Source organism: Lonchura striata, chromosome 13 (genome assembly GCF_050655825.1).
Source record: "Lonchura striata isolate lonStrDom1 chromosome 13, ASM5065582v1, whole genome shotgun sequence".
Classification (NCBI taxonomy): Eukaryota; Metazoa; Chordata; class Aves; order Passeriformes; family Estrildidae; genus Lonchura; species Lonchura striata.
In genome coordinates, this window is record NC_140715.1 from 8,501,060 (window position 1) to 8,571,694 (window position 70,635).

Below are 70,635 nucleotides of genomic sequence, written 5' to 3' on the forward strand. Positions count from 1 at the left end.
CATATGTCTATAAAAGGAGGATCAGAAACTCCAAGCAATTAAAATTCCTACTGATGACTAAAAAAGATTTGTGTGCTGGAGTGCTGGTGGAGGGAGGAAGAGTGAAGTAGGAGGTGAGAAGATATCTCTATGTACCAGGCATTAAAAGTGCATCAACATCAAAATTTCAAAGAAGCTTTTCCTGGACATATCTGCCAAATGTGTCTTTTCTGGAAGTTGGCCATCGTGGAGGACTCTGAGCCTATTCCCACAACTGCTGGCCATGCAGGCTGTTCCCTCTGCTCAAACAGCAGAGCCATGAGTGAGTGTTGGTCTAAAGGGACTATTTCCCATACAGTGTTTCTTCAATGTCTCTGCTTGACTTTTAGGCACTGTGAGCAATTAACTTTCCCAGATTTCTTTAAAGTAAAAGTTACAAACTCTCTTAGCCCCTCCTTTGCCTTCTATCAATACAACAGCCCCATAAAATGTAGTGTAAGCCCTATTTGCACACATTCTTGTACAGCATTGTCATTGGGGCTGGGGTGGGAGCAATGCTTTGGGGATTTCATCCAGTCCATCCCCTGTGATTGCACTCACTCCCATCATCAGTTCCAGCTGCAGTGAAAAGACTTGGAACTTAACTGCTGCATGATTTGATACCAATTTGAATTACAGTATCCCCAACAGAGTACTATCTAAATTTAAAAATGTGTGGAAGTCCATAATCTGTATCCTTATTCACCTCTCATCAAGGTACTCCCAAGCACTGATGCTTAGAAGTTTTATCCTGTACTTAAATGTAAGCATGATAAGGAACCCTACTGAAATCAGTGGAACATTAAGCACAGGGAGAAATCTTTTCTATAATAGTTTTCTTAATGTAATTCCTAATCCCTGCTGCCTACACATTTTTTCATTCTCCATACCTATTAATGACATTTTTTCATGCTGGCAAATGCCCTATGACATTACGCAGCAGTCATTATTTTGGAAGTCAGCGTCACTGAACAGTCAACCCTACTCAAGAGACCTCTTTCAGGTTATAAAGAAGCCATTTCAGACAGAAGTCTCACTTCTATAAGGTTTTAATTAAATACTAGTTCAGGCAAGTAACTGAATAAAGTTGTTATAAAGTAAACAAGCACCACTGCAAAGCCACAAGTTCCCTGAACTCAAACCTACAACTCAGGGACTCTCAAGACAGCACTAAGCTTACCATTCAATGTATCTCTGAAGTCCAAAAGCTCATCAAAACCAGTGGATATGGTAAGAGGCTATATATTTTCATCTTGTTACACAGTTAATTTAGATCCCTGTAATACTGTAATTGCTAGATGCACAAGCAGTTTTGTATGTGAGTGACTGGTTGTAAAGTAAACACACGAAGCAAATAGCTTAAATAAAATGTGCCACTTAAAAGAACATCCAGTTTCAATTTAATTACAGAGTATGTGGGATCAGAATGGTTAAAACCTGAATAATGTGTCATTAGTGATTTAATTTAAAACAGCTTCATGTACATTAGGGCAGAAGTGACTGCTATCATTGGAGATGATGTTGCCTGCTCTGCCAGGTGCCCCACAGGCACAGGGCACAGCTCTGCAGGTACCTCCAGGTGCTTTAGCTGCCATCCTGCTCTCCACAAGCAGGTGCTTCCTGAGCCTCCTGGAGAGACATGCAGTCCCTTCAGGCACATTTTGGGCAGTCTGAGGGGTGCCAGTAGGGGACTCCTCCTTAACAGGCTTATTTCTCCTTGTATTAATCACTGAAAAATTGGTTTCAGCCAACTGTCCTAGCTCCTACACCCATATTTGCCTCTGTGGCAGAACTTGAATTCAATGTGCTGAGATAAAGGCTTATATATGTGCATGATGTTACAGGGGGCTGATGTCAGGCAAGGGTGACTGAATTATTTCAGCTGTTTCTTATGAACTGCAGCACACAGAACTTCATCCTGAGGAATTATTTTTTAATGAAGCTTTTCTTCAGAGATTCAGTTGCAGTCCCTGTAATTCACAACAGCCTTTGCAACATCTTTCTCAAAGGCCCATGGTGGGTGTGGGAGGGAAGCTGCTGGTCCAGCTGTAACTTGGCACATCAGTGTAGTGCCCTGCAGCCCAGGGAGGTGGAGATCAGAATGTCCTCCCTTTTTGATCAGGGGTGCAGCGTTTGGTGCACTTTGCTTCTGCCTTCCTTCAGCTGCAGTAATTTAGTGTGCAACTGACAGGTGCACTGGCCACTTGGCAGATGGAAAAATGCCTAAATTACATTTTGTGACTTAGAATTCCCTGTGTGATCAGAAACGTCACCAACTTCTATCAACCTGCTTTTATTTGAATCTACTGTATAACACAGAGAAGGAAGTGAGAGACACTAAGAGGTTGGTTTGAGCTGAGGCTTTCCTAGAGATTTTAATGTAAATTTCCAAAAACGTGACTCTTACTAACCAGAAAGATTTGAAGCATCATCTGATTTTCTTGTTTTGCTTTCACTCCATAAACCATGAATCCCAGAGTACTAAAGAAAAGTAGACATGTAGAGCTATGACAATTTTTTCTTTCAGTTTTTACAGAGAAAATATTAAATTTTGGAATTGAAGACAATGTAGCACTCCAGAATCCAGCTACGTCAGTTAATACATTTACATTTTTCTTTTTCACTTTGCAAAATCCTTAGCAAATTGGGAATTTGCCTATTAGCAAATTGGAAATCTAGAATACAAGGAGGCAGTTTAAACCTTAAAGGTTTAAACCTTACTTAAAGGTTTAAACCTTAACAGCAAAAACTAACAAAAACTGCAAAACAACCATAAAACTGGCAACAATTTGCTTTGTAATTCTAATGGGCTTCAAATGCACAAAAGTCCTTGGAGATTACATCACTGGCACTTCCAGAGTTTCTACTGAAAAGCAAACACTTCTGACACTTGTGCTCCCCAAAACAACCAAGAAATTTCCTCAAATGACTCACTCATGGTTGTAAAGGATGACAATAGTTAGAGGGTCTGCAAAAGTTAAGTTTTATTAGTGAATTATACACCTGGCATGGAAATTGATACCAGTTCATCCCTGACCTCCTACATAAGCACATGGAAGGGGGTTTCATGTGAAGGAGTAGGGTGAAAGGAAAGAGAGAAAGAGATTATTTAAATAGGGACAGAGAGGAAGAAAGGGAGAAAAAGAGATCACCAGTCCTGGCTCCAGTGCTGATCCAGCTGATGTGCCCAGGGTCCCAGGCTTGGTGGGGATACCTTTCTCTAGGTTAAGTTTTCCCTGCCCTAGAGATGAGTTTATCACTTTCTATGCACATCAGTTATCCTGCAGTCGCTTTTTTTAAACCATTCTGGAAATAGGTCAGAGAGCTTTGGGGTCTTTTTGAAGAATGTACACTCACCTCTGGACCACACTCCTGAGCTTGTGCTCTGTGTGTTGTGCTGATGTCCAGCAGCCAGAGCAAGGATGCTTGTCCCAGGACAGTGCTGCCCAGGCAGACCCTGTATGGCCCCTTCATGAGTCACCACCAGTTTTTGGCTGGCTCTGCAACCATCCAGCTGTCAGTGTTTGAGACACACACCACCTCCTGCTCTGCTGGGCTTCGACAGAATCGTCAGCTTGAACTGAAAGTGAGACTTTAAAACCAGTGATTTTTCTTCCTTTATGCCCACTGCTGACAGACAGCAATGAATAAATGAATATAAACCTCTAACAACCCTTGGATGAGGACTCAAGCAGTACTCTGTATTGCAATACTTCCACAATCACTACCCTGGCAGAAATGAACACATTCTCTATCTTTTGTGTGTACATTTATCACATGTCCAAGGCAGTGACACTGACAGAGAAACTGATCCGATCTAATCCAAGTCTGGAAATAATTAATTGAATTAAAGAGGGGGAAAAAACCCCAACGTTGAAAGGGCACACAGATTTTAAGAAGAATTGCAAACATTTCTGATTCAGACAAACAAATCCTGATGGTAAAGAAAGAATCAACGACTGTTTCTCATGCTGGCAATATATATTTATTTTGGAGACAGGTTACCATGTGTGTATCAGGACTTCAGATTAAAACAAACTGGGATTATGAATGCTTAGCATATGCCAGTTGAAATGAAATGACTGATGTGAAGCTGACCCTTACAAGACCTTTGATTGGTCTATTTTTGCATGTGTCTCCCCCACACACTTTAAAAAAAAATAAATCTGAACATCTTTCCCTTCCCTTTCATTTCAGCCTCAGGAAAATAAATGATCATCCAACTGGACTTTTTACTAGCTTTACTATTAATCTGCTAGCAATATCAAAACAAAATATTGTTGATTCTACAACTCCAAAAGGAAGCAAAGCCTTACAATGTTCTTCCTCTACATTACCTGGCTATTGAGTCCAGCTTTAAAGACTGTCTTATATTGGTTTTATTATGCTGCAAACCTTCAGCACACACACTTTGCTGTTCCACAACAAGCTGCAGCACTGCCGGGTCTGACAGTCTGTGCAAAAGCTGCTGCAGTGCTACAAATTATTGATCACCCTTCCTCTCCATCTTCCATGTACTAACAAACATCTTTCATTAATAACAAGTTGCAAATGCTGTCCCCAAAAAGGGAAGAGAAGGATGAAGATATTTTGTGCTTTCATACAAAAAACAAACAAACACCCAGGAAAAAAAAAATCCTTCAACTCCAATCCCTCACCCAAAAAAACCCAGGTCAAAGCTATTGGTTGCCTGTTGTCCCCACCCTCCCCCTAGCTTTTATAAGTCACCATAAAACAAATGCATACAACTTACTGTACAAATACAAAGCTGCAGGCATTCAATTTACAGAACATTCTGAAAATATTTCAAGCATAAAAAGTACACTTGATAATTGCAAAAATAAAGTTTCACTTTTTAAAAAAACATTTTGATCAGAGCTCAAGCAAAACATTTAAGGATTCCTACTTCAGCTTAACTCCCTAAGAACACCATGTTCAGAAATTAAAAACAAAAACCTCAGATTTTTGGTGATAAAGTAACTGACCATGTCTTTTAATGACGAGAAATGGTATATACAACAATGGCACAGACCTTAAGCATCAACAACATATTTCAGCCAAAAGTAAGTCAGCAAGTGATCCGAGTCATTCTTAGCATCACACAGTACTCATTACTAAGAACCTCAATGCACCAAGAAAAGATATCAAGATATACTGGTATAAATGGAAGGAAAAAATCCATGACATCAAATAGGCTCAGTTTTTGTCACTGAACTTTTTTTAGGCTAAGTTTCACTAGTGCAAGACCATTTGTTTACCCAATTAAATGAAAGCTCATAAATGTCACAATTTAAGAACACTCATACAAAACTATTTTTTTCTTTTAAAAAAGTGCCACATACCATACTTTTACTAAAAAAGTTACAAACTAATGGAAGACTGTCTGCCTCCATCTCTTGTCAACAAGGAAAGGCCAAAGTGACTCTCTGATCCCAGCTCGAAATGGTGTTCTCTGACCTATCCCCAGCATCTCTAACTTGGAGCAGTCCAGCTGAGCGTTCTTTGGACGAAGAGCACCCACAACTGGGCTATCAGTAATCTAAAAACAGAAACAAGAGACAAAAACAACACCCACACCAATAAGTAAACAGAAGTGACAAAAAAATTCTTGTACATGTACATTAGAACTTCTTCTTCACAGCTTTCTATACACGTATGGTTACCTCCTCTCTTCTATTTTTTGCAGGTTTTTTTGGTTTGGATTTTTTTGCTATTTGCTTTTTTTATAGTTGACTTTATTTCAACTCATTATGCCATGTGAACTGTCTTAAGGCAAATTTTTGTCACTCTCTTTACTGATACTATTTGTGTTTTTCAACATTTTTTTTCATATTTTCACTCTGTGATTATCATCACAAGGAATGCTCCAGAATGTAAACAGAACCATGTTTTGATCATTATGAAGACAACCATGTCTTGAAGAAAAATAGAGTTGGGCAGAAAAAATTAAGACTAAGTGCTCTCCAGTGTTGTTCTTCCATCTTCCAAGCCACATTTCAGTTTCAGTGTTCACCAATTCTGAATCCTCAGAATTTATTTTGTACATAGGTAAAATCTTGACATGTTATATGCCTATCACATTACCAGTATGTCTTTAAGAGTAGCCTCAAGTATCAATAAAACTGCAGGACAGGTGTTTTAAGCAAAGCAAAAAAAAATTGCAGTTCTTAAGTGCATGTACTCAGAAATAAATCTGGACATTGCATTACAAAGCCCTATCTTCAAGTTAGTGTTCTATCAATCTAACATGAAAGTACAGATTTGCTTGTGACTGAGGGGAACTGTTCTGCAGAAATACCATTACACTGCAGACTGGGAAACTGGTGTCTGACTGACTGTGTAATTTTCCTAATTCAGCAGATCAAAGCAGCTGTTTTTTTCTCGAGCTTGATACCAGCCAGCCCCACTCAGCAACAGAGCTTCTGTGCTGGACATGCAGAGCCTGTCCTGAAGAAGAAGCTCACTTGTACAGCCACTGGGAGACCTGCTACTTGCAATGATCAGGCACATCTGTCTGCCTACAGGTCCAACAACACATCACTTACTGGTCTCAAGTGGCTGCTGGGAAGGTTGAAAGCATCTGCAATTGCACAGGCCATCTCATATTTAGTCATCTGTTCATTGCCAGACCAGTGAAAGGTTCCTTTTATTGATGGGTCCTAGAGAAGAAAGAGGAAACACAGATGAAAGGAAGCATTCAGCTGGCCCTCAGGCTAATTCCTGTGCAAGAACTGGGCAGAATTAGCATCCAGCAAGACCCTATCTCAAAAGGCATCTTCCAGCACCTCAGTCATGTTCTAGAAAAATCTGTATCCTTTTCTAGAACACCTGACCAGCAACTGAGACTGGAAACTGGTGTTACTTCTATCTGATCTGATCTCACACACAGTTTGTGGAGGAGGAAAAGGAGCTGCCCACCAACCAAGCAAATTCAAAGAGCTGGGGAGGAGAAACTCAGCTGTTCTGTGATGTTCACTTACTCAAAAACAAAGTCAAAAGGCATAACACACATTCTGAATGTTAAACTGCAAACCCTGTACTAGTCCAGTCCATGTTTTCAAAGCTACCATGTGAAAAACATGAAGGTGGTTGTTTGTTGTTTGGTTCTGTTACCTTGCAAAGATGGTAATCTGAAGGTGCTGTGGTGAACAAATACAAGGAAGCACTTCAGCCCAGAGGCATTGTTTGGCCACTTCGGTATTGTTAATACAATAAACAATGGCACCTTTGAGAATTGCATTCAACCACATGGGTTTTTTAGTTCCAACTATCAATTTGTAAAAGGCATATCAGAATAAATTCAGCATTTCTAATTCTCTCCTCTATACCAGAAGACACAAGAGAACTTTCAGAAGGTTCTGTCTGATCCCTTCAACCACTTTTGTTTCAAAGACCACAATACCCTCACAGTCATGAACAGATAGTATTACAGCCAGTTCTTTCCTCCTTTCCAGCATTCCAAAAGCGCAAATAATCCAGAGGTTGCGCAGTTCTCAGTTGTTCAGAAGCAAAGCTGAGAACTCCAACTATTTTCCCCTTGCAGAGGCTCACTTCTTGCCATTCTTACCAGCATTCTCTTCTCTGCTAGTTGTCTGCAAACAGCTGCTACATCCTTGACATTGGTAGGAAATCTCTGCTGCCAGTGGTCCATGTTAGCAGATTTATTACTGAACTGCACTTTATCAAACATAACTGTCACAGCACTTTCCTCCAGTCTTTCCACCTCTCCATACAAGACAGGAATCCTAAGCACTGCAGTTTCTAAAAGAGGTAACATTTTAGGTCATAGGTGAGTACTGATGTTACAGCACATTCTGAAAAGTGGAAGTGTTAAGAAATATGCTGATCATATTAAGCATCTACAAATCACAAATAAAATGCAAGCAGTGTGTTAGCTTATGGAATATAATTTTAATTTATATCAAAGCCAGTTTATAAACACTAAGATTATAGACATTATTGTATTATTATTCTTTTTTTTCATTTATGCCATTTATTTCCAGAAAGTTAACAAGCTTTCATTAACTGCATAAAGATGCCTGTTTGTGTTAGAACAAAAATTTAAAAATTTAAAACCCCGACTACTCTGTGCAGTTACTCTAGCCCTCCCCATCCTCACTGGGTAAGAGCAAGGAGAAAAATTCCCATCAATCACAGGTCATCATATTCAGACATAAATTGCACCCATCATGCAGAAGCTCCCATAAAAAGGACTATATTATTTTGCAGAAAAAAAAAAGACATGAACCTTGAAATAAATTAAACTTGACAAATAAGGAATAGGTTTACAGAACACAATAGTAAACAATGTTAGATTCCAGGACAGTGATTTAAGAAATTAACAAAATGCAAAGAGAAGCATATTTTATGATGGAATACATCATACTAGTCTATCTCTGTCATGAAGACTCAAAAAGCCTCTGAGGAGAAATCCAAGACTATGACAAATTACTTAAAAGTAACAGTTTTGCTGAAAGAAAAAACAAAAAACATCGGACCTGAAATTAGAAGCTGAAGTCATCAAAAAATTGCCATTCTTAATATACTTGGAAGAAAATGCTATAGCTATTAGAGAGACAAACAGAAAAAGCTAACACAAATAATTCTCACAGAGAAGCAAACTAGAATAAGTACTTAGTCAAGAAAAACAAATAGGTACCAAACATGACACTGATTTTCTGCTGAACTAGATGCAATTATTTGGTCACTCAGTATATATGCTTTTCCTCTCTTTAAATACTAGTTGAAAAATCCATGTTTCAACTGCTTTAAGAATGTTAATTCTTTGAGAAGACAGCTGCCTTCCTTTCATTCTCAGCTCTCTGGAACATGGAGAGGATCAGCCTCATGACTAACAGCTCTGAGGACCTCCTGACACTTTGTAGTTCTGTAAGCATGACTTTATACATACATATATATTTATAAGCATGTATTCCCTTCTAAGCAAAGTAAAGTATCTTTTTAAAAAAATGTTAAAACCACTTACTGGAGATTTTTGCATTTTACAACAGAAATGGACAGGGCAGTTCTTCACACAGCTATAGATTTGGCCAATGGAAGTCTACCTACACCATATCAGCAAATCAGAGGTTGGAACACCAGTACATGGAAAACACTTGTATTTGTACGAATCAAGAGAACTCATATTTTCAAACTCTTCACTCAGCACCACCTCAACAATCCCCCTGCTAATAATACCACTGCTGCAACCCACTTCTGCCTGACAAATCCTGCTCCAAAAGGTTACGAAACCAAATGGCAGTGCTGAGCTGGGGGAAGATACCCATACATCCTTGGATTTGGTAAAGTCTTATCTTCATTGCCAGTCTAGAATAGGGAGCAAATAGCATCCACAGTCAAATCTGGAGATTGTATTTAATCTAGAGGTGGAGTGAAAAACTTGTCATTTAAATTTATTTTTACTTAAATGAGACTTTTTTTTTTTACTAAGTTTCCTTCTTACTAGTAATGCCAGATCCATCATATACAGCATATGTTTACTTACTGGAAGACCACCACACTAATTTATCAATAACTTGGTTCTCTGGTGGGAAGCACAGAACCACAGTGTATCAGAAGCCTCTTCTGCATTTGCACTGAGATTACTTTCTTCAGATTTTCTGATAAAGTACAAGTGCTTCTTTCCTTATAATCTGTAACTGGACACTGACAGTGCACTACCCAAAATTAGCCAAATCTCTCTTTTATACAAGAAATAAGCTTCAATTAAAGATAACATGCTCTTTTCCCTGAAGTATAATTTTATAAATTATGTTTGTATATTTTGTGTGCCAAATTTTCATTAAGAAAAGATGTAAGCAAACTTTTAAAAAAAACTCATTGTTTAAAACCATAAGTATGTTATTAACCCATTAGAAAGTGTTACAGGCAGGAATCTGATGTGTGCAGGTGAGTAAAACCAAAATGGGTGGCCTGTTGGTATACATAATACAGCAAAACCCAAAGAGTAGCAAGACTCCAAGTTGATTTGAGCTGTATTATTACTGAATCACAGGTCTGGTTCTCCTTTTAAGTAAACATACACTGACAACACTTGCAATGCATCCCCATAAATTACTGCAGCTATATATTGAATGAAGTATATTGTTTTTCCTTAGGAACAGCAGATCCACAACAGACAAAGGTTTATGAATGTCCATCAGGGAGAGACAAATAACATGAATGAAGACTGGAACAGGTGAGAAATAACAGCTTTAATCAAGATATAAGCAAGAGGAATTGCTCATGAGCAAGGAGACCAACTCCTAATCACATTCTTCTCTGAAGCTTGCTTCCATGGTTTTGCAACTTCATTGTTGACTTAGGAGTCTACTAAGCTAACATATAACTAAGTTAAAATAGAAAAAATAGAAAGTCTGTATTAAAAATACAGTTTTTTTGATTGAGTGTCTTTACCTTCATTGAGTGTCTTACCTTCATTGTTTTCCAGAACAGCCTTCTCACCCTCCAGTTTGGTTTTACCATATAAATTCAGGGGATTTGGTACATCAGTCTCTTTATATGGAGGGCTTGTTCCATCAAATACATAGTCTGTACTGATGTAGATCAGAAATGCTCCAACTCCAGCTAGGAAGAAAATGTTTATAGATAATTTGTATTAATTCATGCTGTCTTTGAAATCCCAATAGACCCTTAAATCTCCCAAGGATTCATCTTCCATGCACATCCATTCCTTCTGCTTTGTCTGCTCCCTGATCCTACAGAGTGAAGGACTCTTACGGAAAAAAGATCAGCAGCACACTGATGCAGAAGTGACATTGACACTTGCACTGTGTGTACTGATGTCCTGTATAAACAGATGCAGGATTTTGACCAGACACAAATCCATGAGATGAGGTCTCCTTACCTGCCTCCTTTGCTACATTTGCTGAAGCAGCCACATTGAGCTGAGAAGCAGCATCTGGTTGACCTTCTACAACATCTGGCCTTCTCTCAGCAGCACAGTGCACTATAACATGAGGCTGGAAATTAAAGACTAATTTTAAACAACCAACATGTCAAGAGATGGCAGTTGCACCCTAACTCTAGCGATGACACCCCTCAGGCAAAACTAAGTAATAAAAACACCATTGTTATTTTTAATTCTGGAATTCTGAGGAACACCTTTTCCTTACTAACATTTTATAATAAAATCATGCTGTTTCAAGATACAAAAAACATTTATCATGAATTGTGTAATTATGGTCTTCAGTAGCTTCAATCTTACAGCATCTCTGAAGTTGTGGGGATTTTTTTCTTTTTAACTCTGTACAGTAAAATATATATTAATATAAGATAGATCTCTCACACATACAAGGGTACTAAAAATTTTTACTAAGCTATTTACTCATGGCTTACTTTACATTTGCAGATTACTAAGATGATATTGACTATTCTATAGAATGGCACTCTGGATAGTGTATTTCAGGTTTTATATATTCCTCTTGGCGCTCAGACTGAAAAAACTGTGAACACTGCACATTACACAGAGTTACTGGTGTTGTGTTTAAATATTCCTTCACTTCCCCAGAAATGCCTATTGACATGTTACTGAGTGAATAACTCAGTATTAACTCTTAATAAAAACTCAGTAATAACTCAGAATAACTCTTTGCAGTGTGCTGGCACGTACAGCTGTGCCTGCAGCCTGCCTGTGGCCAGCACAGCAAAGCCCAGAGCTGTCTGTAGCTACAGAGCAAAGCTCTGCTCTGGGTGGGGCAGAACACACACCTCTGTCAGAGCTCTGCCAAAGCACCAGCCCTGCTCCCGCCCCAGAACTCCGCAGCACCAACAGCTGACTACAGCACACATAATGTACCCCTCCCATCCTCTTTATACTCCAGAAACATACCTGAAAATCATGGATAATGTCATGAACTGCAATAGAGTCCAGAAGATTAACATGTTCAAATCTGGGCTGAGCTCTCCTGTATCCACAACCAACTGTGTTCCAATTATTTTCATTGAATTCTTTAAACACAGCTCTGCCAAGAAGTCCCGTAGCACCAGTGATCAAAACTCTCCTACTGGGAATATCAACATCTTCCTAGGGAAATGACAACAGGAAAAGTTTTGTTTCTACTGGAATTTTTTACTCCTTTTTTTTTTCTTGAAAAGTATGAAAAACTATAGTCAGAGGCTACTGTATTAAAAAAAGCTTCTCCTGAGTCTTTTGGAGTGCCCTATTCAACAGCAGCATCTGTGAGGACAGCACTGCAGCCAGTCAACTATTTAACCATATATTCAAAGGTAATGAAAACAAAACTCTAGTGAGAAACTCATTTACTTCTACAACAATCCAAACCACTACTGGAGACAGAATTTTAAATTCAAAAGCTGGTAACTTTGTGCAATCTTAAAGGAGGGAACTAATTTCTTTAGAAAATGGACCCAGAAGATGTAACATATAGGGCCCAAATCCTACAGCATATAATTCTGGATAGACTGTGCCTGTTAGGAGCTGCAGCACTACAATTTAACTTACCGTAGTAAATAAAATCTTGAATTTTATTATTAAATGGAAGGGTAATTCATTGTTATTCAACACAATAGTCTAAGAGTAAGCAAAACTGAGATACAAATGTCAATTTTACAATATGCATTTAGAAGCAATTTGACAATTCAGCTCTCAATCTATACAACAGATTAAAGCTGTACTTCAGCTCCTGAACATTTTGGTCCTTGGGACAGCTGTGAACATCAGCACACATGAACTTCATCCCACCCCTCACTAGAAAATGAAGTTTTTAAGACAGCAAACACAAGATCTGTGTCTGTCTCTGCAATGTTTACTTTCCTTTAATGCTTTCTTTCTGTTTCCACCATGAATAAATGCAAAAAATGCCACCTAAAAACAAAAATGAAAGCATATCTTTACCATGCCTGTGCAGAAAAAAGTTTGGGTGTGCAGAACCCACAAATCTTTGATTTCCTGACCACTTTACAGACAAGTACAATCTGTGACAAATTACTATAATTCTGTGCATCACAGAATGCTTTCTGCTATGCAATCTCAATAGCTCAGTAATTTCTAAGCATTGTACCAGACTGCTACTTTTTGATTGCAGCACAGGAAGCCACAGCAATCACCCCCAAATTACTGTCTTTCACCCTTGCAGTTAAAAAGCTTTTGTTCCATAAGGGTAAATGCAGAGGGGCATGATGGAAACAGCCTACCCAAAACAATTGTTCCAAGTTCCCAGCACGGTGCATGCATTTTTCTCAACTCTCAATCACCAGAAGAAGGCTAATTTATTCCCATTTATACTAGATGAAAATTAATAATTTACATCGGGACAGTTGCCTGAAAATGACAGACTATAACAAGTGACATTTCAAAAAGTTACTTTTATCCTTAAATTTTACCTGACAACACAAGCTGGTTTATTTTTAAGGCAACCCAGTCTTCTCAGAACAGCATAAGCAAGAACATGCAACTATTATTTTCTTCTGTACTACTTCTCTGCACAGTGTCACAGGACCTATGATCAGGGCTTCCACAGCCAGAGGTGCCCCCTAATAAATATCCAACACTTGCTGCAGATCAAAGTCAAAAGGTTCTCTAAAAACATCACTGAATATCTTCAGTAAGTAGGAAGTGACCAACACAAAATTTGCAAATTCTGATGTTTTAGAACCTTATTCACCTAAGTTTGTTTATTTTGTATATAATGAAGAGGATGTTACATCAGCAGCACAGCTTGAACTGGACACAAACACAGCTTTCACCAAACACAGCTTGCATGCTACTACTGCTGTCTGCAAGAGTAATTGATTGCAATCACTCGTTTCTGAAAGAGCAAGACAAATGATGAATGGTTCTCATAAATCCACCACCAACTAATTACCAGTTTGAACCTCTTCTTGACACAAGTTTTAACAATCCAGTGATACAGAACCTGAACAAAGGAACTCTTGCCCTGCATGCTGCCTTGCTCCTTCACAGCACATCATCTAGCTGCAGCAGCATTTCTGTGGTCATCTAACACTACTGAAACATGCAATTTTGTCATCTCATTTAATGTTATGTGGTGTCCACATTAACCACGATCAACAAAAATCTATTGTGTTTAGAAGTCTCAATTCAAATAAACAAGTCACAGCATTATTTGATTTAAAAATAGCCTTTATGAGACACCAGATCACTTTGCAGACAGTACCAAAATATAAAATAACAGCATAAATTATAACAAGAACAAAATATCATGCACTTCAAATTGAAAACCAAAAACAAGCACTTTTACAGTTTTTCATAAAGTTTTTCAAGCTTTATAACTTTCTTTAGAAAATCATAATGAACTGAAAACGCCAATTTTAAGGAATAGTTGCCAAAACGCAGAAGCAAATCTTTTACTAGTGTAAAAGGATTGTGAAAGATCCGATGAGATACGAGTCACTACAGGGAAGGGAAGGTGAGCCTGAGCTCCGTCAGCTCTGACATGCCCGGCAGCCACAGAAAGCAAAAGGCAAAGCCTGGAGCTCTCCGAAGGCTCGGAATGACAGGTGAACCTACACTGGTGTCGGCAGAAGTTGCTCTGCCCTTCCCTACACGGCCAGTCCTCCTTGCTGCGGCAGCTCACGTACACCTGTGGGACAGCGGAGGGGTCGGTCCGCGGAACCGCCGCACACGGCCTCCACCCCCGAGCCCTTCCCCGAGCCCCGGCCCGCCCGGAGCGGCGCCGCGACCCCCGAGCGCGGCGGGCGGCCCGCGCAGCGTCCCGGCGCCGCTCCGCGCGGACACGACACGCCCCGGCTCCCGGAGCCCGCGGCGCCCCCGGCCGCGCCCCCCGGGCACCCGCGGCCCCTCCGGGCGCCCTCGGCCCCCCGCGCCCGGCCCCGCCGCCAGCGCGTCAGCGCTCCGGGCCTGCCCGCCCGGCCCCGCGCCGCACAGCGGCCCCGCGGCGGGCTGCCGGCCCCTCCGCCCTCACCTCCACGAGCTCGCAGCGTCCCGGCGCGAAGCGGATCCTGAGCTCCTTCTCCCGGCCCACCATGGCGGGGCCGGGCCGGGCCTGGCGCCGCTGCGCGCCCGCGGCTCCCGGCGCTGCGCGAGGGAGGCGCCGCGCCCTGCCCAGCGCCGCGCCGCAGGGGGCGCCCGCGCCCCACGCACGCGCCGCCGCCGCCGCACGCTCATTGGCCGGGGCGCGCCGGAGGGGGCGGGGCCAGGACGGGCATTTAAAGGGGCAGGAGCGCCCCGCGGGGCGGGGAACTGCGTGAGGGACAGACGGGCGGGAGCCGTGAGGGAGCGCCGAGCCCCGGCCGCCCCGCGGCGCCGAGCCCCGGCCGCCCCGCGGCGCCGAGCCCCGGCCGCCCCGCGGCGCCGAGCCCCGGCCGCCCCGCGGCGCCGAGCCCCGGCCGCCCCGCGGCGCCGAGCCCCGGCCGCCCCGCGGGAGAAGGGGAGCAGAGGGGCCCGCTGCTCCCGGCACACCGCGAGCACCGCGGCTGCCTTACCTGCAGGACCGGCTCCTCTTCATGGTGCTTTCATCTAACAAAAGTCACTGCCGTGCGTTTTAACATCTGAGCACGCTTCCCCTGTTGAAACTGTGAACTTTCTATTGTGAGTCCTCGTTTGTAAAAAAATAAATTGGAACTTCAGAATTAGACCAAAATATCTACTGATACTGCATATAGTTCTGCCACATATTCACTAAAAATTACTTAATACCGCGTTTTAGAGTGGAGAAAAAGAAGCATTTCCAAATTGCTTTTATCCAGAGTTTGATGTAAAACCAACTGGTAAATCCCAGAGAAGGAGAGGTTGTTTTTGAGAGAGCAATCAGTGCTTACAGTACTGCTCCTGTATGTATCATGCTTACAAGGTGACAGGTTTGATTTCTTTTTCAACTCAAAGTTTTGAAGGTAACAGGATACTGTATACAAAGTGTTACAGTACCATTTTTGACCCACAAAGGCAGAGACTGTGCCTTGCAAGAGAACTCAAGTAGATGCATAAAAACAACTGGCTAAAACTCACTGTAGCTACTTCACACTTGTATCTGTGACAATGAATTTATTTCAACTTAACTTGGTTAAAATAGTTTTAATTGGAAATACTGAAGGAAGAAAACCAGAAAAGTCTATCAAAGTTTAATAAAACTTTATAGAATATTGTAAATTATATTTATGACAAACAGCTAACATTTAAAGGACAAAAAGGCATAGATATGTAAAAAACCACTTCAGCCAGTTTCTGCCTTCATGAAATACAGATGCTCCTTTTTTCCCCCCCTGTAACAAACTATTCACATTTAATTGCCTTCCATTAACCTTAGAATTCTACTTCAAAATATCAGTAATTGATATCTTGAAATAAAAAAGAATCTTCAAAGAAATACCAAACTGTTTAGCAGCATGGAGGTAAGAACTAGTACACCTGATGTTACACCATCTCCTCCCAACACTGCTTGGAAGAGCTCCCTGTGCATTTCAACAAAAAGCATGATGGAGAAATTAAAACTGTCTTCCAGGCTCAGAAGAGAAAAACAGCAAAAGCATGAACACTGAAATCTCAAGCTATCATCATAAATCAGTCTGTAAAATAACATCTTTGTCACCAGAATAAGTTAACTTATATGTAGTTTTTGTGTTTTCATTATATATTTTTTCCTCAAATATTTACCTCAAGTTCTGTAGTGTTCTACCTATACTTTCAATTTCTTTATTATTGTTACATCCACTTTGTGAAACACTATGATTAACAATAAGAATTGTACTGTTGTCTAGATCACAGTCACTTAAGCATTATGCATCCCTGGGTGATTAAATGGACCACTCATTAAATTAACATTTCAGGCTGTAATTCACAGAGACTAAAGCATAATTAAGTCTCCCTCTCTCCTCCTTGTTTGCTTTTCTCTTGATTTTGTAACCAAAGTGGTAGCAACCTGTTAATGCAAATATGCAGAGCCTTACCTGCTCCATTTCCAGCAGCATTTTGGGCACTGCCAAACCACAGAGGGAATTAGCAGCCCAGGAAATCACTGCAGTTCAACTGCACTTGTCCCTTTGTCTGCTGTGCCTGCAGAGAGCACATGGACTGAGAGCAGCACTGGCTCTGCTGACCTTTGAAACCAAAACACAAATCCCAGCCCTGCATCACGTGTGGCTCCAATTCCTGTTAAGCTTTTGGTCTGGTCCCAGTGGTACCATTTAAGCAGCTCAGTACGAGCTTAAATTTTTACCTCGTAACAGCCAGCATGAGGCAAGCACGGCCATTGTGTGCATGAGATCATTCAAAGCACTGGCACCGAGTCTTATACAGTTTGTCCTTTATAGCAAACAGGAGGAGGGCTCTAATTAGGTCAGGCAGGTTGAGAATTCTAAGAGCTCTTCACGTTACATTTCAACTAAGCACAGCCCAGCTCTTGCTACAATACATCGAGATGAATCATTAGAGAAATAACTTTATGTTAAATCATGTATTTTTCAATTAAAAAAAAAAATCTACCGGAACATGAAAGTAATGAATTCCTGCTGTGAATACAAATGCCAGTTGAGCTACAAGTGTCAAGGTTTCAGTTTTTAATACTTAATTTCATAGAAGTGCAAGAAAGTGAAAAAGCCTCCTAGACTGAAGTTGACAAAAAGCCTTCAACTTCCCCTTGACTTCCACCCTTTGCTTCTCTCCCTGCTCTGCGATTTATCAGTGTCTTAACGCTGTAAGGCTAGCAGAATTATTTGCTGGAGTTTGTATTTTCTTCTGTCAGTATAAGGATGCTCATGCCAGCTGTATCAAACCAGGATGTAGGAACCCTAAAGGCCCAGTCCTGAGGCACCTGCCATTCCTGGCTTCCCTTGGCATATTCGTACCTTCAGTCTAAAAAAAAAAAAGTACCTTAACTCAGTGTCTCCATTTTTATGTTTTGAGCTTGGTGAGACCTTTCACTAATATTCCTCTATAATTTTTTTACTCAATTTACACCTTTCAGACAAAATCTTCATTTTTTTCTCCACAAGAAGAGAACTCCACTATAAAATACTTCTAGCAACTTCTTTATCAAAATATCTTAACACTTCAGGCTGAATACCGAGTACTCTCTTAATTAAAACATAAAACACCTGAAAGTAATCCTCATCCTCACTCTTCAAAGAATCAAGTAATCCAGCAAATTCATAAGGATGATATTAACAGAAAACATCTAGCCACTTATGTCCTTGGACTTAATGTGCATCTTTTGTATATAATATCCTAAAAATTATGAAGTCTCCGTAAGCTCATGATGTCAGCGTAAATGCAAATAAATTCTACCAGCTAAGTTTTGGGTACTGCCTCTGCAGAACCTTTTTGTAAGATATCTGCACAGACATACAATAACAAAAACACAGTTCCACCTTTGACTTAAATTCAGCATTTACTTTTGTATTAAGAGAAATAAGAGAATTTCAGGTTGTATATATTGTACAGTTCAGCTAAATAATTTCCCTAAGACTAGAGAATACGAAGTTTTTGAGGCACAACTGACTTTTGGCTTTGTTTTGAAGAAAGACTAGAAAAAAAGAACATTAGATGAATCCCACTGTAATGTTATTTTGAGTTTTATACCTGGTTTTCAAAAGAAATAAACAAATTCTTTAATTTAAAATTTTTATTGTGTTAAAATGCTCTTAATTTAAAATGCAGTTTAACAGATTCTTTCCCTATTGTCAAAGTTCCAGTCTGCACAAAGCATGTGAGGTCTGTGGTGTCCCTCCTCCCAGGTGAGAGAAGTTCTGTTGTTATTCCCTGGCACTGTAGCACTGATCACCTACAATAGCTGGCTACAAAGATTTTTATGGCAGTTTAAGAGCCCAGAGGACACAGCATTGCTCTCAAGACGCTAATCTTAGTCATAGGACAGAAACATTTAGATAAATACAGTCAATTTGACTTTGACCTGAAAATGCACTTCTGAAGATCAACAGCTGCAACACCTAGCCCCAGGATTTAAATCTGAACATATACTGAACATAGATCCTGTAGACTATCAAAATTAAGTGTATAGTGCCATTTCTGCTCTGGTTCTACAGTGTTTAGGCCACAGAAGTAAAAATGTCTCTCTTGGCAGTATTGCTGCCATTAGCACCAAAGCAGCTATAAACAGCAAAATTAATTTAACATAGCATTGCATACACTGGATAGATGCAAAAAAAAAATTAAAATATTTAAAAATCAAAAAAACTCACATGAAATCCGATTTCACTTGTAATCTTATTCTCCAGTGCTTATTCTCCTTCTCCAAACTTAAAATGCTCTGTTCAAAACCTAACTAAGCAGCCTCACCATATCCAAAACACGCAACTGTGAGCACTTTTCAGAGTTCATGCCTGTAATATTACCAGGAGTCAGAAGCATGCTGTCACCTATTGCTTCTCCATATAACATCGGTTTTCTAAAATATGTATAATTTTAGATCATTTCTCTAGGCCTCCTACTGATTTGTATTATATACAGCATCCAAGTTCATCTTGAAGAAGCAGTCTATTGAAGTCTCCTGTAATCATCTTATGGGTTGTTTTCTTGATACCAAAAAGACTTCAAATTTTGTTTTTATTGCCTGCAATGGAAAAATAAGTTTGAGTTTTTCATCTATTGCTCCCACCACATTAAGTAATTTCTTGTCTCCTGGGGGGCAGAAGGCCCTACACTGAAGCTCACAGGCAAGCCAGGATTTCAGACCCTGGAATAGACACTAAAATGAAACTCTCTCCTCTACCCTGCTTCCCTTGGTGTGCCCCCATGTTCTCCCCATCTGTTCCTCCATTCCACATATGCAGCCCTTTTGCATCTTACTCCGACACCTGCAGTGGTGCAAGGTACTGCCAGGGAGCAGCTCAAGAACCAGGGTGCAAAGGGGTCTGGCCGAGCCACTTCTACCCCCTGACCTGTGCAGGAGACACTTCCTGTCACCTCATCAGCAGAAACATGTGAGCTGGTGACAGAAGGAAAATGGCTCTGCTGTCTGACCTGGCACACCATCCACACCTGTCAGGTTGTAAGGATCTAGGCTGGAAAGTACACTGGGAGTGCCCCATTGATGCAGCCTCCAACATCTGCTGTGGAACAAGAGACATCATTCACCTCCCTCAGATGCAGCAGACTATGCAAGGCTCTCATACCCTCTTTGGTTAAGTTTAAGAGGTACAAAGGCTACATCAATCTCAAACTTACCTTCTTTTAAAGGTGTTTTTGGAGGAATATTTTCCTTGCTATCATGCTGGAAAGCTTTGGAAGGATCAAAACGCTTAATGCCCTGTACTGCACACAGCTGCTCCTGGAGATGTTTGTTGATTTGCTTTTCCTTGGCTAGCAATGCACGCAATTTTGAGACATCCTAGGGAAAACAAGACTTACAAGTTAGATGAAGAATGGGAAAAGAGCCTGCTTCATCATTTACTGAGGGAGCCATTTTGCCTAATGCTAAACATATAGACAGTTATTGGTGGCATTAAAACCCAACCCAAACACAAAGGTGCAAAGAAACTAGCAGCACATACAGGCATTGTGTACCACCACTAAGCAGTATGGCAGTTTGAAACTTTCAGCAGATACTTTAAGTCTAGGATACCAAAAAAAAAAACCCAAGAAAAGCCAACCAAACTAAGAGTAGAGGTACTTATTCCTGCTGATCCCTCTGTATGTTGTAAATTCAGTTAAAAATAAAATTCTTGGCATTTCTGGAGGCTTGTGATTTATTGTAATCTGCTTCATGCAGGGAATTGAAGAGCCAAGAAATAAGTAGCTTGCAGGGCTAGTCTGTAAAAATTTAGAGCAACAAAAAAGGGCAGCAAGCACATTAGTAACTTGCAGATTTCTAATATTTAATTTCACAAACCTGCTTCAGGTGAGCATTGTCTTCCTTCAGCTTCATAACATGCTTGATTTTTTGCTTCATGTTCTGGTGGCCAAGTAGCTTAGCATATGCATCACTCAGTTTATTCAGTTCTTCTTGGGCTGCCCCGTGCTCCTCCAGGAGAGCATTCTTCTCTGCTTCAAAAGCATCTAACTGTTGCTGAAATGCATTTGAACCATCTTAGAAATCTTTCAATTGAACATAACTTCTTACTGAACTGAAATCTACCAAGGAAGATTACTTTGGGAAGGGGAATAGCTGGCTCACTGCATAGTAACTTAGGAAACCACTGCAGAATAAATGCCTTAGAATGGGAAGTAGCATATTTACTTCTCAAGACTGAACTTGAGCCAAGTGCAAAGGTCTTATGTCAACAGATACTAACAACTAACAGGTACTACTTCACAACACACCTGAAAAGGCTTAACTTTGTTATGTAAATCTTCATACAGTTTACGCCAGGTCTTGATCTCTTTCTCTAAGCTAGAGGTCACATCTTCATTTATGGTTTTCCTAAAAAGCAAGAAGTAGAGGTTTGTTATGATCTTTGTTAGCTCTCAGCAGTTCTTCCCAATAAAACTTGGCTGTGCCATCATATGCAGTTCAAATTTGAGCAAGTCACCTTGATCGCTCTGCTTCAAGTTCTCTTTTCAGATCTTCAGTTTGCTCCTCAAGTTTCTCCTGAAGGTTAGTCATTTGTGCAAGGCACAACTCTTTTGTCCTCTCTGCTTCTGCTTCTGTTAATGCAAGCTTGGTCTCAACTTCTAAAAGCATCCTGAGGAAAATACCATAATTTTTTAACGAGCCCTTGATTTTTATTTTTTTTCCCACTACACTAAATCTAAAACCCACAAGTAACCATGGTTGAAAAGCTTTTTAGCAGAACTGAAATAAAGGTTTGCACAAGTGGTGCTACAAATAAAACAGTAGTACAGAAGGCAATTAAGTTTAAGATGAACATTTTTACCTTTTCCTCTAATGATGCAAAAAGTCCTTTTGAAGCAAAGAAAGGTCATGTTGCTCATTTAAGGCTGCTTAATGCCAACAGCTTTTAGCAGGGATGGTTTAGTAGTTAGGCTTTACATGGAGAGATTTGCTCAAGCAGGAACTAATCAAGACTGTTAGTGAGGATGTATACAAGATTTCAAAAACCCTACATCTAAAAGACTTGACCCCTCTTCAGCCCCAGCTGTTTGTTCCATCCCTTCCCTCCCACCTCAGCCAGGAAATAGCTCTTCAGTTTGTTTTTTAACAGCTCAAATGCCAACTGAAGACATTAAGCAGGTAGGAGGAAAGAAAGGGAAGCATCTTAAGCAGCACAGAACCATAGAGAACATGGATCACTAAACTGCTGTTAGACAGTCGGAAGCATGTCCTCAGCTACTGGCCTAACACAACTTCTTGGGGGTTATTTCTCATCAGCTGCACTGTGGTGCCTCATATTAGGCAGAGAGAGAACTTCAGTTTATATCATCACAGTGTGGCAAAACTCATGGATGATTAATTGGCATCTGCTTGTGAGCAGAATTTGAGGTGACATCATTCAGACTGGAGTGGCAGAGAGCAAGTTCTGCATTAAGTATTTGCTTGTCACCTCTGGGGATCTCATTTGCAGAGCAGCCACTGTAACTGGTATTTCTGAAACAGACAATATGCCAACATATTTCACTCAAGTATTTTCCTTTTCCTCTATGTTCCACATATAAACAAAAGTCAAAATAACTGATTGGACAGACCAGTTTCCTAATGCATATAAACTGAATAAATTTTGTCTATCAGTATTTTCAACCTTCGGCACTGGGAAAAGCAACAAACTTCAGCTTACACCAAATACTGATCTGATCTTTAGAGCATCACATGAGGTTCTAGTTAGAAAGGCAAGCCTCACTTTGCATTCTTTAGCTTAAGGTAAAGTCTGTGTAGTACCTTGCATATTCTTCATCTGCTTTGTTTTTAGTGTACTCTGCTTCTTGAAGCAACTGCAGATTCTCTTGGCCTACTTTTTTTAGGTTGGCAACTTCTTCTCGCAGAGAGGAATTCTCCAGTTTAAAACTGCAAATTTCTTCAGCTGATGTTTTCTTGTAGCTGGTATTACAGTACAAGTGAGAAAAACCTTGTTACTTCAGGCAAAATACAGATTGAAATGTTCACACTTTACAAGAGCAATACAAGCTCATGCTAGCAAGCATCAAAGATTTTATAACCCAAAGATATGGCAGTGTACAGGCATTGATAAATCTAAAGGAAAGAAAGAAACCACATCACCGCTCCATGAAGCCATATGCAGTAACATTATGACAACTTCTGTGATATAGATATTACTATATCTTGTAGGTATTCTAAAACACAAAGGACCTACTCTCTCTGAAGCTTATTTTAAGCAGCAAAGCACCTACTGTCTGTAGTTGGCATTAGCAAATATCCCACAGGATCCTTCATGGGTGACACACATACCTAGTAATGACAGTATAATTTTTTATATACTTTCTAAACCTGAATATTTTAAGGTAAAAGAATTGCAATAACTGTAGGAAACTACTTTCAATTCAGTGCAAATTTTGAGTCTGTATAAGTCTTTTTGCAAGATATTTCAGTATCAAGAACACCATCACTAGTTACAAATCTCTTTGACTCAAGACCACTGAACTCCTCCAACTGGTTACATTTTGGAAGAAATATCCAATTTTCTGAACTAGATAATGATACTGTGCCACTATACTTGCCCAGTACTCAAGAAACAAATTCTTAATGTCACCAAATACCATCACAAAATCCTCTGCTCAAATGCCATGCCAATACTAACATGTAGTTTGAAGTACCAAGGCACATAAATGAACAGTACATTTTATTGTCATCTTAAGAGATAATGCCTGTCCTACACATTAATAAAACTTAAATACCTTTCAAAGTCAGCAATAGTCTTTCCAAGTTCCTGCAGTGTATTGCTGTGCTCTTCTTGGATTTTCAATACAGCACTGCTATGCATTGCCTTGATTTGCTCCAACTCTAAATTCTTTCTGAAATAAAAATTCAGCATTGCACTCTGGAGAGAAGCATGTGTGACCACACCACCAAATGCTGTTATCAGTTACAGAAAGCTTGAAGCAGCAGCAATAAATTAATTGTGACAAACCAGTAACGTCTCACATACTAAGCACAGTCTTCACAACAGATATTACTAAGGATTTCCCCCTCCACTTATTTTCCAAGGGAGCTGTAGAATAGACTGAAGACCTGATAGTAAACTTAAGAAACAACTGGCTTGAACATGTTTGACATTGCCTTCTCCAGAACATCATGCACATATCTTACCCAGCACAGTAAGGTCAGAGCAATACAATACCAGCCTTTCAAGCAAATCCCAACTGGCTTATCTTTTGTTTCAAATTACAATAATGTAAAACACACTCAAGTTACTATTGATACTGACTCAAGTTACTAGTGCTAGTGATTAGATCTCATCACTACCAGTAATCAACAATCAGCAAGAAATAACTTCAGATCTGCTCAGACCCCTAAAACATGAATTAGGCTCAGCAGCTCTGCTTACATTACTAATTTAACATTCTTCCTCTCAAAGCTTGAATCAGAAAACTTCTTTCACAAACCTTTTCAACTCTTCTTCCATCTGTCCAAGTTCAAGACCTTGGGATTTGATTTCTTGTTCCAGTCGCTTCACCAACTTTTCAGCCTTCTTTTCCTTTGCATGCAATTTATTCAGCTCCTTCATGGTACCATTCAGCTCTTCTTCCAGAAGATGTCTCTCACTTGCTACTTCATCTTCAAACTCTAGTAACTTCTGCTGCATTGATGCAGATGACTCCTACATGCCAGATTACCACAGATTTTAAAACTACCAGTACTTTCTAGGTAGTAAAGGGTTAATTTACAGTGTTTAAGTTTCAAATCCATGACTCCCATCCCACCAGCAACGATTCTTAGCAATGATTCACACAAGCTTCTGCAGGCCAGTACCCACTTTGCCATATTAACGATAACCTAATCTGTAGAATGCACATTTTATGCATAACCAAAACAACGATTTTTAGTGCCAATCCTTGGGATTACAATCTATTTTTAGACTAGTTTATAGCCTGTATTTACCTTCTCTTGCTGCAGCTGAGACACAGCCTCCTCATGTTTCTGAAGGAGTTTTTGGTGTTCTTGTTCCACCAAATCAATTTTTCTTTTCAGGTCTTCTATTTCAGCATTCATACTTAGGAATTGTCCTTTGGCCTCAGACAACTCTTTCTCTGCATAGAAAAATTGTCAATATACCATAAATTCCCTTCTCTATCTTCAAATATCTACAATATATATTAATCATACTACTTCCATTCTGTATTTGTTCTTCCCTTGCCTAACTACCAAAAAAAAAGAAAGAAAACCCCCCACAAACCTACAACCCATCTGGAAACTTCAAAATTGGCTCAAGGTATACCACTTTAGAATAATTTTAACAGCAGGAGTGTTTGGACCAAGCAATTAGCCTTCACCAGAAGAGTAGTATGGCAGGGAAAACAACTACATGAGTTCCCCAAAGCTTTTTCCACAAACTAGTACACAGAAGGCAGCTGGTACAGAAAATTGAGTACATGTCTCAGATTGCCGAGTTGCTAGTGTTGGGAGAGAAGGAGTAAGGAGGTGAAGAAAGATCCTTCCCACATTCTCAACACTTCAGTGAATTCACTTCAGTGAATCTGAGAATAAGCTGCTAGCAGTGAATTCACACACTATTATACTGCTTCTTAGAGAAGAGTAAGGAACAACTTCTTACTGTTCACCTTTCAGATTAAAGCCACTCTTACAGTTCAGACTTAACAAATGCCAGATGTGAAGTGATTTCCCTGTTGTTAAAAACATGCCTTGATGTTTCTAGCTGAAGCTCAGAGACTTGACTTCTCATTTGGGACAAACCAGTCTAAACCGACATTTTGGAAAACACCTATTTGAGATGCTTTAAGACATGTGAGTGATCCCACATATGGAACAGTGTACAAGAACAATTACCTTTCTCTTGTTGAAGCAATTGACACCTCTCATCAAGTTCTTTCATCAGTTTACATGACTCTTCCTCTTTTACTTGGAGCATATTCCTCAGTATCTTAATATCTTGCTCTTTCTTACTCAGTGTCTCCTCCATCTGGGCAATATCTAGTTTGTATTTCTCAGCTGTTTCTGCAACACTACTGCAGAAAAAAATTCAGGCACTTGTTACCACTATATTTTGTTTATAAGCTTACACAGGAACATAAAGGAAAATGCTTAGGATTGTTTGTTTCCAAGAGGAAAGCTGCCTTCTTGAGAACAATTTGTTATTACCTGAGCTCGGTAATATATTCCAAGAGTTTTTCAGTGTCAGACTTTTCTTCAAATTTCTCTCTCTCAGTAGCAGACCTAAAACCAGACAGTTTTTATGACAGATGTATTTTTAGAAGTCCAGAGTTAAGTAATAACACATACTTTTGGCTGAAAAACTGATATTGGCTTTAAAAAGCGATTCTACCCTCTTTTTATCCCTGTTCCAGATAGTCTTCTCATTGTAGTAAAGATGCTAAGCCACGTTTCCCCACAAGCAATATGCCACCAACATAATAATGCATCAACATAATGCAGGTTTTGTAGAAAATCAGCATCTCCTCCCTTTGAGACCTGCACTACCTGCATTATTACCTTTGTGTATTTTAATTAACAGCCAAGTTCATGCTGCAGTGCCAAATGTGCTAACCTGACATTGAACATAGCTTACAAGCTCATCCCAGGTCACTATCCTCAGCAACAGGCTGCATATTAGTGTACTGTTCCTGTGCAGCATGTGGCATTTTTTTGGCAGAATAAGGTGCTGAGTTAGAACCCACTCTGTATCTACCTAGAGCTGCTGAAACCAAGAGACTCTTCAGTTGCCTTTCTTCAGAGCAGTTGTCCACATCAAAGCAGCTCTGAAGGCACCACAATGGCTCTTCAATGCACTTCTCTGGTGAACGTAAATGTGTTCATCAAATCCAAGCCAAATGCCTGGCTGCTCAATTAGGATTCCAGCTACTACTCTAATGCTTTTCTATTCTTGCTTATTCCCAACTTTGTAGTCTAAAGGGCCAGAAATACCCCATCCATATAAATGGCCTCCTCCAACCTGACCAACAATACTTTTTCTAAAGACATATGTCTTTCTTCCCCACCCCATACCCAAGAAGACCCCACCCACACCACACTGAAAAGGCTTGACATGATACAGTTTGTCTTTTGGAAAAAGGCTAAATACACTAGAGCAACAACGCTTCTAATGGTAGCATTATCAAAAAACAGCAGTTGTTAGAACTTAATTCCATGGTGTTTATTCCAGATTAAACACTGACAATGTCTGCTCCTTCTCATGTGGGAGACAGCCTCGATTTTGGTTACTACAAAGGACAAGCAGGGAAACACAGCCATCTCATGTAATTCCCTTCCTAGCACTTACAATTTTTCTTGTAACTGTGCTACTTTTCCTTTTGAATGCTCTAGATTCCTTTGCACTTCCTGCAGCTTCATTTCCATGTTTTCCTGCTTTGCCAGTGCAGTCTTAAAAAGAGAAACAACAAAATACACCATATTAACATTAAATGAGATTTAGTAAAAAAAGGCAATGTGGAAGAGACAGTGGTGAAATGAAACTTAATCATCACTCCTGTTTAATAATAGCACCAGCTACTATGCTAAATGTAATTGCAAGTATCCCTCTGTAAAGAGATCAGCCACTTGCTAAACAACTACAACCAAGAGCTTCAAACTATACTGAGGATCATTGGTTTTATTCCTGAGCAGCTTAGAATTACAGATCCTGTACAGATGGTCATACCTTTTCCTTCGCATCCCTCATATTTCTGAGCTTCATCAACTCCATGCACAGGCTGCTCATTTTCTTCTGCACACCATCTTCAGACAGCTTGTTAGAAAAGAAGATAAAACCACCAAGTGTAATTCCTTTCTCTGAATTGCTGTTCACATAACCCTTTCTAAGCATTCCCCTCCCACTCTGTGTTTAGACAGAAAGGCACAAAATCCCAAACCAGACATGCTTTACATCAAAACATGTGCTGATCAGCAAGTAAAGCTTCCTCTTGCACAGGAAGATCAATAACAAAGGCAAAGCAAAGATGCACTTATTTGTCTGAATACCTTTGACTTGAGTAGTTCATTGCTTCTTGTTAACTCCAGAAGCTGTTTTTTCAGGCATGCAACATTTGCTGAAAGAGAGGTTTTCTCCTGAACTGCAGCACTCAGTTTTGCTTCAATCTTAACAAGATCTTCATCCAGAGCCCGAAGTTTTTTATCCTGTTCTCCACGTTCTCTCACCAATGCACGAATCTAAAACATGAGGTATTTTCTTTATTTCCAACTATCATTAGTTTAGCCAAGTAAACCACAGGCATAGGTATCCAAACTGTATTTACTTTCATTCAGAATATGTATCTGCAACTCTCATTCACAGGAAGGAATCGCCACAATTCTCTGTTATTACACACCATACAATAACATTTCATCTGACTTATTTTATACCACCTAGCCAGCACAACATGTCAAAAGTAGAATAGCCTTAGCTTTAGTGGATAACAGAAGCCAGCTCTCCTCTTTGGCTGTGACAGACAAAAGGCAGAACATGACATTTGAGACACAAGGCACCAGTTAGCACATAGAAGTGTACTGATACAGTTTAGGGTGCCTCATAAGCATGAAAAGTGTGTCAATTATTAAGTAAAAAAGTTCAGCTAGAGATTATTCAATAAAACACAACCTTTTTGAGGTAGCCAACAGAGGACTCAGTTCTGTTTTTGAGAAGACAATAGTCATTCACAATCAGCAGGAATTAATGCAAATCCATTAGCTTTGTATAGCCATAATATCTGATAACCTTTCTTTTGCACAGAGCTGTTTGTAAATTACTTGTATGTTGTCTGATGCAAAAGAGGCAAATTTTACCAGCTTGCATTTTTTATTACTGTAAGGGGGAGGAGACATGACAGGATTTCACTCACACAATGGATTCCTACCTCCTTCTCCAGTGTCTTCTGTTTCTTTTTCTCTTTCATAAGCATAACATCTTTTCTAGTCTTCACAATCCCATTAGCCGGCTTTGGAAGAGAGACGTGTTAGAAATCACTAGCTTCAGAGTAGCTGAACACAATTAAATACAAGTGTGACTGCTACACATAGACAATAATACAAAGATACACAACAAATGAAGAGCAAACCTTTCTCCCAGACAGGGCAGAAAAGTATCAGGTTAGGATGGGGTTTACCCTTATACTTTCTCATCAGCATTACTCTGAAGGGACAGCTCATAACCACAGGGACAGGAAGATTAAGAAGTTGGAAACTACAGCCTCCCTAAGCTTCATAAAAACATTTTAATATCTTCACCTCAGGTCTGTTTGTAGAATTGCATGCTGCATCATCAATACTAATGAACCTAATTGCACATCAGGGCAAACATTTTTCAGCCTGTTAAGCTATTAATCTTAAAATCCATATCCTTGTATAGAACATTTAGAACCTGTATATGCAGTACCATCCTCTTTCACCACCAGGTTTCCACTCTGCCTTGCCCAGCCCCTGAGAGCAGGAACAACATCTCCTTGAAAAGGAGTCAAACCGTAATTACACGGTAATCAAGAGGAAAAGAAATCCCAAGAGTGTAGCACCAAAAATAACGAGCTGCTCAGTACTCCCAAGTTAATGATCACAATTCCCAAGGATGCAGCGATTTCAGCAATTTTTCCTGCGTAGGTCTTAAGGAGTGCAGATAAAACAATGTATTCCATAGCTCATTAACAACAATTGCACAAAGAGGTTGCATTGTTTAAGCAGTCAGAAAGATTTAGCTGGGATTTAACAGCACTACAGACACCACAGCAGAGTCTTACTGTTGATCCAAGAGATGTGAGTCTCCTTGCAATTACTGGGGTGGGTGCACTCTTCTCACTGCTCAGATTTGTCTCATCTGCAGAAGGAAGTAGAAGGGAATGGTGAAGGAAGAGGGTGTGCATGCACACAGGGAGGCAAATGTAACCAAACTACACGAGGTTAATTGACTGTGTGCAAAAGACAACATTCCACCTGGTTGTTAGACTACCAGCTACTTTTTTACTGCAGACATCCAGTTCAATATTAGTCATGTGGGCATTTGACAAAGTTTAGAGAGAAAGACTACCATGTGACACAATTTTGGTATTTCCACTTCTGCCAAGTTTCCCAGCCATGATCCAAATCTATAATGTCAGTTTTGAAATTAGGGATGGCTTTAAATATTAAAAATACACTAAAATATCTCTAAACCCTAGGTAAATACGTAGTTTATTAGACCTCCAGAGGCCCCTCCTAATTAGAAATCACATATAAAGCTATTTTTGGAAGAGTCCCATAGATGTCTTAACAGCTGCTCCTTTGAGCTGGAAGGCAGGCAGTGAGGCTCTGCAACAGAAACCAGTTTTAGAACAGCAGAGCAGTAACAGCACTAACAATTGCATAATCCAACGATATCTTATCATTGTGTTCTGTGCAAATTTTACTTACCCTTCTGTTTCCTAAGCCCTTGGCGTGCTTCAGAGGATAGCAAACTTCCCGCTCCATCTGATGGCTTAAGGTTACCAGATCCTTGCAGGGGCGTACGTGCTAAAAATGAGATTTTTTTCAGAATAGCAAAGAACAACGAAGGCAAATGACAGGGTTTTCAGCTTTGATGAGTTGAGGCTGGTAACACATCGAGGGTAAATCTACAACCAAAATCTCACTGTGAGACTCGTACATCAGAAAACGCTCTCGCCAGCAGTGCCTCAGCAGAGACAAGCTCTGCACGCTCCTCTTACAGCGCTGTACTACCGAACCAGAGGCCAGCAAGGCTTGGCACCGCTTTAGTTAATACGCACATTACACACGTTCACTGCTGTGTTTGGCATGCCAGGGCTAGACATGAAGTCGCGACCTTCTGCCTTAGAAGGGGACCCCTGCGAGAACCCTCAGGCACCGCGCTCCAGGCGGCTCCTCACAGGCAGGGACGCCCCGAGGCCGGTCCCCGCCGCCCCTTCAGGCCGCCCCGTCCCTCTCCTCACGTACCGGCGCTCCCGTCGCTGTGGAGGTGGCGGCGGAGCGGCGCGCGCGCGGACGCCATGACAGCGCTGGGACCCCGCGGCCCGGCGTTCAAAGGGGCCAACGGCCGCAGCGCGCGCCGACCAGCCAATCAGCTGCCGCCGCCCCGCCCGCCTCGGCCAATCGGGACGGCCGGAGCGGGGCACGCGCGCTGCGGGCCCGGCGAAGGGGCGTGGCCGGCGGTGCGCGTGCGCGGGGCGGGCGCTGCCGGCGGGACGGGGAGCGGGGCCGGGAGCGCGGGGCCGCGCGGTGCGGGGCGGTGCGGGGCGGTGCGGGGCTCGCTGTCCCGCTGCTCACTGCGCGGGGCTCTCTGCGCATCGCGGAGCTGAGCGCTGCCGCCGTGTCCCATGTCGGCTCCGTTCGAGGAGCGCAGCGGGGTGGTGCCCTGCGGGACGCCCTGGGGCCGCTGGTACCAGACGCTGGAGGAGGTGTTCATCGAGGTGCGCGTCCCGCCGGGCACCCGCGCCAAGGACGTGCGCTGCAGCCTGCGGAGCCGGCACATCTCCCTGGCCGTGGGCGGGCAGGAGCTGCTGCAGGTACCGCGGGGGGAGCGGCCTGCGGCCCGTCCGGCGCGTAGGCCGCGGGGCGCGGGGACACGGCTCAGCTGGGTTGTTAAAATACCTCAGAACATCGAGGCCAGCCTGGGACCCACCGCTGGGTCAGCCGGCCCTGGGCTTTCCTTAAACACCTCCAGGGACTGACTCCGCCGCCGGTCTGCGCGGCCCGATCCGATGTGCAGTCACTCTGTGACATTTCTTCCAACCCAGACCTGCCCTGGCGCTGCTTAGGCTGTGTCCTCATGTGCTGTCATTAGTCGCCTGGGAGAAGGTTTGCACACCTGTGCCCTGTGGTGCCTCTCTGTTCTTTATCCCGGGTTTGCTACATTAAAAATGACATTCATTTGAAAGAGTTTTGTTCAGTATCTGGAGGTTTTACAGATGGTGCTTGTCCTCCAGTACATGGAAAGACAACTAGAGAGGGGCTTCTTACAAGGCCATGTAGTGATGGGACAAGGAGGAAAAGCTTTAAACTGTCAGAAGACAATTTTATATTGGATATTGGGAAGAAATTCTGTGCTGTGAGGGTGGGGAGGCCCTGACACAGGGTGCCCAGAGAAGCTGTGGATGCCCCATCCCTGGAAGTGTTCAAGGCCAGGTTGGATGGGGCTTGGAGCAGCCTGGGGCAGTGGAAGGTGTCCCTGCCCATGGCAAGCAGCAGGAATTAGATGAACTTTAAGATCCCTTTCAGTCCAGTCCATTCTGTGATTCTATGAAAAATAAAAATACAAACTCACATGGATTTTAATGTGAATGTGGACAGCATTTCAGTGCACAACTTCAATTGCTCCAGAAAGCAAAAAAAGAACTCAGAAAACAGAACAAAAAAACCCAACAACAACAACAAAAAAAACCCAAAAACAAACAAACAACCCCCAAAAAAACAGCCTAAAGATAGTTTTACTTTCACATTTATAATGAGCTGCTCATAAAACCTGTGCCCTGCACCAGAGCTAGATGTCACTCCTGGCAAAAACACTTGCATTTTCATGACAAGATTATTAAAAATTACATTACCTGCTGAGAAATACAAGCCATTTCAATGACTCCAGATACTGAAACAAAGTATTAAATGCTTCAGTTAAAAAAATAATTGCATAATAAACAATAATTCTTTGACAGGCTACATGCAGATGTATACTTCTAGGGCCAGATCACTATCCATTTTCAGCAGAATACAAGGTGGTTAAGTTGTGAATAAAACTTTATAACAATGTGAACTAGATGCTGAAGAGGATTTACTGATTTGTAATATTGTCCCTGTCTTTTGCAGGGTAAACTTTTTGATTCTACAGTAACTGATGAAGGAACGTGGACCTTAGGTAATAACCAACATGTGAAGTGACATTATAAAGACAGTAAAACTTTCCAGTAGACACTGCAGAATAATTTAGCCCCTCTTTATTAATGGGAAAGATTACTTCCTTCCCATAGCTTTGTAAAAAGGCAGTCATTATTGCTGGATTAAGGAATTGAGGTATTACAAAAGCACTTGAGACTAAGGTTAATGAGATGCCACATCCTGGAAGGCCCTCATCGATGGGTTGCAAACATTTCCATATAGTGAGAAGTTTTTTGCAAACCTTCATTTAAAGGTAAACAGTTATGTGGTACAGCTATGTGGTCTATGACTCTCCATAATTACTACCTTTTATGCATTACATTTTCTTGAGTGACAAAAGTGACAATATCTGCAGTCCAAGAGAAACAGAAAAAAAATTTTAAATCACACTAAGGTTTCTACATATAATGAGGAAAAAAGAATATTAGGCCATTATATCATAAATACTGTTAAGTATTCTGAATATCTTGGGGTTTGGTAATCATATTTGTGGACTGTGCCTCTCAGTGTTTTCCTATGAAGGATTTTCTTTTCCATTCAATATTTATATTAAATATTTATTGATAATTTAGTAGTTTAAGGCACTAAAATTAAAAGTATTAATACACATTGTGAAGTGAAGCCCAGTCTCTTTCAGTACACAAATTGTCTTCAAAATACACTTCTAATGCTGTATTTATTCACTTCAGTAGAACTAAACACTTGCACATTTACTCTGAAACATTCTTCCAATATATTCTCTGTGCCATGTACACTATTTAAATAATCATCTGGTCATGTGTTGCTAAAACTTAGTTCTGGCTTTTGTTGGTAATAACTCTTTGTAAAACCTGACCTTAAATTTTTCATTATTGCCTTAGCAGAGTTGTCTGTATTAATAGATTAAATCTTTGTTGTCAACATCTCCAAGAGGTTACTTTATGTTTGCATAGAAATAGTCATGAACTGTGTTTAATCCCTTGAAACAGCTTCAGCATCTTACAGGCCAGAAGGGGAGAGATGAGAGTATAGGCTCTCTTTGCTTCAGCCTTTTCTCTCTTGTTAATGTTGATTTATTTATCAAGAACTAGGTTGGCACTGGCATTAAGAATTTAAATAACTTCACTTCTTGTGCTTATTAATGATGAATTCACCAAACCAAGAAAAGAACCAGCACGTAGGACTGAGTTTAAAGGTTTTTCTATGTGTTTTCATTCAACAGAAGACAGGCAGCTGATAAGAATTGTTCTAATGAAGACAAATAGAGATGCTGGAAATTGTTGGACATCTCTGTTAGAAAATGAATATGCTGCTGATCCTTGGGTACAGGACCAGATGCAAAGGAAACTTACACTGGAGAGATTCCAAAGAGAAGTAAGTTAAAGCATCATAATTACTCCTTATATGTTTTGTTAGCACACAGAGGTTATGGCCAGGAAAGCTGAACAAATACCATGGAATATATGCTTTAGTTCAATATCCATAAAATGCTTATAAGGTTTTATCACTGTGCTTTGAAGAGATTATTCTGTCTGCACTTTGCCTGCAGGGTTTCTGGTAAGTTCAGGTGAGTTTGGAGGTGCTGTTCCTGTTTTAGTAATTGTATCTTCCTAACAACTTTTCACTTGTTAGGCTACACACAACTTCTGTTATGATCTAGAATTATGACATAGCTGTATTTACAATTTGATCATCAAATTGTACTGGATATGCTTTTTTATAATGTAAGATGGAGTGGAATAGTTGGCTGGAAAAGATGATGTTCCTTGTGTTTTCACTAAAATTGCCGGAATTGTTTTGCTATACCTTTGGCACACAACTATTCCTGTACATGTCTGCAGAGGTGTAGAATTACATTTTACATACCAGCTGAATCAGCAGGCTATGTATACTGCAGCAGAGAAAAGCAGTTTTATGAACCCCGTCATCCATCAGAGCACATACTTAGATTTTCAAAAGGCAGTTTCAAAGGACACCAAAAGCCAGATCTCTTTCTTGAATTTTCCTTAATATTTCTTTTCTGGGAGGTCTGACTACTTGCTAAGTCAAGAACAGCATTACAAAGTCACTTCAGCAGTAGGCAACCAAACTATGACAAGTCAAAGTTTGTTGATGCATTTTCCAAGAACTTCAGTGCTGTGATAAATGTATGACAAGTTGATCGTTATATGTTCTTGTTCCAATGACAGAATATTAACAAAAAGCAATTTAGGAGATTTTTTTGTGGGTTGTCTGGGTTTTTTTAAAGCATTTTTATTCTAAATAATTTACTTACTAAACTATTTTTAATTTTACTTCCATCAGAACCCTGGGTTTGACTTCAGTGGGGCAGAAATTTCTGGGAACTACAGCAAAGGAGGACCAGACTTTTCTAGTCTTGAAAAGTGAACTTTTTATACGTGATCCTTTAGAGAAATTACATGTTACAGTTAAGGACTGGAATCATGTAACTGTTGAAGACTTCAGTGATCTCTTCAATGGACTGTTGTCAAAAGTAATTACTTCAGTGAAGAGAAAGAAGATCTTTTCCAGCAGAATGAAGACAAAGTGTTACCAGCTGATTTATAAGCTGTGATAACTTTATGATACTAAGGCAAAACTATAGACAAAGGTGTACATAAAAAAGTAACATCTTTGAGCAGAATGTTTGGTTTGGGTGTTTTTTTCTTTTTAGAAACACCACAAAGTAAAGTAAACAAATCAGTTATAAATCTACCACTTGTCTTAATGCAAGGATATCTTCTTATTCTTGCTTATCCACACTTGGGAAAGAATCCCCATGCACCAGACTGGGGCTGATCTGCTGGAGGGCAGCTCTGTTCAGTATTTTTATTGACCACATTGATAAGGGTGTTGAGTCTTTCATTAGTAAATCTACAGATGACACTAAGCTGGGAGCGTGTGTCCATCTGTTGGAAGGTAGGAGGGCTCTGCAGGGAGACCTGGAATGGTTGGACGGATGGGCAGAGTCCAGTAAGATAAAGTTTAATAAATCCAAGTGCCAAGTTCTGCATTTTGGCCACAAGTAAGTCCCTGCAACATTACAGGCTGGGAATGGTGTGCCCAGCAGAAAGGGACCCACGGCAACTGGTCAGCAGTGCCCTGGTGGCCAAGAAGCTGTATGAGGAATGGTGTGGCCAGCAGGAGCAGGGAGGTCATTCTCCTCCTGTACTTGGCACTGGTGAGGGCACACCTCAAGTGCAGTGTCCAGTTCCAGCCCCTCAGTTTGGGAAGGATGTTGAGACACTCGAGTGCATCCAGAGGAGGCAACAAGGCTGGTGAGGGGCTTGGAACACCAGCCCTGTGGGGAAAGACTGAGGGAGCTGGGGGTGTTCAGCCTGGAGAAAAGGAGACTCAGGGGTGACCTCATCACTCTTCAACTCCCTGAAAGGTGGCTGTGGTCAGGTGGGGTTGGGTCTCTTTCTTCAGGCAGCACTACAGAAGCAGAGGACACAGTCTCAAGCTGCATCAAGGGAAACATAAGTTGGATATTAGGAAAAAGTTTTTCACTGAAAGAGTGCTAAAGTTCTGGAATGGCCTGCCCAGGGAGTCACCATCCCTGGACGTGTTTAAAAGACTGGATGTGTTACTCTGTACCACGGTCTAGTTGAGGTGTTCGGGCATGGGTTGGACTCAATATTATCTTGAAGGTCTCTTCCAACCTAGTGATTCTGTGATGCCTGTGTTGCACCTGGACATGAGGAAGAAGTTCTTTCCTGTGCAGAGACTGTGCATAGCAACAGGTTTCCCTGAGTTGGTCTGGAGTCTGCCTTACTGGAGTTCATCAAGAATGTCTGGATGAATCAGTGATGTGCTCTGGGATGAGACTGCTTGAGCAATGAGGTGGGAACAGCTGATCCCACCCATGGTGCCTTCCAACCTGACCTATTCTGCGATTCATTGCTGAAGAACAGATATTGTAAGATATTTACCATTTTCTCATGTGGTTGTCTAGTTGTCCCCTTGCAGCCTCAACCTCTTATAAAAATAAATTGGGGGAAAAAAATCTGCATTATGTCTTACCTCCTGCCTGGAAATTTTTCTCCAGGTACTGTTCAGGTATAAGTCACATTTATAGGCTTCCTACTAAGATGTTTCATAACATACATACGGAAAAAAGCTACTTAGTTAAGCTCATTTCAGTGTTTAATTTAAAGGTACATATCTTGAGACAGGACAATTAGAATTGCACATTGCATCCTCTCCCAGTAGCCTGACCACACCTTTGAATAACTGCACAGGTCAGCACAATGTCCAGGCAGCACTGACAGGTGTGATAGCCAGTTACACATTTTGCAGTGCAGTCATTCCCACAAGCTCATGAGAAGACTTGATTTGTCCAGTAGACAACTTTGGTATGGTATCTTCTGTGAAAGCTTTAACTAGTTAGAAAGAATGGTTTCCACCTCAGCTGGTAGCATTACAGGCAAGGGTTGGCTGGCCAACATCTCATCCCACACTCTGATCTCTCCTTCTCCACTCCATCAGTCCATATGACAATCCAGTTTAACAGCCTATTGCCAACAGCCTCTGTCCCACAGTGGGAATTCAAGTCCCCACAGCAGAATTCAAGAGGACATTAGCAACACTCTCCCAGAACCTCTTTTTATCTAACATACAGTAATACATTCTTATTACTCACTTCCTTGGTAGCACTAGAAGCACTAATACCTCAAATATTGACCTGGTCTTCAGAACAAACAGTTGTGTTTTCATGAAGAGATTCATGTTTTATTTAAGAGATTAGAGTTGAAGCAATCTTCAGTGTTTCTCATCTGGATTACTCCTACACAGAGGCCACGGGGAGAACTAGCCCTGCTCCTATTGTACCTGTAACAATGTGCCTGTTCAGTATCAGCATGTACCTCTAGTACAGGAAAACTGGAAAACTAATGTCAGATTTAGGGCATGAAAGGGTTACATGTGACCCAGTTCTTTCCCTTAGTCATTCATTAAAAAACTTCACATCACCAAGTTTTTACACTTAATGAGAGTGGCATCAGTAAACTACAGCTCCTACAAAATACTGCAGTGAGACTAGTGACTGTGTTTCCTAAAGGAACACAGTAAAGTTTCTCTTTTCTCCTGCTCTACCTACTCAACACATTCAGTGGGTATCACAGGCTAATGTTTAATGTGTCTGTGGTAGAAGGCCAGTGCCCATCCTGGCAGGAACACGTGGACACAAGGTACTGCCCAAACAACACACCAGGTGAGCTGGCAGGCATTTGCTGTTGTCGTCCAGTTGGATTAGTCTTTCTTTTCTTAACACACTGCAGCACTGCACTACTGCCTATCTGATTTTCCTAGTATTGCATAATCCTTAGAAAGTGAACCAGGTTTTAAAAATTAATACCTAGTTCAGCACCTGCAGTTACCGTAAACCAAGGTTAGATTAAACAAGATGCTCTACAAACTCTAAGACGTTAAAATTCCTTGTATTGGGATTCTGTTATTTCACTGACTAGTGAACAGTCTACCAAGTAAGACTGAAAACTGACACCACATACTGTTGAATTCATCATGAAAAGAACTGGTATTTGCTGGAAGGATCTTTAGTCTGAAATGTTACATGTTCTTTCCATGAGTTGAGTTCTTCATTATTAAGATCAGGGTTCAGACTGTTTCTCAAATATTTGTGTGCCTGTTGACGAGGTCACAGGATGGTCTTCCCATTTTATTGTACTCCTGTAAAAAAACAAGCAAACCAATCAACTGAAGTGCTTTCTACAAGAGCCAAACAAACCATGAGATCTTAATACAGCAAGACAACAGCACGATGGCTGTTCTAGAAAAATGTGTAGCCTCTGGAAGTAAAGTCTAAGTAAGGAAGTTTACTATTTTTACAGAGTAGAACAACATTAACAGGAATAACTGAATTACATATTTTAGCTTTCACTAAGCAGTTATACAAGTGAAACTGTATAAAACTGTCTGTTTTAAGTGGCTTAAGTGAACAATTACAAGAAACTCATTCTAGCAGGCTGGTTTTCTGTTTGGGATAGGAGCAAGGCAAAGGTTTTTTCCCTTTATGCAAGCTTTACTCCACATTTTAGTGTGATTGTGGTCCCAGTGTATATAGAACATTTCTGCTACCACGACACACATCAGTTCTTTCTCCAGTGCTCATACATTAATTAGGTTGTCACTTCTTTAGGTACAGCACTGGTTTAAGCATGAACATGAGAACAGGCCAACTACACTTCTGTTAGTTGATTCCAGGAGGTAACCTGTATGGACACTGGAGATAGTTTACAGCTAATTTTACTTCTACATTATCAAAAGTTGATTTTGCAAGGACTTACCTATTATGAGGTGGTCTCTGGAATGGTGGGAAGGTGTGTTATTCTGTAGTAGCTGTGTTTAAGCTGCCGAGCTGTACGTCCGGATACAATCCATTTTAATTTCTGCACATTTGGTTTGGAACACTTGCTTGAGGAATATTCTGTAAGGCACTTTAACACTAGCTCCTTCCAGAAGGTCAATTCTCTGTTGCTTATCTACATAACAAGACATAATGTCCTATGTTAACAACTAGCTGAATCTTTACTTTTTCCATGTACTTTCAGCTTCTTCAACAGGATAGGCAGCCAAATATCTCAGGCCAAATGAAAAAACCCAACAAAACATTACAACAAAACCACAAAAGAAACCAATATTCCAATGCACCTGTTCCTTCCCCACTGTGTAGACCTTTCCATGCATTTTCTTCCAACCTTCCCTGAAATTTTATCTGCACATACCTTGGAATGTAACTGTAGAAATTCCAATGCCTCTGTCAACTCCAGCAGTTTTTGTTCTTCTATCTCTAGTGCCAAAATAGACAGTGCCAAGACAGAAGGCTGGAGAGAGAAGATGTTTTTAAACACTGCTTTGTTCAGTTTCAGCTGTTTAATTTTCTTTGAATTTTTAAGATGTTTACCTTGGCTTTAGAAAACATGATTCTGCAGTGACAGGCCTTAAGCTGGGTCTCAAGTCTCTCAAAATTAAGGTATTTTCTCCTGTAATAAAAACAGATGAGTGAATCTAGAGGAATGAAAGCTTGATCAAGGGAGCATCACTCTGGGAAACTCAAGAGAAGTAGCAAGAATGTTCATTATCTAAACAAAGTCTTCATTTGTCCCAGAACTTCTGGGGTTACATTCAAACAGGTGTTCAGTCTTGGCAGTCCCAATGCCAAAAATAAATCTTGTGTTACACTGGGGAAGAGTTGCATTACCAAAGCAGGCTTAACAAGGAATTTCAGTCCTTACTAGCAAAAGGAATCTTTTCTAAACCAGATTTTGCAATCTTTACAATGAGGCAATACTTCACTACAGCATAAGCAGAGATTTATTATACCATCATTATTGAGCAAGTTTGGTTTTCAACTCAGAGAAGCAATATTCCATTTAGGCAAGCAATATTTAAAATTTCAATAATATAAAATCACAGATGCTCACATTTATGACTATTACCAGTAGGGGAGAAAGTTTGTGGGACTTTTAAAGTATAGAAAGGCTAATTACCCAAGAAATTTCTCTGCTTACTTTTCTACATTCTGTATTTTCTGGTCTTAGGCAGTTATAGCAAAATCAGGATCAGCTATTGTACCTTTCACAGCTTAAATTCTCATGAATGAATGAATGATAGAGCTGTAGAAACTGGAAGGTGGTTACAGCTTTGACTTTCCAACACAATTTCTCCAATATGATTTTCTCCATTCTCATCATATCAGAAACAGTGAACCTATACTGGCTTATTCGAATTAAGTCAGTGGCTAAGGGCACGTTTCTCTCTTCTTCTGATGCCTTCACAGCCAAGTAGAAGCAGCTGAGTCCAACGCAGCCCAAGTGTTTAGGCTGTACCTAAAGAAAAGTGAATTGTTATTTTCAAAGAAGAAAGCCTCTGATCAGCTATTACAACATGCAAGTATCTAACTGTAAGCACCAATCTATTTCATCAAATAATTATGGGGGATGAGGGGTTGTTTTGTTTTTTGGAGATTGAAAACTTAGTCTTTTATTGTACATTATTATCTTTGTTTAAGCAAATGGAAAAACAGTTACATACCATAAATTGCATCTCATTCATCTAAAAAGCAAGACTGCAGAGCAATTTTGATTGAGGCAGAACTGACTTGTTAATAAGGTTCTAAAATAGCCTAATATGAAGCTTTTAGGACTTAAAGTGTTGTAGATATTAGGGGTGATAGTAAAAAATTGGGGGTTTCTAACTCTATTGTAAGTATATATACACACACATACATGTATATATAAATGGTCTTATTTTATTCCATAGACAATGTAGTCCTGATTTTTTCTGCTTCATCTGGATTCACAAGTCTTTTAAATCATCATTTTCCCATCCATTCCATCTAGCTTTCCCATTTTTGTTTGCACACACAAGGAAAACAAGCTTTTGTTCTTGTCCAAACTGTACAGCGGTAATCCTGTCTTGTTAAGACAACTTAAAACAACTCAGGTCAGCATGCCACATCTGCACGGGAGAATGCAGTGCTAATGTTTGACCAGATTTTAAGTTTTCAACAGCATTTTGATATATACAATGCTGACTGATAGGGTTGAAAAGGCAGTTAAATGAGAAGTAATTTAACATGTTTTTGTATCTATGCAACAGGAGAGGCAATCTTTCTTGGCCTAAGCCATTAACACCTCCTGTTTCCCATCCCATCGACATCCTTTAGTTTCTCCTTCTCTAGAGAAAACACCTTTCTTAACAATACCAAAAATTGAACGGAGAACACAATTTTTTAGCTCCGCACAATCAAGAACGTCTGGAAGCAACTTAACCTTTATCTAAACCCAAGACATTCTAGCTTCGACTAGGAACTAGGCTGAGCTTATACTTTAAAATGCCTTACCTTCATTTTCGACAAAAACCTATCTAAGAAATTCACAGCTAGCGAGAAGGTCTCAGTGTGGAAGCCAAAGAACTGAGTTAAGCTGAGGAGATCTTTCACCTCGAAGTCCCGCAGCCGTGCGGTCATTCGCAGGCCATTGTCGTGGGCAGCCTCGAGCAGCCGGAGGCCGGCGGCGCGGGGCTGAGCCCGCAGCTCCTGCTCCAGCATCGCGGGCAGCTCCAGCGCCGGGTCCCGAGCCGCGCCGCTCGCCAGGGTATCGATCATCTGCCGCGAGAGACAGCGTCAGCCAGACAACCAGAACGCGGCAAAGCCACCCAAGCTCCCAGACTGTGCGGCCAGGACGCGGCAGCCGGGCACAGGCACGGAGCGCCCGGGGCACCCAGGGCACCCAGGGCACCCCCGGGGTACCCCCGGGGCACCCAGGGCATCCCCGGGGCACCCGGGGCACCCCCGGGGCACCCAGGGCATCCCCGGGGCACCCAGGGCATCCCCGGGGCACCCAGGGCATCCTCGGGGCACCCCCGGGGCACCCAGGGCATCCCCGGGGCACCCCCGGGGCACCCAGGGCATCCCCGGGGCACCCCCGGGGCACCCAGGGCATCCCCGGGGCACCCCCGGGGCACCCAGGGCATCCCCGGGGCACCGCGGCCCCGCGGCGGGCGGCGCCTCCCGGGACATGCCCGGGCCTGCCCCTCGCTGCCGCGGGGCTCTGCCGGAGGACGAGCGACCTGCGCGCTCCGCCGGGGGATGGACGGACAGAGGGACAACGCTCACCCCACGGAAGGGACGGGACGGACACGGCACGGGGACGCCAAACGCGCAGCCGGCGGGACGGGAGCCCGCCGCGCGCCCTTACCTTGTCTGTGCGACCCCGCTCCCTGCCCGGGAGGGGCCGGGGGGGCCGGAGCGGGCCCGGAGTGCCCGCAGTGCCCGGAGTGTCCGCAGTGTCCGGGGTGCCCGCAGTGTTCGGAGTGTCCGCAGTGTCCGGGGTGCCCGCAGTGTCCGCGGCGGGGCCGGGCGGTCACTGCCGGGCACAGCCGCGCACCCCGCGCCGCCGCCCCGCCCGCGCAGTGGCGCCCTCTGGCGGCCCCGCCGCGCCGGGCCCCGCCCCCCCAGCCGGCCCCGCCTGCGGCGGGCGCGCGCGCGCGCTCCCCGAGCCCCTCGGCCGGAGCGGCGGCCCCGGCACCGAGGGACCGGCCGGGCAACGGGGGACCGGCCGGGCAATGAGGGACCGGCTGGGCACCGAGGGACCGGCCGGGCAATGAGGGACCGGCCCCGGCACCGAGGGACCGGCCGGGCAATGAGGGACCGGCCGGGCAATGAGGGACCGGCCGGGCAATGAGGGACCGGCCGGGCAATGGGGGACCGGCCGGGCAACGGGGGACCGGCCGGGCAATGGGGGACCGGCCGGGCACCGAGGGACCGGCCGGGCAATGAGGGACCGGCCGGGCATTGAGGGACCGGCCGGGCGATGAGGGACCGGCCGGGCGATGAGGGACCGGCCGGGCAATGAGGGACCGGCCCAGCAATGAGGGACCGGCCGGGCACCGAGGGACCGGCCGGGCAATGAGGGACTGGCCGGGACCGGCCGGGCATTGAGGGACCGGCCCAGCACTGAGGGACCGGCCCAGACCGGCCCGGACCAGGCCGCTGTGATGGTCTCACTCGTTGGGTCAATGGGAGCTCCCCAAGCATGCACCCAGCCCTGGTATCAGTGCCTTAGGTTTTAACTTTTGTGTTTTTCAGGTTTTGTGCTGCTTGAGTGTGCAGTTCTGAGCTTCATATTAAGTGTTGGTAAGTTTTTTTTCATGGAGTAGGTAGACAATTCCTTCGCTAGCTTGGGACCAGTGATGGCCACCCAGATCTCAGGCCCAAGAGCATGGACAACAACGTGAACTGAAGAGATAAAAACAAGAAGGATGGGACTTCATAACCTAAAGCTATAATTGGACAATTAGCTCCAATATGGAAATGGACCAGTACTTATAAAAGTGAGAGACGTCATGACCAGTTGTCCATTTTTTTGTGACCATTTGGGTTCATCATGAGTGTAGCCATGGCTGGGCTCTTGTGCTACTCAAGGTGGATCCATTGAGGCCTTTTAATAAATCCCTACTTTATTCTTTAACTTTGTCTAGCCTCTGTTCTAGGCTTTGTCAGTCTTGATAAGGCATCAGTACAAATGGCTCTTAAAGCATAAATGGCTCCCAAGCCCTGGGGTGGCTCCTGGCTGGCTTTCCAGGCCAGGGCAGATGCTGTCCCCCAGGGCTGAAGGCTGGTGGGGTTAGGTCCTTTACTGCTCTCACCTCCTGCATGACTGAAACCTCTGCAGTACAAGACATTAAAGGGTTCATGTCTTTAATGATTTCCAGCCCAAATAACATAGTTTGGTATATTCATAGAAGGTGAGATTGTCACTTGCGGGAAAAACAAAAACCCTCCAACAACACTTGGTGATTCTCTAGTGTTAGAGAATCAGGGCATTGCTTTATTCTAGCCAGGATGTGCAACAGAAATCTTTTCATCCACACATAGCCCGGGAGTCCAGAGAAAATCATTCTGTGACACATCCAACACTCAAACCAGCAGTGAGAACTCTTCCAGGAGCTGTAAATGCTCCACTCCTGAACTGACTCTAGGCAAGTAAAGAGAACTGCGTACTGTAAAGCGCTTTTGGTTTGGGCATGCTTGATGCCCAAGACATTTATTTATTCAATGTGTTCCATTATGTGCTACTTTATCCAAAGTGATTACCAGTTCCTTAAAAATACTGAACAATGGCTGAAGAATCCATTTTGCAAACCATTATGATGGTATTTCAAATGGGTTCAAGGTACTTTAGTTTTTTCTTAAAAGTGTTGAAGTGTTATTTCTACTTCAGCCTAAAATTTTCAAGATGCTTTGTGAAAGTTACTGTCAATTGCTTGAAAGGCTGAAAATTCTCCTGAGGAATGAACTAACCTTTTCTGAAAAGCAAGGTTTTTAGTAAGGCAGACCTCTTAGCTGTATTTGATTATTTTCCCTCTTCAAAGAAAATACATATTGGTATATGTCACTAATACATGAAGTGATATATAGCTCTAAACTGGTTTTATCAGTACCGATGCAGATTTTGAACATATACACATCTTGCTGATGGGAAGAGGTGCTCTGCATCTCAAGAGGGCAAGAAAGAGTTCAAATCCAAGTGGATTTTATGTTTTTTTAGAAATTATCTTAGGTAGACTGAGTTTGCAATAAAGCCTAGGTGATAATTATCCTGAGAAGAATACTTTTTTTTTTCAGTAAAGTCTGTCAGCTTATTTGATGTTGGAAAATCTTCCTGAAAGAAAGGTTGAGTGATTTATTTCACTTTTAGCAAGCATTTTTGGCACCACCTTTTGCTAGCACTATTGATGGTCACACTTAAGTGCACAAGCCAAGTCATCCTGTGTAGCCTGAAAGTTGGATTTTTGTCTCTACATACTCTGCTTTTGAGCATGTTTGTTTTTCACTTGCCCTAAGTTTGGTTTCTCAAGTGCTTTATGCCTCCTTTTGAAACAGAGGAAGGTTGAGTTGCACTTTAAGTGGTGGGACAACTGTGACTGGTGTGAATAAATTCTGGTCCCCTCTGCCTGAAATGAGCAGTGTGCTGGATTTGCTCCCAGGTGTTTGTTTTATAACTATGGGAAACTGCAGTTGTTTTCATTATCTCTGTATGCCTTGGAGAAACGTTGCTAATGAAGATCAGCTATAAGGTATTTTTGTTCAGTAAAAGATGTTCATATGTGTGGGGTTTTATCTGTTAAAAAAAAGATGGTAAGGACATTGTGTGTATTTTCACAAGAATGAGAAGCCACCAAAGGAACGTCTGAGCTACTTTGAATTAGGCAATGTTAAAAGCACTTGGCTCATCCTCCCTGTGTTAATGGCTGTCCTTACCAATACTCATTTTTCTGTTGTCACCTAAGGAGGGGATGATGAGAGAGTAGGTCTCTGGGAAGCCTCTGCTGTTGTGCTCTTTCCTTTGAAGAACTGTAAGAGAGGGACTGTTTGATGCATCCATGAGCTTTATCACTTTACTCGATATATCAATTAAACACGATATTCATACTACTTTCTCCTATTGTACTTGCCACGGATTTATTGTGGGTTTGTTTGATTCTTCCTATCACCTGTGAAATTAACTAAAATTTGTTTTATTGAAAGAACCTTTCTACTTCAGAATAACTTCCAACAGGCAAGACTAGAAGTTAGAGATGCAGAGAATTTTAAGAAAAATGAAAAGAGCTTGGATTTCTGGACGGCTCAGTGGAAGTCAGAATGAGGGAGTCCTGGGGTGTGAAGGTGAAATGACCAAATACCATACCTGTGCCTCTTTCCCCTCCAAAACACTTGGATGAAATTTAAGTTTCTACTTGCTGTCCATTTCCCTTTCTTCCTCTGACCTTTACAAAGTAGTGAGATGCACTGAGAGAATGCATCTAAAAGGCACTGGTTTGACCCTCATTATAATGCCCTTGATTTGACAGTCTATTAGACAAGAAAAAGTAATTTGTTAAAAAAATGAGAGTGGAAGCATCAATCCCAGGTCTCATGCCACAGCTCATCTGAGGGAAAATGAATTGTCTTTTGATGCTATGAAGTCTAAACTGTAAATCAATCTGTTGCTATTGGATGACATTCCCATATAATTGCCCATGAATGCAAACTCAAGTGCTTCAAGTATTCACAGATGCAGCACATCAGAAATAAAGATTATAGCAAATCAGATGTCATGAATATGGATATTTATGTTGCCAGTAAATAGTCTGAGTTATCTAAATTAAAATTCAAAATTATATATTGCAAAGGAAATGTTCTTTTTTTTTTTTTTTTTAAGAGTTGGAAAACATTTGCAGTATTCTTCCTGTCATTACTATGCACATAATAATCATGTGAAGCAAATGATACTTCTTTTCATGCTGCTTGTTTTAAATAGCTTTTATTTCTCAAATTGCTCTTAAAAATAGACTAAGGGAGTGCTGTAAAAAGCAGTGGGCCATGGATCTGGTTTGAAGTCACTGACAGCAGGCAAAATCACCAGCCTGTTTTTTGTTCTTTCAGTGAGGATTCTGGACTGAGGTGACAGCATGAAAAAGCAGTTCACGTTGATTAAACATAACATACAAGTTGTGAATTTAAAATGTTCTTTGGGCTTAGGCATTTTGCAAACAGAAGCCCAAAACACCTTAATGGGGCTACTGTAGTCACTTGGGCAGCAGCTTGAGAAGTGTCTTGCTCTGAGTTGCCAGACTCACGCTGGGGTGGCTGAAGGCAGTGCACACACTCCATCTGCTCTGCAGGCTGCTGTGTGTGGGTAGAGGATGCTGCAGGAGAGGGGCTGCAAACAGAGCTCCAGGAGCTTCTGAAATGCATTGCAGCTGCTCCCTTGTAGCTCTGGCAAAGATGAGATAGAGGATTCAGACTGGATAGCAAAGATGTTACATCTTCTCTCCTAGATGTCTGTTCTGCCTCTTCAGTGGTTGTCATGCCTGAGACAAGGACACAATTTCCTTGTGGATTGGTCTGGTAGCTGAGGGTGCCCATTGCTTCCCAGTGCCTGCAGCTGTGCCAAGCTGAGAAGGGCTGGGAGGTGAACCTGCCTTAGAAGCAGAGTGAATAGTGGCAGGAGTGGTACCTTCACCTCTTTTCTACTTAACCTGTGTCAGATGTCTTTCAGAAATCTGTGTCTGTTTAATCCTCACTGCCACAGTCAGCACCTGCAGGGAGTAAATATGTGCACTGGTCTCTCCTGGGATTTCCACCTATTATAGATGAGTAATGAGATGGTTGACTCTCACAGTTAAGGGGTGAACATTAATGTATGTAAGGAGAAGTTTTGTAAATGTATAGTAATGTTACTGTAATACTGTAATATGTCCTCCCCTTTTCATTGTTAGCACAGGATGGCCTTGGTAGTTGGGGCATTTGGGGAGGGTTGGCTTGTTAATATAGTAAAATCTGGCCTCCAGTTGAGGTGTAAGAAAGTGACCACCACCACTGGATGGCAAGGAAGTTGACTAACAAGACTTTAGGAGGGACTAGAGGTATAAAAGGAAGAGCATCTGTTTTAAACACAAGCACATGGCTGATAGTCACAGTCCTTTTGTTGTATTTTTTGTTAAGGTTTAATAAACCTTTGAAGTTTTAAAAGTGAGCAGTCATTTCTCACCCACCCATACTCCTTGCTTGCAGATCCAGGAGCCTCAGTAAGTTCAAGGCTATGGTCCAGGAAGGACTGTGGCTGACCTTCTTCCCTGCTTGGCCAGACCTGCCACCAGGCTGGCTCTGCTCCTGCTTTGGGGTGGTGGCTTTGTAGGTGAGGTTCTGCCCTGCCTTTGCCAGGATTGGCCTCAGCTTTTTTGTTACCATCTATGGGAAAAGAGCTGTATATCTTCTGGGATCCCATTCTCAAGACAGCTAAAGAAATTTATGCTGGCTTGTCACCCTTTGCTGTGTGTTTTATCACTAAAGCATCAGAATTAACATAAAGATTCTTACAATTATTTTTTTCTGGGATTTCAGTTAAAAAAAATTAATTACTGTGACAGCTGGAAAGGTTTCTCCCTGTCCCTTCTCTTGTGTTTGTTCCCTTATTGTAATAACTGTCTTTAGTTCTTTAATGTAATGGTACAGAAGTGCACACCAGAAGGAAAGGCAAACAAAAGGAAAGAAGTGGAGCTTCCCAAGTAAATAAGAACCTGTAGGAGATTTGTTTTCTCTGCTGTTACTCTTTCACTGATATCAAATATGTCAGAGGAGAGAGTAAAGATCTCTGAGATGGGTTTAAGTACAAGAGCTTGGGAATACAGGTGGGAGGCAAAGGAGACAAGTCTTTAACTCATTTGAACCTGCCTTAGGGATGGTATGTTCATAATAGTCAGTTCAGTTTAGGCTCAGGAGAGCTGTAGAATTCTGATTTCAAAGGCCCTATTTCAAAGCTTGGAGAAATCCAGGTTCTTGAATGTGTTTATGCATCTAACACCCACTCTCCTTAATGTAAAGAATTTAAATGTCTAAACTTGACTGAAGAAGGGTCACTGAGACCAGAGGGGGCATCAGTTAGCCCTGACAGCAAGAGATTTGTTTGAAATGTAGATTAAATTAATTCAAAAGTTTCTTATGACTTTTGCTTTACATTGCATTGTTCAGATTTTAATCAGAAAAAACTCCACAGGCCAGAAAGAAAGGCAGTGAGCTCTGCATGTCCTTGCTATAAATAATTTGAGAGAAGGACACTTTGTCAGACCATGGAGATTGTCAAACTTTTCATAAATACCAAAACCTGGAAAGGATTTAGGAGCTGTAGTTACCTATTGATATTCTTACACTGATCTTAGTCAAACACCTGCTTTATGCTTTCTTCTCTGTTTATTTTCTTAACAAAGAAGAATTGCATGGTAGTAACAGGATATCTCCTCTTTCAGACTAGAAAACTTGTTACTGTATACTGTGTGAAATTGCCAGGTTGAAGAGGCTGTCAGAGGTTTCTCTACCTTGAGTGCAAAGATAATGCCCAAACCCCTGTTTTGGATAGGGATAATGGCAGTCCATCAGCTCTTTTTTTCTCTATTGCTGTCCTGGAATGATATGTAATCTATATGCTAGTCTCCTGCCTGTATCTGGTGTCTGAGCTGTATGCTTGCTTATGTGATCTCTTTGAGCTGTGTTTGTGATGTATTGATTTTAAAAATAATCTTTTACTCCAGAAGTATTTATATTGACAACATTCAGGAAAATCCTTTGCCTTTTCACATTCCTTTCCCACAGCCTTTGTTAAGAGCATCAGCAAGCATTATGAATATGACTGGTGTGTAGTTAGCTGCCCTAGCAGAAGAGGGTGTGGATGGGGTATGAAATAACAGATCTGCAGTGTAAACTTAAAAACTTGCAGCAGTCCTGCACTCTTCATGGTTATATCTTCTCCTCTGATAATTTTCAGCCAGGTATTTTCTCCCACTTGGAGAAGATTCAGGAGTGCTTTTTTAGGAAGAGTCATGGTAGCTGGGTTTGGAACACAGGGTACTTTGTTGAACAGACATGGAAAGCTGAGACCAGGCACTCTTGATGATTAATAAGCCTGCAAACGTGTGTGTGTTTTTGTTAATCACCCTGTGAGGAGCAGCCTGGGGAAAGTGTCAGGTCCCTTCAGAGAGAACTGTTAGAAATACTTGAGTCATTACAAGACAGTACAAAGTCATGCTTCATGTTTCAGGATTTTAATTTTTTTTTGCTTATGGACTGAATGTTTCCAATGGTTGTGTGGGTGCTGCACATTTGCTTTAGGCTTACTGGTAATGAGCTCATTGTTCCTGACTACTCTGGAATAACAGTTGGTGAGCCCTCTGAGCTGAGACTTGACATGATGGAAATACAGTTTGTCTTTTTTTTTGTTAAGAAAAAAAAAAATTAGGAAGGCGATCACACTTGGAAGCTTTTTTTTTTCTTTTTTAAAAAGACAACTTTTCTATAAATCCCAAAGGAATGCAACTTGAAACACTAATTGAGGGGTCAAGAGCTCTCAATAGTTGAAAACAGTTTGCTGAAAGCAGTACTGGGAGTCTTTGGCACTGTGCTTGGTTGAAGAGCCCAAAGAGATGGCATGAGCAAGTAATTTTCATTTGATGGATCATGTAGGACTTGGAGATAAGCAAAAATCCACAGAAAAGATTGTTGGGAAAAAAAAAAAAAGTAACTTGAAGACATTATTCCTGCCACAGAAGCAGGGTCATGGGAATTTGCCTTGGCTGGGTTGGTGCCTTTTTAAAGAAGAAATATTTTATCTTGTTATATTTGTCTTACTTTCAAGAAAAGAGGTTCTGCTAATTCCTAATGTGATTTACCAAATGAGTTAAGTAGTTAGGGTAGTAATTTAAACAACCAAAAGTTAAATATCATTTTCTAAACCATAGGTTCACAGGACAGCAGTTATCAATCAGTCAGTATCCACATTGTTGTGCCAACTCTGTGGTTAGAGCTCAGCTCAGAATATGGAATATCAGGATATTTCAGTTCATGTGCAGAACTACGTTCTTCTTTTCAAACTGTGTTTCAGAAATAAAATGGACTGATGTTCACAAAGGCAGAGCTGTGATTAAAGGACAGGCTGCTTTCCTGATGGCCCCTTTTGGTTTTAGTGGAGATCTTCAGATAACCTAATGAAGTGAATTTTGTTCTTGCAGGGAGAAACCATAGCAACCTGCCACTTTAGAATGCAGGGTATATAATCTATCTGTCCTTCAGATAGTGTTTTGCAGTCCAGAAATAGTCATCGTTTCCTAATGTGTGAATGTAAAATGTCAGACAAATGTAGCTGGAGTGACAGTGTTGTCTCTGAGGTAAACATGAGCCCTGTTGTGCTGCTTGTCTGGTGCTGCACATTTGAAAAGCAGGTCCCAGAGGAGGGTGAAGAAAGTTGATTTTTTAGTTTTTAATATATGGGTGAGAGAGGTGTTGTGAAATTTGATAATTGAAAGAGATACTGCAGTCTCCCCAGTGCTACTCTTACCTTGCCTCTAACCTGTATATGCCTCTAGTTATTTTTGTCATAGTTTTCTTAAATTATGGTATATAGAGTTCCACGTTTTTTGGTCAGTGGTCTCTGATACCACTCTGTGGAGGCTCAAACAGTGCTGGGAGTACTCAGTAATCCTGTAGTGGACTAAGTGTCCTGCAGCCTGCTCGCAGCTGGCCAAAGCTGCTGGCTGTTTGCTGAAAACATGGAAAACATTCCTTCTTGCTTAAATAAATGAATGCTTGTGAGCAGCCTCCCTGACTTCTGCTTGTGTCACCCTCCCACTACAAGTTCTGAAACAGCTGTGACAATAATTTCTGCAGAAACCAGCACTGATTACTGAGCAGTTAAAATTCAGCTTGTGAGCCTCAGAATCTGCTGCCAGTTTTAGGGACTGGGCTACCAGACTAAGGGATGACTTAGCTTTTTTTGTTTGTGAAAAGGGCCAGATGAGTAGTTCAATGAAGGCATAAATAGGCAAATATTTAATGATACTGCTAGGGATTGATTTTGACTAAACAGCTAACTAAATATTTTCCTTAAAAATATTATCATGACCCCAGCTTCTGTAGGGAATGTTTAAAAATCAACTTAAATATCACAGAATGCTCTTTATGAATGTATGTTTTGTGGAATAGAGGCATTTCAAATAGGTTTTTTTTGCTAGTAATCAAATGGTAATACCCACAATTATTGTTTAAAATGCTAAATTATTTTAATAGGGCTTTGATATACTTAAGAGGATTAAGAGGAGAGAAAAATAATGTTGGAAGGTTGGATTTTTTCTGTTTCTCTGTCATAGTGGGTCAAGGCTGTGTGATTCCTTCTGCTCCTTTAAACTGATCTGGCTCCTTATTGTTGTGACACATCAATTTGATTTAAATTATGGTTAATGAAATTTTTCTTGTCACAACTCCATTTCCCTGCCTTGTTTGGAAATCATACCTGTTCAATAGCAGTTCTTGTCCTTCTGCCCCCTTTAGGTTGGTTTTTTTATCCACTCTTGAGCAGTTATGCCTTTATGAATAATAGTGGAGCACATTTAAGCTATACCCATTGTCACTATTTTTTGTTCTCGTACCTCTTTCTATTTGATCTGAATCACAGTTGTTTTCAGCTTTTGATTTGTTTGCACTGCATATTTGGTGTTTGCATTTGTATGTAGATAGATTCAGCACTGAAATCACTTGTTGCCACTGTGTGGAAGCAAATATTGGTTTGGTGATTTTCTTTGTTTGTTTGCCCAGGTGTACTAGCAGGTTTTTCTCCTTGTCTTGCTTAGGGATCTAAAAGGAGTCCCTTTGCTGAGAGAGGACACTTAAACTTGAAGGAAAATGTAAAGGACAGTTTGAATTCTCAGATGTGTAGTACCAAATTTAATGATACAAACAGTCATGTGGAAAATTAAAGTCTTTCCTGGTAGAAAGGGAGATTCAGCCTTCTCCCGGATGAGGGCAGTGCTGGCTCACAAATTGCACAGTCCCTGCTCATGTTTAACATAACACTCATTGCAGACTGATTTGCTGTACTTATATTAGGAGTTTCAGCAAAAGTGTTGTGGAACTACTTTTATAAATTCAGGGCTGAGAAATACGTGAAAAGAATGTGAAGGGAGATATTTTTATATAGAGGACTTTCAACTTAACCTCCCCCCAGAAGGATTTTTGAGTTTTGAAGAAAATCAGGACAACTTGCTGAAGGGAATAAGATACATGCACTTGACAAATAGAGTTTACAAATCTATATCTGAAGTTTTCTGTATTTTCAAATTATCAATTTTTGCAAGAATGAAGAGTAATTTTTGCTGAAGGATTATTTTCCATACACAGTGTTTCATTTTACTATTTGGTTCAATGCCCACCAAATCTATTTACATGCTCTTAAGTCTTGTACTTTTAATTGCTACATCCACGTGTGGCTGCTTTGCAGCAGCAGTTATGGAAGTTTTAGATGAGTAAAATTTGCCTTAACATAAGACCCATCATGCTTTTTTAAATTGGCTTTTAGTATTGAGTAATATTAATGGATTTGCAAGACAGCAATATATTGTTCACCTATTGTTGCAGGTGTTTTAATGGATGTTGTATTTGAAGTGTGACTTTTCTACCAGTTGAGGGCTTTTTGATATGGCATCTAGGGACAACGGTTTTGGGGCAGTTTACGTAGAGGTGAAGATAAAATTGTAACTAGGCAGATAGCTTGCTGAGGTGGCAGAAGAACTGGATTGAATAATAGAAATAATTATGTAATTGGGTATTACAGTTTTGAGAATCTGCTGATATTATGTCCAGCCTGCTTTTGTTTGTTCTCTTTGTCTGCTCAGCTTTACATAAGCTTGTGCTCCAGTGAGTCTGGAAACTCTGCAGTCAGAAGCCAATAATGATGCAGAACAATGAGCTGAGGACTCTGCAGAAGACTTGACAGATTATTAAATGAAGTGAAAGAGTAATTCCTTGCAAGCTCAACTGCTAGCAAGCTAGCAAGCTGTTGAATGGTGGGATGTTTGTATTTATGTGCCTGCTAACACCACTGCTCTTGATGAGAGTTTCCTGAAGGCTTTGCTAGAGCAATGTGAAATATGGATATCTAATCCCTGTTTGATGAAAAGTGGTAGAGTCACTGGCTTTGAGGTGACAGGCTGACATCCACACTTCAGTTCTGAGTGTTAACTGCTAGGCAAATCTTTTCTTTTAAGCTGAAGAACAAGTATATTAACTTTGTTTGCAAAAAAATTTAACTACAATTTAAGAAATTTGTCTAGCTAAATTTTTCTTTGTTGAATTTATCTACTGGTATGCCAGTGGAGTCTTGTACCATAGAATAATGCTTCCTACTTTCTCTGCCTGGTAAGCAATGGCATGGATGGGCCTTGGAGGTGGGAATCTAAACACAGTCTGAATAAAAACATAATCATATTTTCAAAGTATGTAGGCAGCAAACTTCTGATGAGATGAAGAAGATGTGGGAGGAATAGGTCTGTATGCAGTCCAAGGGGTAACTGCAGGCTAAATGTGCTGTGTGGCTGCTGCCTTCTCAATGTGCAAAAGGAGAAAGTGGCACTTTCCAACTGAACTTTGCACTTTTGTGCAGGAATTCTTTGTAGTACAAATATATCTTGTGTGCTGAATGGTGCCATTTTGGCACCTGCATGTCTTCAAGCACTCTGCAGATGTTCTCTTTGTGAGGAATGTGTAGGTTAAAGCATCCTTGCTGGTCACTTCTTGTGCCTCAAGTAGAGGGATCCACAAGGGACTGGCTCCTACCTTTGAGATCACTGCTACATGCATGGTTAGAACAGAGAGGTCAGTGACAGGAGTTTGGGAATCTTTTCTTAGAAAGTGGACAGGGGAAAAAACCCTCTTGTGTTTTGCTGAGCTTTGTGGCTGCCTTTAGAGCCTGTGCTTCATTAAGCACACAGCTGTAAATTGTCAAGCTGCCTGAAACAAAACCAATACTGATTAGTTAAATATTTATGGACTCCTGGCTGGATGTTTATTATGTTGTAACATAGTATGGTTTTCAGGTTAAAGCTGTGAAATAAAATTAATTCTGATCTTGGCTTGGGAAATCCTTCCCTAGGAGGCATTTAAAGTATCAGCCAGCTGCTGATCTGAATCTAGCACGAGTCTAGATTCTGAGAAACTGCAGAAGCATGGAGAATTATGGGAACATTCTGTTTGCAAACCTTCTATTTAACATTTATCATGAGGTTTGTGAATATGTGTATTGGCCAGGAAGCCTAGGGCCGTGCTCCATGTGCACTGGATGTTCGTGGGAGGGAAGTCTACATTTTGAAGCTTTGACAGGTTGTGTACTGAGGTCTCAGAGACAAGGGGAAATGCTCTTCCTTTTAATTTTGGCTACTCTTCATTACCTTTGGGAAGCACAGTTTGCAAATTAAAAGGCTGTTTGTCAAAATGCCTGCTATAAATAAAGAGAGTTTTTCCATAAGGTTAAATTTCTATATTTTTATCTATCTTGACAAAATTGCTGTTGCTTCTATCTGTTTCTTAGGTGTCACTTCTCCCTGTTTGATTTGGTCCTTGCTTCCTGTAAATGAGCTTATACATTATGCATCTAGAAGCTATTTTTCTGATATTCCTCTACAGAATAACTTAAAATATGCAGCAATCAATGCTGCTCAGAAAAACTGTCATATTTGTGTTCCCAGACTTCTTGGAAGGTTAAAACCCCGTAGCTGACTCAAAGGTGATAGCATTCTCTCTAATGGATTGCACAGAAAATCAATAGGAAAGAGCTATTGTTTGAAAATGTTATTACAAGCTAATGTCAGATTTAAAAATATATATCAATAACATTGTTTTGGCTGGTAACATGAGAATGTGTGGTTTATGCAGTTACTCTGTATACAGTTTCATTTTACTTCCAGGGTAATGAGCATCTTTACACTTCAGTGTTTCATACCTTTCTTTTTTTTACATCTGATTTGATTTAATTGTAACATGGAACTTTTTTCAGATTGACAGAGGAAGACCTATAAAGGCTGTCTTCATAATCATCTTTGTGAGATAATGACCTGCAGCATTTCAGATGTTTGATTTTCTTCCTTTCAATGCTCACTTATTGAGTGTCTCACTTCCTACTGAGGAAAATAATTTAAGGAAGATATGAATTACCAATTTACTGCTTTGTTTATCCCAGTAGATAAACAAAAAATGTGTTTCTTGCTTGTCTTGTAAAAAAAAAAGTATATTTTTTTTTAGAAATTATTTTAGAACTTCAAGTAGAAATCAAAGGACTATCAACAGCTATCTCCATAAACTTGGCATTAGCAACTAATGTCTTGATTTACTTAAGAAAAGAATAAGTTAAAAAAATAGCTAATAGAAATAACCTGTGTGTTTTTAATGTGAGCTACACACAATAAAACCTGTAATTTTTAAGGTCCTGTGATGCTGAACTTCTCTGTCCTCTGGCAGGACTAAATAGTCAGGATGGTGTACTCTCAATTGTTTTTATCTCTCACGGTCCGAGATTTCTTTTCATCCTCTTGCTTGCTGTGCTGATAAATCTTCTTGGACCTGTGTGCCTCAGCCAAGAGATGCTTTGCATTGTAGGGAAGGCCCATCCTGCTGCTGGGAATGTGTGAGGAGTTTCTGCCCTGCCAAAGATTTTCAGCTCTACCTTTTTATTCCCTTTCACCCTGAGCTTTACCCAAAATCTGCATTGCTGATTCTCTGCTAAGCAGCAGCATGTCCAAATGCTAATGGCACAATTTGTAACCAGGCCATAGATAATGAAGAATTTACTGAAGGAAACTATTTGGGCACTTATATTCAGTTCTTCCCTGGGCATAGAAAGGTATGAACACCCTAGGATCCAGCCAGGAACTATGATACTGATGTCTGCAGTCGCCTTCTAATAGTACCTGCACTCATCACTGTACCAGGCATTGACAAGACATAATGCAAAAATTCCCAGCTTTCATAGCTGGTAACTAGTCCAAGGTTATCTGTGAGTGAAGGGGAGATGGCAGCTTTTTTGGTGAATCCCTAAACCCTCATTCAGTATCTTTAATCAGAAGCAGGATTTGCTTCTCTTTCTTTTTTATTTTTTTCACTCTTCTTTGGAAGATCTGTGACAGCACTGAAAGACAGGAGATTTCTTAAAGTAGTCCAGGGAGGTTCTAAGCTCCAACTCATCAGTGTTTACTTTGTAACTGTAAAGGCTATTCCTGATGGGCAGGCAAAAAGGATTTAGAAAGGAAGATAAAGCTTTTATTTATTTATTTCTTATATTTAAAAATAAAAGTCTTTGAACAGACAACTACTGATCTGTTGAGAAAATCTCAAGTATTTTCCCTGTGTGCTAGAAATTGCTTATTTACAACAGGTAGTTATTGGAAGCTACTTTTCCCCAGTAGGTTCAGAGAACTGAACTCCCCGTATATCCTCCCAGCCCTTAAGAGGCTGTGAGGTACTGAAATGCAGGCACAGAGTTTGTGGTGATTGGGATGGGACAGGGGCCCAGCCTGATCCCCAGTGGGCAGAGCTGGGATGTTCAGGTGAATGATATTGAAGGTAACGAGCCATGGAGTGCCCAGGGGCACTGACAACCACCAAAGGGAGCAGAGGCACACAGGTGCTGTGCATCAACATGAGGGGATAAAAGGCTGGGCTGAAGAACAATAAAGGGTAGAAGCTTGCAGCCTTTTGATGTGGTATGGTGCTACTCTGTGTATTGTGGCTATCTCAACTCCTCCACTTAAACAGGGAAGAAATGTTTTTTTATAGTGCCTACCACGTTGTTAGATGGCTTCCTGCCTGCTTTCATGCAACTTCTCAGGTATTAAAAATAGTATTTAAAGGATAAAACTGACGCACTGTTCATTGTGTTGTGGATATATGCAGAAGTACATTTTAAGTACCTAAAGACTTGTGCTTTAATGGAAACAAGAATGTCAATTGAAGACAGACATCTTTGGCTGGAGAAGAAAATGTAAGTTCTAGCTTATTATACCTATAAACCCAAAAGAAAGAAGAAGCTTTACTGCAAGCCATGCAGAACTGCATTGGCTTTTAAGGTATGTTGAAATTCCCACATCTTCATTCATAATGTTTCAGTTGATAGAATGCTTTGGTTTATAGTTTAAAGTTTACTGACTGATTCACTTTATAGAGAAGAGTTTTACTAGATGAGTATTTATTTCTGAAACCTCCTTCAAGTCTGCAGTCTGTGCTTAGTCTTCTTGATTGATTTGTTGAAGTTCTCTGTCACCATCCTTCTCAGGGTTGTCTTTCTTGTTAAAGTAGTTCTGTGCTTTTGTGACCTCTGTGAGGTGATGATGTGACCAGAATTGTTTTGCACGCAGAGGATTTGCTTTTCCACGTGTGTTGCTGAGCATTCACCACACCAGCTGAAGTCAACACACATCCAGCATGTCTGGTTCTTAAGCCCTGAAGCCCAATCAACCTTTTGCTGAAATCGGTGGAGAGGCTGGCAGCAGTGGGAGCTGGACTGAGGACAAAAAGTCTTTTGAGGCTAAAGTCAGAGTGGGAATGTAATGAAACCTCCCCAGATCCAGTGCTGGCTCATCTGTGCCTCTGTTGTTTGGCTTTCTTGCTGTGAACAATAATTTTAGCACTCTGAAATGTAACATTTTGAAAGCTCCTTCTGGCACAAGCTCTATAGGTGTGTGAATGGCCATGTTTTGTTTGTGTCTTTTTGATGGTGTTCTGGGAAAAACGATAAAACTCAAGCATGTTGTTGCTTGGTTTGAATATTTTGGACTTTGTAGGATTTTTCCTGAGACACAGAAGCAGACAGGCCCTTGCTCTAGAGTAAATGAACATAAAATAACATAGGGACTGTTTTTCACTTGTTCCCTCCACAATTATTCAGTTTCTCTTTAATGTGTGATACAGTGTGTCTGAGCCAGGACTTCTGGTTAGTGTTCAAAGGGAATTACAGGAGATGAACCTAAGGGACTTCTCGATACTCTTGGGCAAACCCTTGAGTGGATGAATAATACTGTTACATCCCTTTTGAATGCAAGGAACAGGGCAAGGATTTTTGGTGCAGCAGCAAACGTTGCAGTGTAACTTTGAGAGCTTCTTATATGGAAAACAGCTCCTGTTTCACACCTTGCAGGATGAGTTGCGATGGGACCCAAGGCACAAGGGTTTGTTGTTTGGGTGTTTTTTTTTTTTGTTTTTTTTTTGGTTTTTTTTTTCTCATTTGTTTGTTTTGTGCTTTGTTTGCATGAGTCAGTGTTTCACTACAGTCTGGACACTTCCACAGCTCCAAACTATCAAAGATTTATGACTTAGAATCATAAATGGAGCTGATGTTTGGCAAGTCTGAACCGATGGTGTGTTTTCATTCCTGCTGCTTATTTTGTGATGTTCAAGCTCCTAAATCTGTTTCTTGGCAGTTTTGTCAGCTATCAAAAAGGAATCTTCTTTTTTGTCTATAAACTCAACAAGTGCCAGCTCTTCTTTCTCACTCTTTCATGTGAACATGCTTTATGCTCAAATGTGTGGCTGAATTGAGGCAGCTGTGGAAGGCACGTTAGTGAGTCTTGAACTGCCTGAGTGAACCAGGGGTGTTCTTACTGAAACTATATGGAAGAGAAATAGGACAAAATAATCTGCCTCTGTGAGATTAAATGCTTAACTGTTGAATGAGAGCTGGTTAAGATATTTTTGACAGAATGCTTTTCTTAGAGTAGGCCAATTTCAACAGAAAGTTTGGTTTGAAAAGGTTAAGATGTTGCTTCTGGTCAGAACTTGGAGGTTGAGCCGCAACCATCATCAGCACATATTTCCTATTCCTGTACTTCCAGTTATGGGGATCTTGGTTTGAAGCCTTGGCAATTTAGGTATTTCTGAAGTAGAGATGGAAGTGAGTCTTGTCTACATCCCTGATGAACCAGAGGAATGCACTAATATTTGGTCCTTCTGGATCTTCAATGCACCATTCCATTACTGCTTTTTAAAGGTCTTATCTTCAATAATATCGAGTCTATGCTGGCTAAAACCAGATGTGAAAAACTGTACCCCTTGATGGCTGTGTTATGTGTGAAAATCAAGAGATGTTAAACAGCCCTACCTTGCTTAATATGAGTCTCTAGTGATGGATCCTTCCCTGGGGTACCAGAGAAAGTCTGGGAGAGGTATTGTCACTGCTCTGTTCTTTTTTTCCCTCTTTCTGATAAGCATCTTCATTACCAGAAGCAAGCATTAGTAAGAATTAGTGCTGCTTTAAAGCATTAAACCCCATTCATCTAAGTCTGGTTGTGTATCCTAACTAGATGAGATTTTCCCCAGCAGTAAAAGAGTTCCTTGTGCATTCCTCTTTGTTGAGTTTGCTTCTGGATGTTGTGGAATTCAGTGACCTTAGGGATAATTTGAAAAATAAATACTGTTTGTTCAGAAGCTTATCTAATGCTTGCTAAAGGGCTCTGTAGTCCTCTTAAAGGTGCTTAAATTACTTGTTCTGCTTTGTTCAGCATTTTGCACAGTTTGGAAGCTGAGTAAAGCTATTAGAGGAAATTGCCATACAAATGGAAAAGTCACTGAGATGAGAGAGGGTAACAAAGAGTAGTGGGCTGTGGATGAGGGAAGCCTGAAAATACTTGTAGTACTCAGTGGTACTGCAGCTCAACTGAGATAGAATAAATCTTTATGTGGGCTGAATATAATGAAATCAAATATCGGAATTTAAATGGTGTTCATGATGTAGCCATAGATCAAATTCTGTTTTGAGGTTGCAGTGGTCTATAAATATGTATGCAGCTCCTGAACTGACCATCACGTGTCCTTGGATTGTAAAGTCTGTACATAGGTCTGTAGTGTTTCTTGGTTATATAGCAGGGGAATATGTCTGAAAATTAAGACCTACAATATTTTGAACTTTCCCCCAGTTCATCTAATCAATGTCCTTCTAATCTACAGAAAAAGGAGATTTTAGTGTGCTGGCTTCCTCTGTTTGACATTGCAGTCATTAATAAATTAGACCTGCATTTCAGATACTGTATAGTAAGATAAAGAAATGATTTTAAGCATTTCAACAGTTTCTGCTTAAAAATCAGAGTACGGTGCCAAGTGGCATCTTGTGTCATTTGCTGCCAAATATCATTTTGCCTCACAGAATTTGAATCCAATCAAGTGGTGTGAAAGCAAAATTAAAAATCGGCCTACTGCTGTTACTTAGAAGCTTTCAAGTGCACTTGGAAAACTGAGATTGATGGAAACCTGTACTGAAATACCAAATTAAAAATAGGGATTATCTCACTAATTTAAAAATGAGCTATCTGCAGCAGGGATTTGTATTCCATGGAGGAGTTTCAAAGTTCACTTAGTATGGCTTCTGGTGAAGTTTTTGTGCTTGGGTTTTTGAAAAATGGGAATTGTAGAATAGGCTTCCATGTTTATAAATACAGTAATAAAAATTGGAGAGCTAGGTACAATTTCAATCTGTTTTCTTCCTTTACAAATGCGGATGAAAAGATTAAACTCCTTTAGAAATACTATGTAGATACTCTAAACCCTCCCCAAATCAACTTGCATTTTGTAATGACAAATTTTGTATTGGTATAGTACATAAAAATGATTCTATACCTAATGGTATCACAATCCAATAAAATCTTTTGTGTGGGAACTAAAATATTTCTGTAAGGTACAGATATTTATGAGCTGGTCAATCTGACTGAGGCTGCCCTGGCACATTTCCACCTGGACATCCAAGTGAAACTTTGGTGTGTAACTCTGTGAGGAGTGACCATTGCTGCCACACTGTGCAGAAGAGAACAATGCCTTAGTTTCATGTAGGAAGTGGTGAGTTTAACAGTTAAGTGTGTGCCACAGGGGTTGGAGAGTTTTCCTTTGGGGCTGGGCAGACATGGGAAAAATGCCATGTGAGTTTCCTGTGAACTGGGATTTTTTCTGCTGCATGGGAAGTGTGACCTTTGATGCTCGTTCTATTTGATCAGTGCTGCTGATGGATGGAGGTATCACACCATAGTGCTGAAAGCAGAGGAACTCTTAACAAAATCAAAAATGGCCTGCAGTTCATGTTAGGAAAATCATCTATTTCCCAGAATTACGGAATTCCTTATGGTAGGGAGGTTACCACTATATTAGTTTCATAGTTTTTTTCCAAGAGGCAGAGTTATTAGAAAGCATAAACATTTTTAAACTAAGCTACTTCATTGACTAGCTGTGCATGCTAGGAAAAAAAAAAAAAGGAAAAAAATTAAAGAGCTTATAATTTGTTCCTAGACAGTTACATTAACTTAATATGTGTTACGTGGGTAAAGTGCAAGCACCTTCTTCTGTGTTGTGAAAAGGTGTGCATGGGATAGCAAGGTAAAACATCCCTTGAAAATTCACCTTCCTGTGCCATATTCTATTTTTGTTCAATAGTCCTCAAACTAGAACTCCTTAATGTCTTTCCCAATAAAGAGAAAGATAACCCCAAGGGACATGGGCATTGCAGGAACCTCACACCTCAGCTTGCACATGACATTTGTTCTATGAGTGTGTTTGGATGCAAGTCCCTCAAGTTTTTTGTCTTCCCTCTCTCCCCACCATTGCTTTCAAGCCTAAACAGTCTTCAGATACACCAAAGTGTGACTAAAGTCAGATCAAAATGGAGTAGCCATTAAATAAAAAAACAGTGTTAGAATTAGGTATATATGTGCATCTCCTAACACTGCACAGTTCAAAAGCCTCTCTCTGCTTTAGGTAAAACTGATTCAATACTTAGTCCACCTGTCTCCCATATTTCTTCTTTCAGTATTTCTGTTTTTGCTCTTGATTCTCTTGTGCAAATCTGTGTTTTATCAAAATGCCTTCAACTTTGTCCATTGGTGAATTGGTATTGGAAATAATGTTTAGAAGAAAAAAAATTGTTATTGTATTCAAGTAATTTCGAAAATATCTTCTAATCCTGGTTAACTGAACTACATTCTAAAACTTTGTTATTCCAAAACAAATACAAGATCTTCATGAAGGCAAAAGGAATTACTCTAACATTTGGGGTAAACATTACAACTTCTTGATACAGGAAATGCAGAGTTTCTTTGGCTTTTGTTTGATATGTAAATGTGAAGTGGATATATCACACGTGAATGGCTTTGCAGTGTGGTGACTGGCTGGGTTCTAATTAATTTTCAGTTTTATATGCTAGTTTCTTTCATTAATATTGTGTTGTCCTTTTGACTTTTAAGGCTACTTCTTGTTTGCATCTATTCCCAGAAGAGCCCTGTTATGTGCCGAGTAGAGCATCAAGAGGATGCAGATCAAATGCCTTTTGAGAATGAGCATCTGGGATTTTTTTTTTCTTATTTCTTTTTTTTTTTTAAAGAATAGTGGTAATTAAATTTCAGGCAAAATTTCATTTCCTGCTTATACCATGTAGCAATGTTAGGTGTTTTCATGCTCCATGACTCCTTTTCTTTATTAATTTTCTATTTATAGTAGTTCCTTAGAAAACATTTTATCTTAATAAGAACAGCATATCAAGCACAAAAGCCAGCAGACTTCACAATATCACACTTTGTACAGGAGTTCATCTTGCTGCTGCCACTGCTGCATTCCACACTGCTCTGATGGTGGAAAATGAGCTTTTTTTAATGGCTGGTGTTTGACTGGCAAAAGCAGAGGGGGCACATCAGAAAATGACACAATCAGAAGCAAGTGAGCAGACACACAAGAGGGGACAGAGCTTTTGGGAGAAATGTGCTGAACACCAGCACCTCTGATCAGCATTTGTATTCCCTGCTCATTGCAGAGACTCTTTAAAATGCCATTTGCATTGATGATGGTATAATTGACATGGCTCCCTAAGGAGCTGTGAGGATTGTGGGAAGCTTAAATCTCAGGAAAAGTCATCTGTTCTTGGGACTCTTTTATAGTCTGACATCTCATTGCTGGCAGGTTTTGCTTTGTTGTATGTTATCATTCTATTAATAAAGAGCCATCAGTATTATGGCTCTTCTCAAGTTCCCAGCAGTATTTTTGTTAAATCTAATTGAACGTTAACTTGCTAATTAGCATTACCACTTTATTCTATTGGATAATTGACTGCATATTTCTGTCTTGAATGGCTTTTCTGGAAGATATAGTAAAATAAACTTTTATAATGAAATTATTAACTTATGTAAGGATTCATTATTTCAGCAGTAAAAGTAGTAGGATATGTAGTAAAAATTCTGTATTTGGTTTTTGGAGCTCTAAAGGCTAGGGATAAGGCAAGTGCAAATCAATGACTAATAACTACAGAATTAATGAACTTAAAATGTTAAAGGTATTTGGGAATGAATACATTTGTATGTCCACATATTATGTATTTAGTGGAAATATCTTGGTAATGAAAACAGTATCAGAAGGAGTAGGAGAGGTGCTGACCTAATGAATGTGTGGCATGTCAGTGTGACTGCTTGTCTTTGGAAATAAAAGCTTTCATTTGAATTCAGTAGAAGACAGTGGATGAAGTTCTGATCTGATACTTAAGTGCAAATTTTCTGTAATTTCACTGAAGGCTTAACTTAATCCTACACTAAACCACCACCAAAAATTACCTTACATTTAGTTAGTATATATTCTTTTAACCTGTAATTCAGGTGAAGCCTTTTGCTCTGAAAGGAGGTACTGAGTGTTAAGCCCTTTCAGATGGACATTGGACATATTGGTAATTAAGCACAGAAATTTCTTGCCAATTTGCATTGTAGAATGTTATTACTGCTGTGTTTTCAGTACTCCTGCATGCTAATATAGAAGGAAAAAACAAACTCCTTTTTCCCTATCTTTATACCAGATTGGAGAGGGTTTTCTTTTTTCTTTGTATTGTTTTGTATGGACAGCTGTTTTAAATGATACCTGACTTTCAGTAGCCTTGTCTTAATAGCTGTTACTGATTTTTTTTTTTATCACATCATGAAATGGCTCTCAGTTTGAAACCCCACCCAAAGCCAATCAACCAAAATACTTCCCCACCATGGTTGTGTTACAAGAGCCTGCATGGCAGAGATTTGAACCTCTTCTTTATCCAGGACTGATTCTGGTTTTGTCTTTTTTCTCCTGAAAAAAAGGAAATTCTAAAAATAGTAAAATGAGTAAAGTTTTCAGGCTTGACCTTTGTAAGAGAATGACTCAATTCAAGCTTTTCAGGCCAAGGATGTTTTCTGCAGGGTGGCATCTGCCTGCAAAGTAGGAATTTGGATTTCTCAAAGAATACATTTGATAAAATGTGTTCAAGGTGATAGGTGTTAAACTGGGAACTGTTTGGTGAGCCTTCAGAGACTTCTCTTGAACGTTTGTCCTGCTGGGACCACAAGTCCACAAACACTTGGCAGAAGTTTGGATTGTTTACCCCAACCATACAAGTTTTCTATGTTTAATATGTGGCTTATATGGTGACTGTGGTTTCCTGCCATTTGCTTGGACAACACTAGAAGATGGAGCTTTCCATTTTTGCTAGACAAGGAAGAAAAATGACATCTCATTGCTATAAAAAGAAGAGGTATAAGGCATCCCCATCAAGAGTCACAGACATCTTTATCAATCCAAACTTCATATAAGGAGCATCAAGTGGGAGATTTTAAATTCCCACCAGTGCTGCATTCTCTAGAAATGCCATTCAGATATGCCAAAAGTCTTCAGCACACACTTAAGTATTCAGTATACACTTTTCCAGGCTTTGCCCTGTGATGTCTTGCAAGAATACCTGCCTTTCATGTAAGTGCAGTTGTCTGCAGAATGTCCTAAAAATCAACAGCAGTTAACTGAAAGTCTTTTATAAACTTTGGCACCTGGTAGTTGTTTCCAGGCCTGTTTCTGTGTCAGGAGTATTACAGTTGGATGTCAGGAAGCCAAACAAATCTCATATAGTGGGAAATTAACATGGTTTAAACTGGGCCTGGATTCTTCCTTGGAACTTCACTTTCCTTTTCAGCTTGAAAAAACAAATCAGTGAACAGGGTATTACCAAGGCCCTTGGTGAAAATTCAGATGTCTTGATGCTGGAATACATGTCAATCCAGAGAGAGCTGGGTGTTCTTTGTTGTCAAGTTGCTAATTATTCACAGAAAAGATTAAAGCTGAGGAGGGCTTTCCCAAATGATTTGATATTATACTCTGAATTAAAAATACATTATGTAAAATGCTGATGTGGTAGGAAGGATTTTTGTCAGTACAAGGCTACAAGGTTGTCATGGTATTTAGACTAATAAAATCTAGGACAACAGGTAGAATGGCTGCAAGAAAATACACTGCAGCAAGGCAGCTGATCACCTGTGCTCCGTTGTAGGATGCATGATTTATTGCTGACCATCTCCCCTTCCTTGGAAGGTGTGGTAGACTTTGATCTCTGATTGTGGGAATTATTTGCATGTGTGGCCAGGGTCACTTGGCAGTACTGGCCATGTAGCTGAGGTCAGTTTGACTCCTAGCTACTTAATGTAATTTGAATTTCTCAGCCTTCAGTGCCAGAAAGTATTAATTATGATCAAACTTGACATTATGAGCAAAACTTTGGGTTGAATATAATTTTAGGAAGGCATCTGTGCCTTTTGGGCCTTGTTCCCAATTATGCAGGTTGTCTAGAAGATGTTGCTTTAAGCATCCTAATAATATGGTTTTTCATCTGAGTTTTGCATATTACAATTTTCTTTTCTATGGAGAAAATGGATGTGTCTTGAAGACAGTATGTTTTTCTGGAAGCAGGCATGCTATAAAGTTATAGCATAGAGTTTGTCCCACTCTGCACTGCACCGATGTGACCCCACCCTGAGTACTGTGTGCAGTGTTGGGTACCTCAGTACAATAAGCACTCTCAAAATGTGTCCAGAGATGGTTTTATGATGGGATATAGTATTTCCTTAGTCTCTCTTCTGGGATGTGTTAGGAGGCATGTCTGAAGTTTTTTGGTGGCAATACTATTTACCTCAGCTGAGCAGGAATGTCAATACATTTAATGAAAAATGGTGGTGGGCAGAAGCCTTGGATGTGAAGAAGAAAAGGCAGCTGGCTGCCTGTAAGTTAGAGACATTTGATTTCTTGCTTTGTCTTTTTGGTTGTATTTTTTTTTTCCTGTACTCTGCAGTCTGAGATATAGGAAGCAGTTGGTAATAGGAAGTGAGAGGCCAAGCAAGCCAGTGCTGAGGAAATGAAAGCAATTGTCAAGCAGAGGCAGGTGAGAGCTTCTCTTGGGACTGCAAAGTTCATAAATCTGTTTTTCACCCTTTGTGAGTAAGGAACACAGGCCTTGCACAGATTTGACATTCATGGGACTGCTTTACCAGCTGTAACTAACTGCTGTGGCCTTTGATCCCTCCTCATTATTTCCAGCTATGGCTCTTGAGAAAAGAGCAAAGGTCCCTGATATTCTAAAAGAAAACCAGAAATAGAGCTCTGTGTGTGTGTGTGTGTGATTTTTTTTTTTTTTTTTGCTTTTCTGGTAAAGGAGAAAAGTAGAAGAAGAAATAAATTTATTCCTCATTATTATGTAAGGCAGTTTTACAAAAAATACTTGGGAATTATCTAGGGTGAAAGGAGGGTAATGCTTTTGTCAAAGTATTAACTATTACCCAGTCTGTGTCTCAGCCTGTGCTCCTATAATTTCCCAGTGTTTATCAGAAAAACATGTCAAAATGTCAAAATACCCAGGAATGAAAGAGTTATTGAAGTTATATGATATGAATCACATATTTTGCTGGTTGACTGGAGCTGTTATCTCTCCTTTATGGGTGAAGGAGGGACTTCATGATAGCTGCTGGGGGAGGCTGTGCTCGGAGCCCACAGATGGTGCAAGCCCAGGTGCTGGGCTTGTCTTTAGATATTCACCAGCAATCTGGGCCATGTGCTCCATTTGAACTTAGAATCATCTTATTCATGATGACTTCAGGGAAACCTGGTCCCAGCTAATACCTGAGAATAAGCAAAGGTATTTCAATCCAATCTCTTTAAGAACTCTTGCATACTTTGCCCTGTTTACTAGAGAACAAAGGACTAATGTTTGCTTCTCCTCTCATAAGACATTGCTTGCTAATGACAACTCCCAGCATTTAGAAGGAGGGAGTTGTTAAAGGCACAGGGATTGTAGTTCAGTTCTCCCATTTTTTCTCCTTTTCAGTCAAAAAATCCCCACATTTCTTCCCTCTTACAATTTTCTTTTGAGAGCTCAAACAAAGTATGATGACTTTTCTAGTTTCAGGGCTCTGTGCTGTCACTTGTTTTATCTATCTCCTGTTGTGCCTGTGGAATGGGTTTTCTGCCCATCTGTGATTTCATTCCATTGTTTGTGTGCCTGGCTCTGATGAGGCTTGTCTCCTATTAATGTGTTCTGAATCTGTTTGCTATTCCTAGTAGCAATCACTCCATGTTTCTCTTTTCACCTTATTTCTGCTTGGTGCCTTTGATTAGTGTTTGTCCTTTCTGCTTTAGACTGTGGTTAGTGCCTGGGAAAAAACAGGAATAAGTCTTCACTCATACAGAATAAACAGCAATGGTTTATATGCTAACACTGAGCTCACTTAGGTGACTTCTTGCCAATCTGTTTTCACATGGATGGTTTCTCTTGACACTGACACTACTGAGTTCATGGTTTTTTCTTTAAAAAAGGCTCCTACTCTACTGGTGAGAATCCTTTCCCCCTCTGCATTCTAAGAGAAATCTTCCGTTTTTATTTCTAGATAAAACTGTAAAGACTGAAAAGGGTTCAGAGTCACCACTTATTTCAGCTGAAGCTTTGAGTGTTCAGGAAGGCCTGTCTTGTTCCTGTCCATGGCAGTGTTTATTTATCTGTTTGAAAATGAGCAAGATATAATAAATGAATGTAGGATGAGAGTCTTCACTGAGCTTTTCACTGTTTTCTCACAGCCCCTCTCCAAATCTAGAACTGCATCTCTCTATCCATCCTTAATCTAAAGGTGGCTTAATCTAAAGTAGTTCAAGTGTAATACTGAAATACACTTGATTTGCTTTGTTTTCTTAAAATCATGTTATCATCCTATTGGCCATGTTACTTGTGTATCACTGGTTTCTGGTACTTGATTTGTTGTTGACCAAAGCAGTAGGATGATTTCAGTGATCCAGGTAAACTACTGAAATCCCTAATGGTTGTTTAGAAGTTGAAAAAGCAGTGAAAAAGGACATAGAAAATATACTCTGTTAAATGCCTTTGTCCCATATTTGACTTCTGAAGATGTGCTTATGCACTATAGTGCATAGTTCCTTATGAAGATGCTTTCGTTTACTTGCCAAGCTTCTGGATTTTTCATGAAGTAGCCAGGGGTAAGTTTTGTGCCTTGATTGACTTCTCTTCATAAAGCATAGAAATACAGAAAATATTGTTCTCCAGAAAGTCACAGTACTGTTGTAAATCCAGAAGCACCAGCTGTTGGTTTGGTTTTGCTTCAGGCTGAGTTTGAAATTGCTTGATGCATTAGCAGTGTACTTGCTTACCCTTACAGAGTCTGATCATGTTAAATGTAGTTTAGTTTGGAAAATCTTACATTTGTGGTGCTTGGTTTGTAGAGGGTATTGGTATCCCTGTAGCATTTGTTTTTCTTGAGCTTCAGTATATGCTCCAAGCCATGACTTAATGTAGCTCTTGTCTTAAGGATTAGATTTACTGCTGTGAAGGGCTTTTCCTCCAGCTTGCCTGGTCCCTGAAGCAGAAGTGTTCTGCATTTAACCATTCCTTGTGTATGAGGTGCATAGAATTGACCATTTTGATTTCTACATGCCTCCTACCAATTCACATATTGGTCATCACTTTGCCAATTTTTTCTACAGTGTCTTACAGAGAAAAGTGTAAAATAAAAGGATTTTTCCAAACTTATGTCCACTCAAATGGAGCATATATGAAGCAAATCTCTAGTGTCTGTTCTCACTTCCTGCTTAGGTGGAATTGGTATTCCCTGTGTGTGCACTGGTATATAGGCTTTTGTCTGCAGAAGCGGGCCTGCTGGTAGTTTTTGTAAAAATCATTTCACTGTCAGTCCAAGATAAAACTAATAATAAAAACCTCTTTTCCTTCTGAAAGTCAGTGTGGACCAAGTCAATTTTATTATCTTGTCTGCCATGTATGAGAGTCCTGGTGGATATGTTCTCAGCTTCTGCTTTATTACCAAAATATGAACAGGGAAAGTTAAACTATATAAAAAAAAATTAAAAGCTAAGAGCATATCGCAATCTCCAGGAGCTATAAGAAAATGATAAGAACTGGGTCATGAATATGTAGAAGAATTTTACCATGTCTGCTTAATCTCTCTGTGCCACAGCGCAGAGCCCTTAACTTCTCCTCTACTTGAGAACAGTAGATTAATGTACTGAGTCGGAGTATTGAGAAGGAAAAGAGGAGAAAATGGAGTGAATTTTCATGGAAAATACAATGCATTTCGTGCTCATTTTTATCTCCGAGCTGCTCCTGGCCCCAGCCCTGCAGGTGGCAATCTTGCGCTGCCTGCGAGGAGCAATCCCCGGCCGCTCCCCTCTGCAGCTGGCAGCCGGCGGGCTCAGGGCGACAGAGAGGGGATGGCAGCAGATGAAAAGAGAACTTATTTTTTTTTCACTTCTTTTCTTCAGCTTTTAAGTCTTGCATCCCTCAATATTTCCTCGCAACTCCGTAATCGGCAGGACTCGCTGCAGCAATTAGCTGGCGAGGAGGGGAGGCAGCGGCAGCCGGAGCTGCTGGCTGAGCGTGGGGAGGCAGGGATGCAGCAGGGATGCTCTCCCTGCCTCAGCACCCAAACTCCTGCAGCTTTTAGGGCTCCAGTGCGATCACTAAAGGAGTCTTAACTTCGTTTTCCCCTGTACAGCATGACCCTGATGTTCATTAAGTTCACAACTTCCTTTAACTTCTGTCAAACAGAAATTCTGGCTGAGGATTTGGCTCATTCCCATTCTAGGGTTTGGTGATTATTC

The 70,635-nt window shown here is 40.9% G+C and overlaps 4 protein-coding genes across 5 annotated transcripts; 1 reads left to right on the top strand and 3 right to left on the bottom strand.

The window, feature by feature from the left end:
- Positions 1-3,980: 3,980 nt before the first annotated feature.
- On the bottom strand, positions 3,981-17,063 carry MAT2B (methionine adenosyltransferase 2 non-catalytic beta subunit). 2 transcript variants are annotated; one of them, XM_021549457.4, is made up of 7 exons: positions 16,927-17,063; positions 11,870-12,064; positions 10,886-11,000; positions 10,453-10,605; positions 7,586-7,779; positions 6,564-6,677; positions 3,981-5,557 (listed from the first exon to the last, which is right to left on the bottom strand). In XM_021549457.4, exons 1-7 carry the CDS (start codon positions 16,945-16,947, stop codon positions 5,387-5,389), a joined length of 963 nt encoding a protein of 320 aa, XP_021405132.1. In that variant the 5' UTR covers positions 16,948-17,063; the 3' UTR covers positions 3,981-5,386. The 2 variants fall into 2 exon arrangements, with proteins under 2 accessions (XP_021405132.1, XP_021405131.1); XM_021549456.3 differs by lacking the exon at positions 16,927-17,063 and adding an exon at positions 14,946-15,087.
- Positions 17,064-18,346: 1,283 nt separating this feature from the next.
- On the bottom strand, positions 18,347-31,014 carry HMMR (hyaluronan mediated motility receptor). Its single transcript, XM_021549442.4, has 18 exons — positions 30,936-31,014; positions 30,396-30,494; positions 29,747-29,823; positions 28,874-28,954; positions 28,002-28,190; positions 27,682-27,768; positions 27,304-27,404; positions 26,166-26,240; positions 25,854-26,032; positions 24,948-25,096; positions 24,452-24,666; positions 23,744-23,860; positions 22,770-22,928; positions 21,466-21,618; positions 21,257-21,356; positions 20,826-21,002; positions 20,162-20,324; positions 18,347-19,547 (listed from the first exon to the last, which is right to left on the bottom strand). The coding sequence occupies exons 1-18, from the start codon at positions 30,988-30,990 to the stop codon at positions 19,528-19,530; spliced, it is 2,196 nt and encodes a 731-aa protein (XP_021405117.3). The 5' UTR covers positions 30,991-31,014; the 3' UTR covers positions 18,347-19,527.
- A 178-nt stretch (positions 31,015-31,192) lies between these two features.
- On the top strand, positions 31,193-35,490 carry NUDCD2 (NudC domain containing 2). The gene is made up of 4 exons (XM_021549454.3): positions 31,193-31,504; positions 32,799-32,847; positions 34,069-34,220; positions 35,151-35,490. The coding sequence occupies exons 1-4, from the start codon at positions 31,316-31,318 to the stop codon at positions 35,232-35,234; spliced, it is 474 nt and encodes a 157-aa protein (XP_021405129.1). The 5' UTR covers positions 31,193-31,315; the 3' UTR covers positions 35,235-35,490.
- Positions 35,491-36,970: 1,480 nt separating this feature from the next.
- CCNG1 (cyclin G1) lies at positions 36,971-42,765 on the bottom strand. Its single transcript, XM_021549453.3, has 7 exons — positions 42,566-42,765; positions 41,710-41,973; positions 40,440-40,693; positions 39,769-39,847; positions 39,590-39,688; positions 39,152-39,346; positions 36,971-38,534 (listed from the first exon to the last, which is right to left on the bottom strand). The coding sequence occupies exons 2-6, from the start codon at positions 41,971-41,973 to the stop codon at positions 39,155-39,157; spliced, it is 888 nt and encodes a 295-aa protein (XP_021405128.1). The 5' UTR covers positions 42,566-42,765; the 3' UTR covers positions 36,971-38,534; positions 39,152-39,154.
- Positions 42,766-70,635: the final 27,870 nt, after the last annotated feature.

Coding starts and splice junctions, on each gene's coding strand:
- CCNG1 (XM_021549453.3), bottom strand. CDS start 41,973: ATGATCGATACCCTGGCGAGCGGCGCGGCTCGGGACCCGGCGCTGGAG. Junction 40,694..41,709: donor GGTTTTTGTCGAAAATGAAG/GTAAGGCATTTT, acceptor ACTTTTCTTTAG/GTACAGCCTAAACACTTGGG. Junction 39,347..39,589: donor TTCTACAGTTACATTCCAAG/GTATGTGCAGAT, acceptor CTTGTTATGTAG/ATAAGCAACAGAGAATTGAC.
- NUDCD2 (XM_021549454.3), top strand. CDS start 31,316: ATGTCGGCTCCGTTCGAGGAGCGCAGCGGGGTGGTGCCCTGCGGGACG. Junction 31,505..32,798: donor GCGGGCAGGAGCTGCTGCAG/GTACCGCGGGGG, acceptor TGTCTTTTGCAG/GGTAAACTTTTTGATTCTAC. Junction 32,848..34,068: donor TGAAGGAACGTGGACCTTAG/GTAATAACCAAC, acceptor TTCATTCAACAG/AAGACAGGCAGCTGATAAGA.
- MAT2B (XM_021549456.3), bottom strand. CDS start 15,008: ATGGTGGGCCGGGAGAAGGAGCTCAGGATCCGCTTCGCGCCGGGACGC. Junction 11,001..11,869: donor ACATTATCCATGATTTTCAG/GTATGTTTCTGG, acceptor TTTAATTTCCAG/CCTCATGTTATAGTGCACTG. Junction 7,780..10,452: donor TGTTCTGGAAAACAATGAAG/GTAAGACACTCA, acceptor TACCTCTTTTAG/AAACTGCAGTGCTTAGGATT.
- HMMR (XM_021549442.4), bottom strand. CDS start 30,990: ATGGCGTCCGCGCGCGCGCCGCTCCGCCGCCACCTCCACAGCGACGGG. Junction 28,191..28,873: donor AGAAGACACTGGAGAAGGAG/GTAGGAATCCAT, acceptor CTCATGTTTTAG/ATTCGTGCATTGGTGAGAGA. Junction 20,325..20,825: donor ACAATGCTCACCTGAAGCAG/GTTTGTGAAATT, acceptor TGTTTTCCCTAG/GATGTCTCAAAATTGCGTGC.